The 72,089-nt window shown below is 39.2% G+C and overlaps 2 protein-coding genes and 1 long non-coding RNA gene across 3 annotated transcripts; 1 reads left to right on the top strand and 2 right to left on the bottom strand.

Moving 5' to 3' along the window:
• The first annotated feature begins 40,330 nt into the window (after positions 1-40,330).
• On the top strand, positions 40,331-43,387 carry LOC137281217 (uncharacterized). Its single transcript, XM_067812341.1, has 4 exons — positions 40,331-40,354; positions 42,413-42,481; positions 42,745-42,834; positions 43,212-43,387. Exons 1-4 carry the CDS (start codon positions 40,331-40,333, stop codon positions 43,326-43,328), a joined length of 300 nt encoding a protein of 99 aa, XP_067668442.1. The 3' UTR covers positions 43,329-43,387.
• Positions 43,388-47,033: 3,646 nt separating this feature from the next.
• On the bottom strand, positions 47,034-51,700 carry LOC137282590 (uncharacterized). Its single transcript, XM_067814362.1, has 4 exons — positions 51,631-51,700; positions 50,227-50,325; positions 48,232-48,306; positions 47,034-47,212 (listed from the first exon to the last, which is right to left on the bottom strand). Exons 1-4 carry the CDS (start codon positions 51,674-51,676, stop codon positions 47,049-47,051), a joined length of 384 nt encoding a protein of 127 aa, XP_067670463.1. The 5' UTR covers positions 51,677-51,700; the 3' UTR covers positions 47,034-47,048.
• Positions 51,701-54,516: 2,816 nt separating this feature from the next.
• On the bottom strand, positions 54,517-56,527 carry LOC137282589 (uncharacterized). Its single transcript, XR_010956825.1, has 3 exons — positions 56,447-56,527; positions 55,746-55,847; positions 54,517-54,746 (listed from the first exon to the last, which is right to left on the bottom strand). It is a non-coding gene; the product is annotated as an uncharacterized lncRNA (long non-coding RNA).
• Between the last annotated feature and the right edge of the window lie 15,562 nt (positions 56,528-72,089).

Raw genomic sequence — 72,089 nt, 5'->3', positions numbered from 1 at the left:
ACAAAATGCTCAGTAGGGATATGTATGGGAGCTATTACACGTATGGATTTGAACTGCTAACAGTGCATGGGCCTATCTCAATTAGCAACATTATTTCATACAACGCAGTTCTGTCATCTAAGTACTTTGAAATGTTAGGTGGATGATATATATTTTTCACGACCACAATTTGTCATTACAGATTTTAAAAATCAGGGTTATTTATTTATTTTTGCTTTGGCGTATTTTCGCACGTCATATCCATCAATAGCTAGGTGGCCTTTCGGCAGTTGACGGAACGGGGTGTACGATGAAGACAGACTCAGTCATACGCATTCAGCGTATCATGTAGTTTCACATTGTAGACACCTGATATGGATCTATACACGTCCCGAATCGGTCTCCTTTGACTTTGCTAGCAGTATTGCATTACGTTATATATTAAATAACGTAACGAGTGGACAAAACATGCAATGATAAAACAATAATCAGCATATCACTAGAAAACAGATATGTCACAGCAAACCCTCCGTTGTAAGTGGTAGCTAACAAGATCGAGTGATCAGAGTGAGTGAGTGAGTTAATATTTAACGTCACATCGGCAATATCTCAGCCATATCGTGACGAGAGCATTTAACATTTAAATGGAATATATGCATATTGTAAAAGTCTGTCAACGATGGACAGTAAAACAACTAGAATATCACAATTTGAATTAAAACTAACATGGAGGGTTAGAACTAATATCACTATTTAGACAATACAATAAAAAACAGACTATAGATCGCCAACAACAGAAGGTAGATAACCATACCAGAGACCATGGGGTCGAGTGATCAGACTCACTGCACGTCATCGTGTCAAATTTCCGCAGATCGATGCACACGTCAGCCACTGGTATGTGTCGTCCAGACTTGATTAATCACAGCCGCCACCACAGGGAATGGGCATTGCTGCAGGTGATGTTAAACAACGAAGAAACAAGAAAACTACGAAAATATATGAATGCTTACTTGTATGTTTCAGTTATTTTAGTGGGCCAGTTAGATGCACATGCTGGGATTCGGGATGGTGAGTAGAACAGTATTGGTTACACCCATCTGCACTGTATGAACGGTATTCCGCGTGTCTCCGTTAGGTCATAGAGACAGAAATTGCATGGCTCACTGATAAGAGGTATGCACTTCATGTCATTACGCTTCATAGAGACCAAGCAGGGATAGTTAAGATGTTATGTGAGAGTGATGTAGAGGTGGCCTATGAATACATGTCCAGTACAAAGCACCAAACGTTTGTAACCAATATCTATTTTAATTTGTAAAAAGGTGAAAAGTGTGCAAATATCACCTTGAATGATTTCATAGGTTAAATATTCGACAGGGTAGTGTTTTGCAATGTAATATTGTTTTCATATTAATGCCATATAGAGAGATTATTAAACGAGTGTCCGTCAAATACCATTTTTCCTACAATGTAATGTTTCAAAACTTACTTAAAGAGCTAAATTTGTAATAAATGAGGCACCATAACAATTTCTAAAGATCTGTTTATGTTGCAATAGCGGAAATAGCAAGTGTAACGGGGTTTGGGTGCACGAGTAGCTGTCGGACTGAAGCACGAGTAAGTTATCAATGAATTTTTAAAAAAGAAAGCAATCTGTCATGACATGACCTGAGGTCATCACCATGGAGTAGCCAATCACGGGATTAGAAATCGATCTAACACATATGTGAGATGCCAGTTTTGTCTCACCCACCGGTGTCTAAGAAATACCCACACGCGTATTGAACAAGCCTGATGTCATCTGATTCAACTTTCTGTTTTTCTCTGTTTATTTCCAGTGCTTAGACCCCCATTTGTTATAAGGCTGCATAAAAAATTAATGTTTCTGGGAAACATTGTTTTTCAAAAGTGACGAGGGCGTTAGGACTTGCTTTTAATTTTTTGATAGAAAGTGACGCGGGTGGAGCTCATTTTTTTTCTCTCTCAGAAATACAGCTTGGGGAGTTTAGCACGTTATAACGAGTAGTAGATTCAGTCACACTCGTTCTTATAGTAGACAAATGGATGATCGAGACACGGCCAAGTCAAAACTATTTTTTCAATGGCAATGAAAAACTGTTAGGCACACAAATAAAAGTGACGAGCCGATGCCCGAGAAACATTTCACTTTTCTTAAGCCTAACCTGTCAGTGCTAGTTCAACTTTCAACATGCATTTTCAAAGGTTTGTTATCAGACTACCTTTGTTATCTTCTACAACCTGGTTGGGTGGCAATGAAGCGTACTGGTTGAATCGTTTGCGAGTCTGTCCCAGGTTCGATTCCCACATAAGAGCAATGTGTGAAGCATTTGTCTCCTGCTGTAATTTTGGAATTATTGATGAAAGAGGTGTAAAACTAAACTCACTCTACAACCTACTATTCATGAATAGTCCGATACTATTGACTGCAGTATTCCTTGTATTCAGACAGAATTTGGCATACATAAATTATCTCCCTTACTGTTGAACACGATGTAAAAGAAAATTCATTCATCGCTCATGCACTCATTCATATTCTCCATGTTCAGGACGCCCCGTGTGGCCAGGTGGACAAAGTGTGGCGTGGAAAGGCCCTTCAAGAAAACCTACCCAACCGGGAGTATTGAAGACGATAAGAATGAAATAGAGATTTCTTGTTCCATCAAAAACATTTCGTTTGATACATTCTTTTCGCGATTCAAAGTATTGCTGTTGTATATGACGTGTGGTACCACTCCGTGACTGAACATAATACTTTCAACTCGGTACAACGTAGAATACTACCTCAAGACATCGTATAGTATTATCAGATCCATACTGTGATTGCAATTATACATGGAAATAGTTGACAATGGTGATAGACCGTTAGATGAGAACAGAGACTGGATTCCATTGTATACTGACAATTAGTTGATGAGTGTAGCCTCTTAGAATGGATGCACTAAGATTTAACTTGGTCTCAGCATTGTTTGGTCATATCGCCATTTACAGATATAATAAAAATGTCATTGTTGGAAAACAGCCAGTGTATATCCAAAGAAAGGTACTTCTGTGTGCGTTAAAAGCAAATTTGGGCTGAAAATAATAATTCTGTAAATCCCCATTTTGTGGAATGCTACAACATAGCAGTATCACAGTTATTCCCAACAACGGACAAAATAGAAATATGGTGTGTGAGTGAGTGAGTTTAGTTTTACGCTGCTTTTAGCAATATTCCAGCAATATCAGGGCGGGGGACACCAGAAAATGGGCTTCATACATTGTACCCATGTGGGGAATCGAACCCCGGTCTTCAGCGTGACGAGCGAACGCTTTAACCACTAGGCTACCCCACCGCCCCTTTAAATATGGTGTGTGGTCGCCAGGCAACTTATATACATTAACACACTGGGAAGCTTGGAACAATCATTGATCAAGTGAATGAAGTGAGTGGGTATGGTAACTCTCTGGAACACAAGGAGTCTGCTTCATCGTTCCAGGTACTGGAACTATGCGCCCCAACCGGGGTTGATTCAAAAGAAAATAATACTCGTACTACACTGAGCTGGCGAGTGAGAAAAGCTGTGGTCACATCGGCAGTATTTCAGCCTAAATCAACTATGATTTGGGTCTCTGTGGTTTAGCATAGAACGTAGCAGTACTTAAACTACAAGACGGCGGTTTGAAAAAGCATCCAGTCTGGACCAGACAACCCAGTGATTAGCATCACGAGCAAAGATCTGTGCAGTTGGATCACGATAACATACATTAAACCAATGCCGACCACCCTTCTCGTCTTATGAAAATCGTGGGTTACTAAAGTAGGTGAGTGAGTGTGTTTAGTTTTACACCGCACTCAGCAATATTCCAGTTATAGGAATAATCTGTGAATCTCGGTCTGTGAATAATTGAGTCTGGACCAGACAATCAAGTGACATGTGTCAACCAAGTAAGCGAGTCTGACCACCTGATCCCGTTAGTCGCCTCTTACAAGCTTAGGCGCCTTTTATGGCAAGCATGGGTTGCTGAAGACCTATTCTACCCCGGACCTTCACGGGTCCGTGGATTACCAAATCCCTACCGTAATAACACCAACCAAAAAAGAGATTCACACGTGTATGCTTCAATTGGAAGCACTGACACTATACTTCGAAACACAAGAAATACAAACATGCTACAGATCCCCTGCAAACTTTGAAAAAAGTTAAAAAATTTGATATTAATCCACCCTGCTACGATTCCTGGAAAGTTACTGTACCCGTGTCATCTACGTGGCTCCTAAGCAACATTTACTTTATTTAACTCCTCCGTCACTGATGACGGTAAACAGTTTCAGCCAAACTAAAGATGACATGCTACGTTTAAAACAAACGTCGCATATATGTACGATATTCTTTGTGGCAATATCCAATCCCCAATCACGGACACATCCATTAACAATCCCAGATGCTAATCATATATCAACTCACACAATTAAGCAATTAGAGTTGCTGTTTTACATATATTTCAGTTAGTTTAAAACCTCGACTGTGTTTTCATGAGATCTAAAAGTGGTACAATAGCTGCCAATGGGTGGCACATGTTTCTCATAGTCTTGATATCTTATCAAATATTAATTATTTTCTCTTCCTGCTCTTGTGGTTATAAAATGGTCACAGTTTGAGTGAGTGAGTAAGTTATAAAATGGTCACAGTTACAGAGAGAACATTTTGCTGAAAGTTTCCACAAAGTAAGTCACCATCCCTAAGATAGTAATGGGACAGTAGGTGTTGAAATAGTTGCTTTAGGACCAATAAACGTGACTTTTATTTCTTCTCACATACTTCTCACCGTATGTGTCATATAGTGAAATTATATCTTGGAATGTGACTAAGGTAACATGGCAAACATAATACTTCTTACTATCTCAAATATAGTTTAAGAATATTCACTTACTTGCTTGGTGCTTTAGTATTAAAGGCCATTCAAAGACTTGGTGCTTAAGCTTACTTAATACTTATATAATATAAGAACTAATTTTAGCATAAATTAACAGTTACTTCAAAGAAATGTGACAAACAAACCTTTTAGGGTTAATTCCATAGTAATAAACTAACAAATTTTTAAACATGAAATATAGATAATACTTTGCCTTATACATCTGCGTGAAAGAAATGCAACCAGTGGAACATTTTAAGGGAGATATGTATGATAATATCCTAGGCTAGTTTTTATATAACATGCAAACATAAATTTTAAAATAAATAGAAATAAGTCACCGTTACTGTATTCCCATGGAAATAACTTGACATATGACATAACTTGAAAACTTCATGGAACTTGGAAATATGCCAGGCAAACTGCATTGTGGTTGGTGAACTGTCAAGTTGCTATTAATACAACGAGCTTGAGGTGCCGTGATCGAGCCCACCTGTGACCGGGTGTAAAAACTTGATGGGCAGACTCTTTCAGTTCTGCCACAACCCCTTGTGCCCAGTGCACAACCCTGCGTACTTAAAAGAACCTTCGAAAATGGTAAATGGCCAGATGGTGGCCACATAAATATGTGCCAACAACTACTTCCGGGTACAACAGGGTGCGGTGAAAATTGGACAAAGCACTGGTTCTGTGCCCCAGTCCACCTATCTGTGAATGAATACGTTGAAAGGATGAGAAAGGTGCGCCTAGTTGTTGAAACATGTATACGATCCCCCGTGAGTTGAGATTGATAAACCGTGTGCCGCTGAGACTGCATCGAGGGAAAACAAAGGAGCGCTTTGAGCATGCAAGTGGGATGGACTATAGGGTACATATATATGTGAGATGAACTATAGCCTATATAAGTAAGTGAGATGGACAATAGCCTATATAAATACCCATGTATTTGTGCACCCTGCCATATTGCCTGAACGTCCACAGAGCTCTCGCAACGAACAGTAAGAACTAAACTGCAATGCACCATGAGTTACCTCCCATTATAATAAAAGCCTTGGATGAGAAATAAGATCTATTTGCGCCCAGCACATTAATTGAAGTTTGAATATTATAAATACAAGTAGGTCTAATGCAAGTGCATTCACGATTTATATATTTTGATGAAATTAGAGGATCTTCCGCTTAATGATATGAGATGAAATTGATGAAATGATATGATAATAATTATCTCCCTTTAAGTTATAAACTTTAAGGGAAAATGCACTAACCTATTGCCATAAAATAGACAAATGATAATTATGTTAACATGAAAACTAAACAAACATATTTGCATGAAGAAAAAAACCTTATTCAACAATATAAGAAAATACTTTATTGGACAAACTTAACGTACTGATGAACTTGAACCTGTTGCTTTATCTTCGGGAGGAGAGAACGAGTGGTAACCACTGTATCATCTTTGATTAAAGTTATCTGTATCTTTGAGGTGTGTCTCCTAATGACATTGCCGACGGTTGGAAATTTTGTAATAATAATTGTATCTTGCTGAAGTATATTTCAAGTCCCCTGCAATTCCGTTGAATTATAATGGACAACTGAATTATGGTGGCCCAATCGGGAATATTTCTCGGGAATGTAAGGAGGATAAACTCTTGCTCATGTCCTGAGAAGAAAGTATGATCTCCATGTTCAGAAGTCCACTTTTTTCCTCAAGAGGAACTTGTGAAGGTAAAGGAACAACAGGTACTTTGTCTCTATTCTTTGTTTTTCCCCCTTTCTCCTTGGACGTATCTTTGGCTGGTTGTGAAACCGATATTTCCGAATTTGTATCGTTCTGAATTTCTGCCTGAGATCCAGACTTAGACTGAGTGACTGCTGATGAAGGTTGAAGGGATGAAGCTCAAATGGTAGGCTGGAAATTGAATTGATTTAATCAAGTCAAGTGAGTTTGACATGAAATGGAGGGCGTTACAACAGAGCGAGTGACAGCAGCAGCATAGGTGACATTTCAGTGAGTTGAAATTTGTTTCATAACTTTAGATTCTTGTTGAAAAATTGAATCGGGTCTTGATGAAGCAGGATGTGAACCATCACAGTTAGCACACTTGTAATTTCTTTCACAGTCAGGACCACTATGGTGATCACCACAACGGTCACATACAATGGTGTTACGGCACGACTGTTACCCGTGCTGACATGATAAAGTAACCTGCTTTAAATACCTGCAGGGGAGACAATCCAGCAGATTCCAATAACTAGGTGTTTTTTGCAATGATTTAGCCTGTGTAATCTGAAACGTCTAGTAGGCGACAAATCCTGTCGCTTAGCTGCAACGTACGTATATTCTGTTCGTTCCGAGATGAAGTTCGCCCCCACCTCCTGCTATCCACCCACACAGGCTGTCAATGTACATCATATTTCCAAGTTGTTACCACCAGGGATACAGGTGAGTGAGTGAGTTAGTATTTAACGTCACATCGGCAGTATTGCAGCCATATCGTGACGAAAACGATTAATTATAAAAATACAAATGAATTACTAGCACGGACATTGTAAAACCCTGTCAACGAAGGACAGTAAAACTGACTAGAATATCACAGAATAGAATATAAAACTAGTGAATAGACCTAAAACAATGTATCTATAGAGGACAGTACAATATAAAAATTAGCTATAGGTTGCCAACAACTGAAGGTAGATCACCATACTAAGGACCATGGGGACTTACAGTACATTTGCTTCCTGCATGGACCCTAGTTGGATTTACATCATCCCTTCAGCTGTTAGCAATTTAGACAAATCTAGCCATAAAGTAAAAACACACTTATTCTACGATTAAAAGCTGGAAAACTGAAATTTACGTCAAATGTTTTTGGACTTATGTACCCTCTCAGGAGGACAATTATTTTACGGTACTTCAACCCCCTTTGAGGGTACAGCCTCTAACGATTTGAGTTACTAATTTAATCTTCCAATTTTACAATATTTATCTATTTACAGTTCGGTTAACAAATTTAATTCCCTTAAAAATGCAATAATTAAATGAGGACTAACACTGTTAAAAAGATCCTTCATAGTATGTGAATTAAAATACTGATCCCTTGTGATGGAATACTCAACACAGTCAAGCAAGATATGCTTGACTGTGATTCTTTCATCACAAGGGATGCAGAACGGAGGATCCTCACCTTTCAAAAGGTATTCATGTGTATATCTGGTGTGGCCAATACGACATCGCCGCATGATGACCTCTTCACATCTGGACTGACAACCCAAGTAGGTGTAACCAATATAGGGTTTTATTGCATGTGATTTATTTATGCCCACTTGGGTGTCCCACTTCTTCTGCATCAGATCACGGATGTAAGTTCTAATGCTGGCTTTATAATCAGAGTATGGAATAAGAAGTGGTGTCACAGATTTGTTGAGTGCTGCCTTGGCAGCAAGATCGGTCATTGCGTTACCGGAAATACCTACGTGGCTGGGTAACCAACAAAAGACGATGTCGTATTGGCCAGTGGCAAAATTATTATACAATTCAATAATTTCTATTAAAAGTGGATGTTTACAAGATATATTTTTAATAGCCTGAAGGCAAGAAAGAGAGTCGGAATAGATTATATATTGTTTACGTTTAGGGTGTCTTTGAATATATTTAAGAGCTGTTAGTATGGCGTTAGCTTCAGCTGTAAAAATAGAACTGTTATCTGGTAATCGAGAAGATATTGTTCTGGATCCAATGACCGTGGCACAAGCCACTGCGCCACCGTCCTTGGACCCATCTGTAAATAAGGATTTATAATTGCTATATTTATGTTTCAGTTTATTATACTCTTGTTTATACTGTAATTCATTCGTTTCCGATTTTTTAAAAGTCGTTAATGTTAGGTCAACTTGGGGCCTAACCAACTGCCAAGGAGGAGAAGAAAGAAGACGGGAAGGAGCTATGTTTTCCAGATCAATGCTGGCAGCAGAAATAAGTGGTTTTATTCTTAAACCAAGAGGCGGAACAAGAGAAGATTTCTTTTTGTATAAATCCTCATACAGGGGATTGAAAACACAGGTATATGCAGGGTTAGACTCATTTGAATATAGTTTTGCTACATACTGTAAAGCTAATTTTATACGTCGCTGCTCAAGAGATGGTTCGTCAGCCTCGACATACAGGCTGTCAACAGGTGAAGTTCTAAAGGAGCCAAGACAAAGTCTCAGACCTTGATGGTGAACAGAATCTAATAGTTTTAAGTTGCTTTTGCAGGCTCCACCATAAACAATGGAGCCATAATCGAGTTTCGAACGCACGAGAGATCGATATAGATGGAGAAGGGCAGCTTGATCCCCTCCCCATTTCGAATTTGAAACCACTTTCAACAAGTCAAGTGCTTTCAGGCATTTAGTTTTAAGTGATTTAATATGCGGTAAAAACGTTAAGTGTGAGTCAAAAATGAGACCCAAGAACTTAGCTTCCTTCACAACTTTAATTTGTGTGCCATCTAGAGATAGTTCAGGGTCTTTATGTGGTTTATATTTACGACAAAAATGTATACAATTAGTTTTCGATTTAGAAAATTTAAAGCCGTTTTCAAGACACCATTTATTAATCTTGTTTAAACATAACTGTAGTGTTGTCGTTCAATGGTATTCATATTTTTACCACGACAAGAAATATTAAAATCATCCACAAATAATGATCCATCAATTGAATCGTTTAAAACTTTTGATAAACTGTTTATCTTTATACTAAAAAGTGTGACTGACAAAATACTGCCTTGTGGAACACCCTGATCCTGATTGTAATGATCAGACAGGGTAGAACCCACGCGGACTTGAAATTGTCTGTTATTTAAAAATTTGCATATAAATTCAGGCAAACGACCTCGTAAACCGAAATCATGCAAATCTCTCAAAATGCCATATTTCCAGGTTGTGTCGTATGCCTTCTCGAGATCAAAAAAGATAGACACAGCGTGTTGTTTGTTAATTAGTGCGTTTTTAACAAATGAGTCTAAACGCACTAAGTGATCGACAGTACTTCTGTTTTTACGGAAACCACATTGTATATCTGTGATAAGGTTATTAGTTTCCAAATACCAAACAAGTCGATTATTTATCATGCGTTCCATGGTCTTGCAAACACAGCTTGTTAATGAAATCGGACGATAATTGGACGGATCCGTATGATCACGTCCAGGTTTAGGTATTGGTACTACTATGGCGTCACGCCATGACGGAGGAAAGTTACCCGATGTCCAAATATCATCAAAAATATTGAGAAGAGTTTCTAGGCAGGATTCTGGTAAGTGCTTCAGGAGTTGATAATGTATGTTATCAGCTCCAGTAGCAGTGTCATGAGCCTGATCAAGAGCAGTATGGAGTTCATGAATAGAAAACGTTTCATTATAATCTTCCCCATTATCAGAATTGAAATTAATAGTTTTCTTTTCTTGCTGTTTTTGATACTGCTGGAATTTAGGTACATAATTAGAAGAGGAAGAGTGTTTAGCGAGGGTTTCGCCCAGTTTATTTGCGATATCTGATTTATCAGTAAGTAACTGATCTCCATGTTTAAGATGATGGACAGTAGATTTAGTGCCTTTACCTTTAATGTTTTGGACCATGTTCCATACCTTGGACATGGGTGTCCGAGAATTTATTTTAGATGCATAATTTTGCCAAGATTGGCGTTTGTTCTGTTTAAAAGTACGCCGTGCTTTAGCATTTAAAATCTTAAATTTATTGAAATTATGCACCATAGGATGGCGACGGAAATAATGTTCTGCCTTTTTCCTTGCCTTCCTAGCTTGTTTGCACTCATCGTTGAACCATGGTTTTCGAATATGTGGAACTGCAGAGGACGTTGGTATACACTCATCAGCTATGGAATTCAATGCATCAGAAAAGCATTTAATAGCATCAGGAACGTCAATAAACCGTTCGGGTTTAAGTTTTTCAGTACACAGTGTTTCATATAAAGCCCAGTTAGCCTTTTTAAAATTCCGCCTTGATGATGGAGGAACATCAGATGGAGTTACAGACTTTAGGATAGTAGGAAAATGGTCACTTCCACAGAGGTCATCGTGGACTGACCATTCAAATTCATTTAGTAGTTCTGAATTTGTAAGTGACAAGTCGAGAGCAGAATAAATTCCTGTACCAGGGTGTAAATATGTGTTTGAACCGTCATTATATAAGCATAAATCGTTATCTGAACAGAACTCTTCTAATAGTTTACCCTTAGTATTCGTAGTTGTACCGCCCCAGAGTGGGTTATGGCCATTCAGATCTCCCATAATAATACACGGTTTGGGGAGTTGATCATAGAGGGTTTGAAGGTCGGTCCTCTGAAGAGTTGTAGACGGTGACACATACAAAGAACATAATGTAAGGGTAACATGTAAAGTGAGTCGGACGGCAACTGCTTGAAGATTAGTAGTGAGTGTAATTGGGCTATGGATAACATTCTGTTTGACTAGGATTGAAGATCCTCCAGTGGCTCTGTCACCCGGAGGTGAGAAACAATTATAAGCATTGAAATGACGTAGTTCAAAAACATCTGTCTGCTTTAAGTAAGTCTCCTGCAGACAGACTGCTGACGGCGTACAATCCTGGACCAATAACTGTAACTCATTATAATTATGCCTTAGTCCTCTGCAATTCCACTCCCTTTTGGGGGGGTTTATTGGGGATCTACCCCGTATCTTTTTGGTGGGCGACAAGCTGTGTGCCCTAAAATGGACATTTTCGGACACGTCCATGTCCTCAAGTGATCCATATTTGTTGAAAAGTTTAATCTTATTTTCGGACCCTTTTGGGGCTCTGCCACTTTGTTTTTGGGAAGAATCCGGCTTATGTTTACCTTTGCCTTTAGCAGTTTGTTGCACGTTACACAACAATTGAGACCTTGTGGTAGACTGAGATAACAAATTTTGATCACGATCTGGCTCTGGCTGACTTTGAGACGTGCCAGGAAGTGGCTCAGCAGTTTGTGTAGATATTGCAGGTGCAAAAGTCTGTGGGGAATCAGTGTTCACCCACGTCAAATCTGTTTGACAGCCTGAAGTTGATCTGGTTGCTTTATTCCTCGCCTCAGATGATGTCTTAGTTTTTGAAGCATATGGTTCTGTTAATTCAGATCTCTGAACAAGCTGTTTTGCCTCTGAAAAACTAATCTTTTGAGTAAATTTCAGTTTGTTGATCTCCATCTGCTGCTTCCATACTGGACACTCTTTTGAAAAAGAGGAATGGTCTCCTGAACAGTTAGTGCATTTCTTATAACTACTGTCACAATCTTCTGTTGTGTGTGTCTTCTCACCACAGTGAGCACACACAACAGACAATGTGCAAGTATTGACGCCATGCCCATACTTCTGACACTTGAAACATCTCAGTGGATTCGGAATATATGTTTCCACTTTGATATGACAGTAACCAGCCTTTATCGATTTAGGAGCAGTCGGAGTAGAGAAAGAAAACAAATAGGTGTTTGTTTGTTGGATCTCATTGTGTTTACGGGTAGTGAAACGTTTCACATACAACACACCTTGTTCCTTCATCTCTGAGGCAATATCAATTTCCAGCATATCAGCAAAAAGGCGGTCTCGGTCTCTCACTATGCCTTTGCTGGTGTTAAGCGTTCGGTGGGCAGAGACTGATACGGGAATGCCAACAAAAGATTTAGTTGACAGGAGGTTATTTGCCTGTTGTCTCTTACTACATTCAATAAGAAGTGAACCTGTACGCAAACGTCTAACATTTTTAACATCTCCTGCTATGCCTTGTACGCCTTTTGAAACAGCTAAAGGGTTCAGCTTCAAGGGAGTCTTGTCAACAGTCTCAAGTACTATAAAACGTGGCCAATAGTCAATAGATGTGGACGGTCTTTGATCATTAACATCAGGATCCGTGTCAAGAGGACGTTTTTTCTTGGTCATAGGGGTTTCGGAAGCCATAGTTAGTGTTTTAAGGTTCATCATCCGAGCTCCCCACCCACCACGGAGTATCACAAGGACAATGCTAAAAACAAGTGGGTCTCCAACTTGCAGCACCAAGGATACTCGGATGATATACTCCTGCAGAAAAGTTATAAATAGCTAATCCACCAGATTGGCCCATGAGCCACCGCCTTCTGGCATAAGACTCTAGGCAAAGAGCAAAACATCACATTGCAAATCATTGACATCTGATATGTATAAATGTACCGAGTCCAAATGTAAAACATTTTCAAATTAAACGTACATGTTTAACGTACATGAGTGACGTACAAGTCCATACACAGGGCTTGGCGTGACCAGCCGATTGATAGAATCGGGCAGATTCTACCACCCGTCTAGGTGAAGTAAGGGTCGAAGTGGTGTGTTGAGCAACAGGAACACGGTTCAGGCTCCTACTGCCCTCAACCACCAGACTACCGTCCTCCACCGACACGGGACGCAACCCACGGCAAACAGGTTGCCCAATTCGGTTGCTCCTTGCAACCAGCAATGGGGTGCTATGGACCTAGTTGACCCGGGTCCACACGGGGGTTTGAACGGCTCTTGGCGTTACCCAGCACCCACCACGAGGAGGTGGCCGTTCACGGGTGCCTGGTGCGTTTCACGTGTGCCTCAAACGAAGTAAAAATATTGTGCTGCTGATATTGTTCTAATCTAGTTCCATACTTTATTCTTTACTGAACCTTAATGTGACGTCTGGAACTAATCGGAACGTTTGCAAAGATTAACTGATGTTACTAGTCGTTGTCATTGTCATCCTTTGACATTGTGCTAAGCAGACCTGGTTGCACTTTCCCAAATCCAACAATTATGATCCGATATGGTGATCAATACTGTCATTAGTAATGTGTAATTATTCCTGACATTTTTGTCCTACAGGAATTACAAAAAACCTATATGTTATGCTTTTACCACAGACGATTATAATATTTATCAAGTGACTTTCCCTAAACTCCCCAGTAATGGAAACCAATACAATGTTGTATTTGTGACTTCCGGACTGCCGCTGATAACCCGACAATGACTCATAGGTTGCTGGGATGAAGTAATCTCAAACATACGTGATTGAAAGATCAATAAGCATTGTTGAGAACCACCTACAAAACGTACCTTAATGGGATGAACATGTAATGTCATGGATTTGCAATTAACTTAACAGCTTTTTTGCTGTAAATGGATCAGTCAACATCAGTATAACCCTGTAACGTAGACCGCCATAACTTAGACATTTCTGTTGAGCACGTCGCTGGAGGCATGAAGGTAAAATTCATTCTCGACGAGGAGGTGAAGATCTCTTTCAAAGCTATAACATTGGCTTTACAGGTGCTTGGTCTCTATGTGCCACGTGGAAGACGGTTCTGTTTGTCAGTCGCTCAGTGGATATACAGTGTAACGATCCAGGTGTTAACATGGACAGGTGGCATTCGATTCTACTTCGTCTTTACATCTAGAGAAGGGACTTCACAAAGTTTGATGACCCAACTTTCTTATTTCAATGTTTACCTATTTTCAGCTTATTTGTCCACAGTCCTTCTGTTCGCAAGCACGAAGCACATGGACTCCTTCTTGAAAGAACTGTCTGACTATAAGAAACAATTTGGCATTGTGTCTAATTTGAAGAAAGTGAAGGTGTGGGTAGCCATCTTCCTTTCTGCTCTTTGTATCTATGGAGTTTCCATGGTTATACTGAATATACTTTATTTGACCATTTTCACATCATCCTACGTCAATGAACTCAGTGTTCCTTTCATCCAAATGGAAGGTATCTCAAAAACATTTGGAATGATTTTCGTTGTTGTTACAAACACGTTGAGCTCTGTGATCTTTCCTCTCGTCATGATGTTCTTTTCATTGTCATGTTATATACTGAGAAAGGAATACGATACCATCAACAAAGCCGTCATACAAATGGTGGAAGACAAAGATGCGGATATGAAATGCGAAGCCATCAGAAAACAACACGTCATCTTAACGAGAGTGCTCGATAAGTCCAACTGCATGATAACTCACTTTCTGTTTTGCCTCAACGCTGTGTGGATCCCTGTGATATGTTTCTTGTTGTATGGTATTGTGAGAGGAGGGCTCACAGTTGAGGAATTCCTGACTGCACTTTTCGTAGCGACATCAGGGATATCAATCTTATTTGCGGCTTCTCTGATGTGTGCCAGCCTCAGTGTGAAGGTAGGGATACATTATTCTTGATAATGTGGTCTGTACAACTTAAGAAGTTGTTTAAACATCTTGACGATATACACTGACACGATCCTTAAACTGTTGTCAACTGTAATATATTCATTTCTTAATAAGGAATACGATTTCAACAGCGAGAAACTAGCCTCATTCTATATAACAAAAATGGATTACATTTGTAAGACAAGTCGACAAATCGGATATAGTTTTTCGGTTTTGGTGCCTAGGAATTTAATGTCAGGGAAATTGTTGCAAATGTAGCGCAAAGAGCATGTTCAGACTTTCTCCAGAAGGCGACATTGTGCAAACCCACATTTAATAACTACGAATATACCGTGTATAACCAGCATCACCTGTTTAAGCAGAGATTATGTTTTCCGGTGTTTCTCATGCGCGCGAACCCATCCTCAAGCAGAGATGTCGTGACAAGCAACGTCACGGGATGCTTGACCATTACCACGGCGTTGAATCTCCACTACTCTCAGATAATGAGACCAGTATCAACAGCGACGACAACAGCAGTAATGACATCCCCTGACTTTAAGTTTAATGTAACAAGCCGACTGGACCAACATTCACCATGCGGCTGCTGTTCAGTGCTTGGGACAGCCATATTTGGTTTTGGAGGCATGACTTTCACCATGTACCTTTGACCTGTCACATTGTGAAACGAGGTTTGGTTTCGAATGGGGAAAACTATGCATTTTCTCTCTGTTGTCCAGAATTAAATCACATATGCAAATACCACGAAACAAATTGTCTTTTTGTCAAGAGTATATATTTGAAATCCATCCATGTGCGGTTTGCCCAATATGGTCACCACTTGCGAGCAATAAAATACGGATAATCCCCCACACCCACCCACTCATCCATCTGCCCCTAACAAGCACCTTCTACAAGCGTTTTTTTCTTGTTTGCTTGTTTTTCGGAAGTGGACTGTCGATGTGGAAATAACAAGTTTGTAGATCAACTGACATTTCTTTCTGTCAACATTCAATATTACTAATTTCAATAGTGCTTCTTCAAGATTCACACGTCAAGGACAGCTACAAATGGATTGTTTGTCCCCACCAGTTGGGATTCCTGTTTATTTATACACCGATTCTCAGTATGGCGCAAGGAGGTACAAAACGGTGTTTCGATTTGACGGTCAGTAGTGGGTGGTCAGGAAAAGTATATGGCGATGGCGGTAATTGCTTTCCAGTTCCTAAACTCATTTTATGTCAGTCTACTTTTATGTCAATATACTTTCAGGCACATGGTTGCCTTGACGACTTGTTGCGACTGGATATGTCAGAACTCTCGCCCAAGACCCTGCAAATTGTAAGTGCATGTATAAATGTTGATGGGTGCAGTTTCACCATGCTTGGAAAGGCACAACTGTGCACGATTCACTTCCTGTGTTCAGTACCAACGTAAGAGTATATCTGTTTGCCTGATCCAAATTCGATGATGTATTTGAGCAACGATGAAATATTCTTTCTTAAACGACAGCAAATCTACAAATTAATCTTTTATTCTAAAAAACCATGCCACAAAAAGAAAGGTCAAGGTAATATTGATAATAATATTAATCCTCAAGCTAATTATTTAGGGAATGAGAATACATTTTGGAAGATATCAACTTCCTTTTTTCCAAAATATTTCAGGTATCCGTCTTTTCAAATCGACTGGCAGGACCAACAATTGGCTTTTCAGTTTACGGGCTATTTACTGTAGATGGATCAGCTGTGCTCACTGTAAGTCTTTGCTTTTTCATCGCCGAAGACCCAGGTACGATTCCCAGAGGTACAATGAGTGAAGGTCATTTCTGGTGTTCCCGGCCGTGATATTGCTGCAAAAAGTGGCGTTAAACCATCCTCACTCTTTTAGATCACTCTGCATACACCATATAGTGTACACATAAAGTGTCTTGTTAATCATTGCACAGGTTAGCTCTATGGACTATTCCGTGCCATTCAGAAGGATGGTCTCTTCATGCCAAAAAGGTTGACGACGCTTGTTGTTACGTGATAAAGCAATGACTTGTCGGTTCTCTATGGTACTACATAACGATCCTCAGTATGAACTGGTAAAACTCATACAAACACATGCCCTGTAACATACGCACTAACAGACACACGCATTGATTGAGAGTTGTCCATCCTGCTTTCACCTCATGTGAAGAGCTTGCTGCCTTTTTACAAGCGATGGATGAGATGCTCTGCACATACTCTACGTCTACATGATCCTGGAGAGTGAGTGAGTGAGTTTAGTTTTACGTTGCGCTCAGCAATATTCCAGCTATATGGTGATGGTCTGTAAATAATCGAGTCTGGACCAGACAATCCAGTGATCAACAGCATGAGCATTGATCTGCAAAACTTGGAACAGATGAGATGTGTCAACCAAGTCAGTGAGCCTGACCACCCAATCCCATTAGTTGCTTCTTACGACGAGCATATTCGCCTTTTATGGCAAGCATGGGTTGCTGACGGCCTATTCTACCCCGGGTAGTCATTCCCGGATCACCTTTTATGGCAAGCATGGGTTGCTGACGACCTCTTCTACCCCGGGTAGACCTTCACGGATCACATGATATTGGAACCTTTGCTTAACTTGTTGAAATAAATAAAACTCTTTCCCGTCTTCACTTACAATATCTTGTACAGTGCACTTAATGTGCCAGTGAACGATCGTTCAAAACAGGGATTCATGTTTCAATTACAACGCATACTTTTAATCGCTTGCCGGGACATACTCGCACGTTCTGCAGGTGCTCTTGTTTCGGGTCCACAAATAAAGAAGTTTTGGGGTCTTCAGAATGGATGCGGATGAATTCAAGGAACAGTGTCTTATTTGGATACGAATAAATATTCCATGAAGGTCCGGATTAGAATACTGACCTTCCGTAATCCATGCCTGTCGCAAGAGGCGACTAATGGGATCGGGAGGTAGATTCGCTGACTTTGTTGACACATGTCAGCGGTTCCCAATTGCGTAGATCGATACTAATGTTGTTGATCGCTGGATTGTCTGGTCTAGACTTTGCAGACTACCACCATATAGTTGGAATGTTGCTGAGGAAGGCATAAAACTAAACTCGCTCACTTATACACTCATGAAACAAAATTGTTTCTTTAAATATCAATTTGACCTGCCTGTTGTATAAGAAAGACACACCCACACTTTCCTTGGTAGATCGGTGGATGTTCCAACACTTTTGATCGTGAGATCCTACATTCACCACTGCATGGACGTCGGCCGACTCACCTCCATATAACGCAGCGTCTTGATAAAATGGAGCTCGCAAAAACTTCAGTGAACATAACCTTGTACTGTTTCTCAGTTTCTGAAACCTTCAATGACAGATCTGATGGATACTTTTCACTTATGTGGTCTTTGTTGTTCTTTACAGATTATTGGAACCTTGCTGACATATGCTGTTGTCGTTCTTCAGCTGAAACCAGAAGATATCGCACCAGTTGATGCAACTACTATTTCTATCCTAGATACATCAGTATAAGAGTATTGATGATTACAATTGCAGCCTCTTTCATGGGAAATTGGATAACATCATTCCTTTTGAACACGACTCTGAGATTAAATATTTATATGTAAGTCAAGAAATAGTAGCATAATGATATTTAATGCGGGTATTTCATCACTTTTGAATGTGATTTTGATGAACTCAAAATACATAATCACTTTGTGAGCAATTTTAAGAGGACCCATCCAATATAAATCCATGGTTGCAATGTAACTGTTTGACGTCTTAAAGTATGTAAATATTTTTTAAATAGATGTATACTTTGAATAAACATCAGCAAGCGCTTATTATCGTTGGTTTTCCACTCATAAAACACCCTCTTACGTGAATGAGTGAGTGAGTGAGTGAGTAAATATTTAACGTCACATCGGCAATATCTCTGCCACGTCGTGACGAGAACATTCAATACTGAAATGAAATGAACTATATGTCTACTATAAAAACCTGTCAACGAAGTACAGTAAAACAACTAGCATATCACAAATGGAATTAAAACTAGCGTGGAAAGTTAAAACTAATATTACTATTAGGATAACAGACTATAAAAACAGGCTATAGACTGCCAACAACTGAAAGTAGATCACCGTCCTAGGTATCATGGGGACTTACAGTACCTTTGCTACCTGCATGGACCCTAGCTGGATTGACATCAACCCCTCAGCTGTTAGCAATTTAGACACATCTAGCCAAAAATTTAAAATACACATATGCTGTGACCAAGAACAGTGGAAAGTTTAAATTTACTGTGAATGTTTTGGGACTTACGGACGTTACGTGCATGAAGTACACCTTATTTATCTCTTGCAGATCCTTCTCAATTCAAAATGCACTATCATAGGCGACTAACGGGATGGAGTGACCAGGCTGCTGGTTTGACTGACACCTGTCATCGCATCCCACTTGCGTAGATCGATATAGTGTTAATCACTAGACGGTCTGGTCAAATTCATCGTCTGGATGTCAAATCACAAGGAAATGTCTTTATAAAACTTTGTCATAAGTGGTATGGTATAGTCTGTCTGTTAACTGTAAACTTATAGGCTGAAATCTATTTACTCACATCAATGTACTTTTTCTGCAAAAAGTCGCAACTCGTTGATGCATGTGGTCTCTCAAAAAGGTATATTTGTAATTACAAGTTTTTGGCTGAGCTCTCATGTATGCACCCAGTCAGCAATATGACCTACTCAGCCGATAAAGCTGTACAGAAAGAACGATTCTGATAACTGCTGCTGTGGACCACACACCTCGTGTGCCCCTTTGCCAAAAGTCTTTTAGACAGAAGGCAAATGTTACAAATGGTATATTTTGAGTGACAAATTCGAGTTCTTTCTTCGCCTGAGTTAAATCCCGGGCTTGATCCCTATCAGAGAGGAACCAAATGTTTGACTTTGTGTGCTGTCCATTTAGTAAATCTGTTGATGACTACCAGATGTTTCTTTGTAGAGATATACTTGCTTCAAGATCAAAATTAAACGGCGTATTAAAATGATAACTGCAACGTAGTTTATTTTGATAAACCCTACAATGAAGTTAAAAATTTGAATCTGTAAGTGCATTCTAACAGAAGACGCCATTCTAAAAGGTGAACATCATCAATGTCCTCACCAAGAGCTCACTGTCACACAGTTTGCAAGCAATGAATATTGTATTGGCACGAGAGCGTGAGTTAAAATTGAAAGTCACTTGGACAACATTTCATCCATATCGGGACTAAAACAGTAGATACTTTATAACTTTATTTCATAAAATCCGTCGCCAAAGGACAGTACAACAACTAGGTCATCATAGTAAGAGATTTAAAACTAGCATATAACTTAACATTATATACTGTTTAGGATACTGCAACATGAAAATGAGCTCTAGATCACCATACTACGGACTGTATTGGTACGAAGCACCAGTGGTGATTTCATCAATACACAGGGTACCGGTCCGTGAAAGTCCGAGGTAGAATAGGCCTTCAGCAACCCATGCTTGTAATTAAGGGCGATTATGGTTGTCGTAAGAGGCGAATAAAGGGATCGGGTGGTCAAGCTCGCTGACTTGGTTGACACATGTCATTGGTTCACAGTTGTGCAGGTTCATGCTCATGTTGTTCATCACTGGATTGTCTGGTATGAAAAGAACATCTTCCACAATGCTGAGAGTAGTCAGTGAATGATTGAGATTGGTGTCATGTCGTTTATACCAGTAAAACATCAATATTCCTTGAGATACCAAAACGGATTGCTGTCCTGTGAGCACTGTGTATGTGAGACCTTTGGCCCGATTGCTTCAGCCACTGGGGCGATGCCCGTAATTTAAATAACTGGCGCATACATAACGAATTTCCGTTTCGCACCTACCATGGCAAGTAACGACCAGACAGATGCAGAGAGTTCATCACACATGAAACGACACACGGTGCCATACAACTTGCTTGTCTATTGTTCAGGCATACGAGAGGGATTCTGACTCCAAAACACGGTGCGGTCTGGCATTGATCTTCCGAAATATTAGACTGCTCATTTGTACCATCCACTGACGCATGCTTTGATGTGGATTACTCATAGTGTGTGAGTTAATATTTAACGTCACATCGGCAATATTTCAGCCATATCGTGACGGGAACATAACATTGAAATGGAATATATGAGTATTACAAAATTCTGTCGACAAAGGACAGTAAAACAACTAGAATATCACAGAAAAGAATGTAAAACTAGTAACTATACCTAAAACAGTTGATCTATACAGGACAATACAATATAAAACTGGGCTATAGATTGCTAACAACTGAAGCTAGATCTGGAATACTTATAGAAACTATAAATGCTTCATGATATTATAGGGTCATGAATGTTCAGGTTTAAGCTGGGATAAAAAGGAGGAGCTGTCAATGTACCTATCATTGCGATGGTGAGTATGATTGACAAGTAATTGCATAATAACATATTTATTATGTGCCTGGTACAGGTGCTCACTGGTACAGGTGCTCACTGGTACAGGTGCTCACTGGCCCTATGACAAAGTTAAAATCCAGATAGATGCACACACAATCCTGAACCGCAAACTGAGAAGGCACAATGCAGAGTCTCACGGGATGGTCAAAGTACATGTCAGGAGAAAACAGGAACATCAAGTCCTTCAGGTATGAAGGATAGTTACCATTGCTGACATCATATAGATCTTGAAGACAGTTCAAATTTAGAGACCAGGAGTGATGTGTTCAGTTCTAATAATCGCCATAATTCTGTACAGCTTGGTCTCGACTTTATTTGTAAATTTGGCATAGACGACACCGAAATAATCAAGCGCGTGGTGACATTACATCAACAGTTTAACTGGCGGGGTATCCAGCAGATATCGACTTTGTTGATCTTACAAATACAGTGATGGGTCATTCATACATCTAACATCGCTGGAGTCATCGCCTTGTCTTAAAATGATATTGACAAAAGCAAAGGAATCATTGATTCACTTTTTATTCACCAATTATTCCACTAATTTTGTGCCACATATGATGTATGTTGATGTACAGCCTGTAGTGTGGGATGCTATGCACTTAATCAGAATTTCTGTTTGCTTGGTTTTCACACATTTTATTTATAACCTGCTTCCTGTAAATCGACGCTAAGTACGTGCACGTAATGTAATAATGTGAGTGAGTCAGTGAGTCAGTCAGCTATATTGTGACCAAACAAGTTACAGATTTATAATGATAAAAATTAATTATAAACACCTGTCAACAAAGGACAGATTACAAATTTACGTTATGTCTTTCTGACGTAAGGGAGAGACTGTCCCGTCAAGCAAAAAACCCCAATATAGCCTTTTTCTGGTAAATGCAGAACCGAACATGTCCACTCTTTGATGGAACATGTATTACCTGTTTTCACAAATATACAATTATATTATTGGCCATTATGTAATGAATTGATATCAAAAACAGGGTGAAATGCTCTAAATTAAGAGCTCCACACTTCATTTTTAAACATTCAAATGTTGATACAAATCCTTAGTGTAGAAATATGAAAATTGGTCACATAACATAATTAACTACTGTTGTCCCACATCATGTACAAGAATAATACAATTTTACCTCATCGGAAGGTAGTCAGGAAGTAAGAAAATCACGGAAATGTACATGTCACCAAGGTGTTACGCGCCTTCAATAGGCATGGTTGTACCCGTGTGTTCGACTCTCCCTGCAACAGTTCAGTTCAGGCACATTTATTATTCACTTTGACTCTGGCGATCTATTTGGTAAGATCACTGACTTGTTGGGAGGGACGATGTAGAGAAATGCTGCAAGTTTGTTCTGAAATGTAACCAGGATCAGTCTGGATGGAGACTTGACACAAAGCTACAAATACTTCTTCCATACAAATTGAATTATTACTAACACTCCATTGTAGTAAAGGTATATTCCATCTGACACGAGTGGGTGTATACTGTGGAGAAGAAACATAGTTAATGACTGTCATTTGTATACATGGTAATTCCTGTTGTAGCCGTGTATCAATCACAAGATGGACCTGTGAATGGACGCTATTGAGGAGAATCGGTTTGGTGTTTATGAAAGGCATCATAGTGTGTGTAAGCCTCACAGTGGCCTGAACGATCAATTGTACGAGTGATTTCTGTAATATCTAAGTTAATCTATGCAAACAAATTTAATAGTCTACGCCGGTCTGCGGTGAAAGCAAATCCCTAGACATTGATTTGATTTCAGCTTGATTGGTTGTGATTTTTAATGTAATTACTAATCCTGTTGGCAAATGCCTATCAGCAGTGTCTATGCTCATTACATTGGAATTATCAGAGCTACTAACTGTGTTTGCAGAAGGTCATTGATATTTAAGTGGTCAGGTTATGTTTACCAACAGGAATGGTTTTGTAAATATTCTGCTTAAGTAAATAATTTACACACAATGGCCGAGTAAGTGAAGTTTCCCATGAATATTATTGAACGAATGCGGGTACATCACACAGTGATGGTTTGTACAACTTGCGGACCACTCCTGATTAAATAGGATAATGGCTTGTCGATATCATTAACTATTTTCAAACACACGTGGCCATCGAACAAAGGATAATTCTTGCCATCCTGAACTACATACAGAACAATGCACACTGTCTCCTCATCAAGTAACATACCAGCGCCGTGATTGTTTTTACTAACATAAATCCTAAGCCCTGCCACAATATCAATCAAAACCACAAACATCAAATCACTCAAGTGACTTGGACTGATATACCTTTGCGTCGAGGACATCACTCAAGCCATGAAGATAAAGTTTATTCTCGATGAAGAGGTGAAGATCTCTTTCAAACCTCTGTCACTAGCTTTACAGATCTGTGGCATCTACGTGCCTCCTGGAAGACGGCTGTTCCAGGCTATTGCCCAGTGGATATACAGTATAACAGTCCAGCTATTAACATGGAGCAGCCTCACGCGATTCTACTTCATCTTTAAATCCAGAGAAGGGTTTTCAGGAAGTTTGATGACTATTCTTTCTTATTTCATTTGTTTTCTTGGTTCTGCTTACCTGTCTACAACACTTCTGTTTGCGAGTACAAAGCACATGGATCTCTTCTTGAAAGACCTTTCAGACTATAAGAAACAGTTTGGAATTGCCTTCAGTATGAAGAAATTGAAGGTGAGGTTAGTCATCTTCCTTTCCACACTTTGTATCTATGCAGTTGTCATAATTACAAATAACGTACTTTTTGCCACTGTTTTCACAGAGTCCCTCATTAATGAATTCAGTGTTCCTTTCGTCAAAATGAAAGGCATCTCAAGAATATTTGGAATGATGTTTGTTTGTGTAACAAACACGTTGAGCACAGTGCCATTCCTCATCGTTATGGTCTTCTTTGCATGGTGCTGTTACATTCTGAGGAAGGAATTCGATGCGATCAACAAAGCTGTCAAACAAATGGTGAAAGGCGAAAATGCAGATATGAAATGCGAAGCCATCAGACAACAACATGCCATCTTAACGAGAATACTAGACAAGTCTAACTGCATGATGACACACTTTCTGTTTTACTGCAACGCTGTGTTTATCCCTGTGATATGTTTCTTGTTGTATGGTCTTGTAAGAATAAGACTCACCGTTGAGGAATTCCTCACAGCACTTTTCGTCGCAATAACAGGAATATCAACCTTATTTACGGCTACACTGATGTCTGCCAACCTCAATATGAAGGTACGACTTCCTGAATTCATTTAAAAGTTCTGTTACAGTATTGATGATGGTTACCTAATCAAACAATGTTTCAACATTTTGGACTCTAGTTATATACTAGATTTTGTGAAATACTGTTTCAGGTTACTGTTTACATATCAACTGATGTATTGTAAACAAATTATTAACGTTGAAAAGATTACTATCATAGGTTTAAAAAATGGTAAATTCTTAACACAATTTTACACCCAAATGCAGCTGTTTACATGCAAGATATTTGCACGTTTTTCAGCAATTGTATGCACGATCCTCATTCATCTTCATAAGATTTGCAGTTGGTTCCCCCGGTTAGTGGAGAAAATCATAGCCATATGCATATGTAAAATATAGTGCGTGCTTTAGTAACCCTAAACCTATAATGGGTAATATATCTACAAAAAACCCAAAACAATCACACAATGAAACATTGGTATAAAACATTTGTTTAATTTTGGGATTCATACTTATTAAGAATAAGTTAAAAGTACAATCTGTAGTTGACAAAATGTACATTTCTGTTTCATCAACAGACTACATTGTTTTATCGTCCTAATGAAGGATTGAAGAAATATTTGTATGAAATTTTAGTGTCAACTTCAGTCATTCACGACTATGCTTGTCATAAGAGATTTGGGGGTCAGACTCGCTGACTTTGTTAATGCATGTCATCGGATTCCAATTATGCAGATTGATGCTCATGTTGTTGCTCACTGGATTGTCTGGTCCAGACTCGATTATTTAAAGCCCGCCGACATTTAGCTGGAATATTGCTAGGTACGGCGTAAAACTAAATTCAGTCACTCACTAACTCACTCTTTATGAATATTGTTGTGCTCGCATACAGACAATCAAACGAGTACTAACACGTGGTTTTTGGTGTCTTTAAGGTTTGCCATGTAACGTCATGGACCATTCTAACAGCCAATAAAACATTAAATAAAGAGAGTAAATTAAATTTTGTTTGTCTGAAGTGACTTTTTATCCAGGTTTTGTGGTTGTGTTTCTGCATTGATATCGTATTAAACTGTAGAACGAAATGCAAGGTTTCAATATACTCACCATCATGTGTGATTACGTTCTTTATAAAAATTGGTCTTTAAAACGAACGTTACTGTTCTGCGCTCAGCTAACCAGTATCGTTTGTAGACATAACATGCTTGCCATCTAAACTTTCATGCCCTAAATAACGGCTTTTATACTGTAAAGGGTTCTGTTTTTTAGTTATGGGTAACACAATCAGACATAATGACATACCGTATCCTCTAACCATGTATGTCAATCCATGCTAAGTATTTGTTTAAATGACTAATTCGCATTTTGAAATTATGAATACTGATCTATATATTCACTGGCACTCCGATGAAATATCAATAAAAAAGTAACATTATACCAAAATTATTTTCTCCAGTATACTTAACCTGTTATTATTCATATATTTAAAGATCAGAAAAGTGCTTTTGGTTTCATCAATGTCATCTTGCAAATGCAGTAATATTCGGACAATCCTTTTCTCACAATGGCAAGTTCCAATGGGCGGCACTCAAAGATACTAATACGGTTCAGTTGTTAGATCGGTGCTCCAATCTATCCTTGTTTGCCAGAAAACGCCTTGAGAGAAATACGAAAAGGGCCCTAACCATGTTCCAATGGAAATTACATGTTTTCGTCCCTCTGATCAAACCTATCTTGCAAAGAATGATAGAGAAGTACTAAATTGCTTAAATGGAATTTATAATAGAGTCCTAATTGTGTGGTATTAAAGAGTTCATATATATATAGTCTTCTGGAAAAACGGATATGAAATCATATCAAAGTACACACTGTCGTTCACTGTCAATTATTTCAACAAGCCTCGAGTGGCAGAGCTTCTGGATGGGGTAGCTTTTCACCTTTGCTGACATATTTGTTTACAGATTATTGGAACCTTGTTGACACCAGTAAGCATCGCATTATTGATAGAAATAATCGATAAAACAATCAAATTTGAACTCGGCCATGTTAGGCTGAGCCTGTATATCAATCAGATTGATTGACATTATTTCAGAAAGCACGTAGCTCATATATGTGGTCATTTTATCGAGCGGCAACTGTATCGTCTCGAACGATGTAGTGTGTTACATTGAAAACCCACAGAAATAAAAATAAAGTGATGATGACACTGTTACATCCTAAAGCATTTACGTCCATCAACATTCAGTAGACTCATTAAAACTGTATATGTGTGACCTTCTCGCTGACTATCTGTCCAGAATTGACTGTTATACTGCTCTGAATACCGTATACCTTTAATGGACATCAATCAGGAACGGCCCCTCTGTCAATACTGTATTATCATTCTTACTTTTCATACATCAAAGCGGTGTTATCCCATGTTAAACATCGTGCATATAAACTGCGGACATTTTGGTCCAGCAGACAATGTGTCCCAGCACTGGTGTACTTTCTGCTCTCGTGATGTCCAATCATGATGAAATATATGTATGGAATGGTTAATCATTTGCATACATCTTAGTGTCAAAAACTATTATTAGAGTGCAGAAAAGCTTTTGTGAAAACTGTCGCACCCTTGCGCTGATTTATATATAATTAAGAGAAGCAGCATGGGATGTTTGTAAGTAACGGTTCATTACAGAAACACATGGAGGATCTGGTGACCGTCATGTACAGACAAGGAAATAGAAGAGCAGCGTGCAACAGGACAATGTGTGACATTTAAGAATGCATCCAGACATGTCGACCTTCATCCAGAAAATCCAGATTTATTCTGGACTCACCCGAAAAGATTTCTTGTGACCATCTATGATTTCCCAATGGGTTGCTTTCTACATCATGCTAAACTGTACAGTGGAAGAACCAGGTGGCGGGTCATGAGGATTAGTTGTAAAAGATTAGTCAAAATAATTCTATTTCAGGTAATCACTTTTCAAATATGGTCTGTTTTGATGAGTGATCATGGGTTTCAGATATTATGATATCTATCAAGGGTATATTTAATGTTGTAATATAAAGAATGTTTCACACAGACACAGACCTTTTTCTGACAAGTTTGGAAAAATTAAAGTGTAGAAAACAATTTGTGAACAAAAGTTACTGAGTGTATTATCACAGCCCCACAAAGAGGGGATTTGTTTGGTAGTGAAAGATATGACAGCTTACTATTTACTGTCAAACATCGGTAGACACATTTTGCTTGTCCATGTATTCCTGAGGATTTTCATGCGCCTATCACTGACTAAAGTAATCAGATGCCAGTAACTGCTTATTTTGACCATCTCCTAAGCATAATTATTATTGACCCTATTTGAATGATAAATTTTATTTCCACTCAAACGGATCGATTTTGTGCTGAAATTTTCACTCGACAATAGACCGAGTACTGACGGATGATTGACATGATGTTAAACACAAAACTGCTCAGCTTCCTTTTGTTGTTGGGTATTTTATTGATTAACGCTGATGTCGATTATATTCCAGCTATTGTATCACAACTTTCCCTTGCATTTGTGTTATGACACCCATCCATTCAGTCACACATGAAACAAGCAATCATATCCTGAATATATACTGAGGGGAACTAATAAGGGATCACATGAGAGGGCAAGTGTTCTTTTATTTTTTCATGTTTCTACACAAGTTTTGTTTTGCCTATCTTGTGCAGAAACTTGACAAAATAAAGGAACACTGGCCCTCTCATGTGATCCCTTATGTTTCCCCTCAGTATATTTAGTGTCGCTAACACACTAGGCTTTATGGCATTTCGTGAAAGGTGAGTTTTGTTGGTTATTTTGACTTTTCCTAGATCTCAGTCGCCCAAACATTGCCCTAATTGAAGCACCGAGTCGTAAAACCCACAGTAACACCAACTTGTCACCTCTTGCTAAAGAGAGCTCTCACTATCTTCTGTCATGCAGCTTCCCTGCAATCGCCAACGGCTGAGGGGATGGTGTAAATCCAAATTGGGTCCATGCAGGTAGCAAAGGTACTGTAAGTCCCCATGGACCGTGGTATGGTGGTCTACCTTCAGTCGTTGGCGGTCTATTGCCCGTTTTTATATTGTATCGTCCTCTGTAGTTAATCTGTTTTAGATTTCATTACTAGTTCTAAATATCAATCTGTGATAATCTAGTTCTTTTACTGAACTTTTGTAGACAGATGTTTTTACCATTCACTATTATGTATAATATTAATGATTCTCGTTATAATATGGCTGAAATATTGCCAATATGACGTTAAATATCAACTGACTTACTCTTTGTCATGCAGCTTTATACTTATGCATTAAATTTATATTCCATCTCAGTGATGTGTTCTGCAGCTAATGGGACAAAATGTGCATTAATCTCGAATCCCTGAGTGCTGGTTTATGTACAAAATAGTGCTAGAACTTATCCTTAAGCTATGTGATCAATACTGTACTTAATGTTGCGCAGTTATTCCATTAACGGGAGTAATAGTCATGCATTACTACACAGCCTTTGTGCCACACGATATTATAGTTTGTCACGACACTAACGACCCCGGTAATGGCAACCCAAACAACCGTACATTTACAACTTGTCGAGTGGTGCTTTGTAAACAGGATGAAAGCTTATAGGTTGCAGGATTCATTAACTATTCTCAAATAAGGATGGTTAGCTTTGCATTTACAACATAGTGATTAAACATTGTTTCCTGATCAACTTAAAATGTCATTGTTCCTGAATAAAAGCTACTTCCTGCAGCTGGATCAATCAAAACCACAAACATCACCGGGTGAGTTGGACTGACCAGCATTTCTGTCGAAGACATCACTGAAAGCATGACAGAAAAATATATTCTCGATGAAGAGGTGAAGATCTCTTTCAAACCTCTGTCACTAGCTTTACAGATCTGTGGCATCTACGTGCCTCCTGGAAGACGGATGTTCCTGGCCGTTGCCCAGTGGATATACAGTATATCAGTCCAGCTATTAACATGGAGCAGTGTTACGCGATTCTACTTCATCTTTAAATCTAGAGAAGGGTTTTCAGGAAGTTTGATGACCTTTCTTTCCTATTTCATTTGTTACCTAGGCTCTGCTTACCTGTCTACAACACTTTTGCTCGCAAGCACGAAGCACATGGATCACTTTTTAAAAGAATTTTCAGACTATAAGGAACAGTTTGGAATTGCCTTCAGTTTGAAGAAATTGAAGGTCTGGGGAGTCATCTTCCTTTCCACACTTTGTATCTATGCAGTTCTTATAATTACAAGTAATGTACTTACTGCCACTGTTTTCACAGCAGCCTTTTTTAATGAATTTAGTGTTCCTTTCGTCAAAATGAAAGGTATCTCAAAAGCATTTGGAATGATTTTCGTTTGTGTAACAAGCACGTTTTCTGCAGTGTCATTCCTTATTGTCATGACGTTTTTTTCATGGTGTTGTTACATTCTGAGGAAGGAATTTGATGGGATCAACGAAGCTGTCAAACAAATGGTGAAAGACAAAAATGCAGACATGAAATGCGAAGCCATCAGACAACAACATGCCACCTTAACGAGAATACTAGACACGTCTAACTGCATGATGACACACTTTCTGTTTTACTGCAATGCTGTGTTTATCCCTGTGATATGTTTCTTGTTGTATGGTCTGGTGAGAGGAGGGCTCACCGTTGAGGAATTCCTGACTGCGCTTATTGCAGCGACAACAGGAATATTAACATTATTTACGGCTACACTGATGTCTGCCAACCTCAGCATGAAGGTAGGACCTCAATGAAGTAACTTAAATACCATGTGACCCTCAGGACTTAACATGTTTGCCAAACTTTGAAGTTGTTGGAAGATCGGCTCTATTCTTTTAATTGCATCATTTATTCTTCCAAATATGAAGCTTCTAAATTGCTAACCTACGCTTCAACACTCACTAACTCATCTTGTTCCGCATTTGGGCCTAGAATTAAGCCGTTTATTATTGTTGCTGGCATTTAGCTGACACTTACCACATTCTAAAATTCAGAAACTAATGATTTACAACATAAACAAGAATATTACCAATTAAAAAGTTAAAAAGCAATTACAAATCCTTATTTACAAATTGGTCCAAGAAGGTTGTGCAGTAGCATGTGCCACTACCATTGGATCCAGAGCAATATCTTCTAGATTATTTTTACAACTGAAGCAAACGCCTTATAAGCAGCTCAAAAACATTCAAGAACAATCTAAACATAAGCAAGATATCCTCTTTCCTGACTCTCTTTCTTGTCTTCATGCTATCAAAAACTTATCATGGAAACATCCTCTTTTCATCGAAATTATTGCATTATATAATGATCCGTCTACTTTCCTAAGTCGAATGTGACATCATATTTTGTTGATTACCCAGGCACATTGGCATCTCTGGTAACACAACGGCCGTTTTTGCTGCTACGGCGGCACTCAACAAATCTGTGACACCAATCCTTTTTTTCATACTCAGATGATAAACCTACAATAGATTTTATATCCGTGATCTGATGCAGAAGAAGTGGGACACTCAAGTGGGTATTAATCAATTACATGCAATAAAACCCTATTTTTGGTTACACCTACTTGGGTTGTCAGTCGAGATTTGTCACACGACTGATGTATCGGCCACACAAGACATTCTCATGAATACCTACTGAAAGGTGACGATCCTCCGCTTTGCATCCCTTGTGGTAAAAGAGTCATGGTTAAGCATGTCTTGCTTGACTGTTTTGAATATTCCATCACAAGGGGTTACTATTTTAAATCACGAATTATGCATGATCTTTTTGATGATGTCAGTTCTCATTTAATTATTGCATTTTTCGGGAATTAAATTTGTTAAATATTTTGTAAATAGATAAGTATTTTATGTTTGGATGTTTGTCAGATTTTTAGTGGCTGTATCATTAATGAGGGTTGAATGGGGGCTCTAAACATAAGATCTCTACTTTGTCCAGGTTTCCTGCGCGTTGCTGTATCTGCATCTATGTGTTTGCATGTATTCATGTGGCCATCATCTGGTCATTTACAGTGGGTTCTTTAAACTGCACAGGGTTGTGGCAGCACTGAGTCCCCACATCCCCACATCCCTGAAGAAAACATTGATAATCCATTTTGTTCACTGACGCGTCAAGTTTGCAAATGTCCCCAACATGCCCACTCCTGAATAGATATAAAGGCTTGCTGTAACTGCAAGAAGAATTGCTGCTTGATTGTTGTTACCGAATGAAACAATGTTTCAACAAGAGCCATTTAGCTCTCCTGGATATCAGTCAATTTCGTTGCCAAATTTCGTTCCAAAGCCGTTCTCAAATATTGTCACAAAATAGTGATCCACAGTGTCCATGTGTACACAGAAACTCACTCTTTTTGTTAAAGAGTGGTGTTCTTTTGTGGTGAAAGGATAGGTGCTTCAGCCTTGAGATTATTGTGTTAAAACTCATGTAGCCTGTCATAATGCTGCCTCGTTATTGACGATCCACCGTGCTATTTACTGACAGAAAAATCAACATTAACCCAAAAGTATATCAACAATCATTAGTAGTCCTAACAAGGAACGCCCGTTGCTTTATGAATATAAGTATTCGAGGATTTCATGCTTATTCCTATGTCTTGTACGAAGAACCAGCAGGCATCTTCGGCGTTTACTTTTTGACATGAATCCTACAAATAACGTCCCGGCCATTATATAGTACCATCGAGACCGAGTACCCGACGGCGAAGCCAATGGAGATACACATTGGCCTTTCTGATACTTCCTTGGTCCCCGTCACAAGGGATAAATATTTTACCGTGAAATAGTTAAGGATCTTGTAACACAGTTAGTTCTCAATTTAATTATTGTTTTATTGAAAGGTAATTGATTTCATTATTGAATTGTGAGTAATATATTCTGCAGATAGATGTATTTTAATGATTGGTAGTTTAGATTAATAACTAGAATTGTTAGTGACTGTATCCTCAAAGGGGGTTGCAGTATTGTTGTCCTCCTGCGAGGGTACGTAAGTGCCAAAACTTTCAAGTCAATGTAAACTTACCAGGCTTTTTGAAGGTAGTATTCTTGTTGTTTTAGGTTTGGCCAACATTTCTTACAATCGCTAGCAGCTGAAGGGATGGTGTAAATCCATATAGGGTCCATGTAGGTAGCAAAGGTGCTCAAAGTCCCCATGGTCCCTAGTGTGGTGATCTACCTTCTGTTGTTGGTGATCAGTAGCCTGTTTGTATGTTGTATTGTAGCAAGTATGCAAAGTCGCGCTCAAAACGTTTTTAAAAATGTGCATTTCTATTTCAGTAGAATACAGTAGCCAATTTGTATGATTTTTCTGTTAAGTGGCATGAACAGACTGGTGATATCTCCTCCCATTGGAGAATACCAAGGAGTAATACACATCCTTGGCACTGAACAAATGTTTCACTGAGGGTAGCAGCAAATCAGAATCAAGGAACACACTTTGAGCACCTTTCTGAAAGGTGTTGGTTGGCAGGGTTTCCGCACCTGAAGGTTATGAATACAGTGAATATGAATGGATATGAATACAGTCAAATCCCGATGAGTCGAATCGCTGGAGACAAGTAATAAATTCAACTTATTGAGGTGTGTGTTGTAGACGACAGAGGTTAGATAAATAAAAATATGTTTGGGATTTCGTTTTTCATGTTCTCTCAACCAATGAAGATACCCGATTCTTTTTAATTCTGATTTTCAGTGTACCCGCTATAAAAGACAAAACGTTTCACATATCAATTAAAGATACAGGTTTCTTGACGTTAGGTGATAAGTAAGAGGTTAGACGTCTTCACGTATTCATCGTCACTTTTAAGATGGATGTAGCTTTTCCTTAGAAGCTGGCTAGCTATTCTCAAAACGTTATTAGCCCTACGGACATCTTAAGCCTATTCTGGCTACAAAGTGGCCAGGGCTACAAAAGATTCCAGAATAATGGCCTTGGTGGGTAGTCAAAGGGTGGGTACGTAGGACCCCTTTAAGTCAGTTTCTGAACCGTCTCAACACACCTTCTCTCTATCTCTAGCGTGTTTCCCATCCACATAAAACACCAACGCAGCATATAATTAAATTAGATTGTAAACGAGTGGTTCCCACCTCATATCTATATCTTAACGTTTACTTCTATACATTTTCAGGCACATGGTTGCCTTGACGACTTGCTGCAGCTGGATATGTCACAACTATCGCCCAAGACCCTGCAAATTGTAAGTACATGAAGAAGTGGGTACCAGCATAAAGTAATCGGAAAAGTAGTTCTTGTCTGAGGTTTACTTCCCGTGTTCGATACCAACATCGCGGTATACTTATTATCTGGTTTCAGATTTAAAGCATCCTTAAGCGACGGAAAATGTACGTACGTTGGTTTGTAGGTTCGTACGTTCGTAGGTTTGAATAACCATACAGTGCATGCCATTTTTCTGTACTGTTAAGTTCAGAACAGTGTATCAAATAAATCATGAAACGTCTGCAACAAACTCATTTCAGGTGTCGCTATTTGCAAATCGACTGGCAGGACCACCAATTGGCTACACCGTTTATGGGTTGTTTACTGTAGATGGTTCAACTGTGCTCACTGTGAGTGTTATACACTTGTTTTTAGTTAGATGGGTATATTTTGATACATAGTGTTTGTAGGTATCATAACTCATGAGTGAGTAATGTTGATATGAACATAATAATGCCTATTTGTAAGACTGACTCAATGAATAAAGTGTCGATCAGGACAGCGCAATATGTCAGTTAAGTTAAAACATGACACCTTTTGTTACCCTTCCTGGTATAGGTCCATTAAAATATTTGGTGAGCCTTCCGTGTGCATTTCATACTTTCAAAAACTTGCAGGCACACACTCCCACACTTGTGTATGGATCTCTCTCTCCCTTTCACATATACAGCGTCTTGATAAAATTGATTTTTAAAAACATCTGAGTAAACATCACCCCTTTCAGTTCCTTTATGCCGCAAGAATTCAGTGACGTATCTGGATGGCCCACGTTTCACCAGTGTCGCATTTACGTCTTTTTGCAGATTATTGGAACCTTGCTGACGTATGCAGTTATCATTCTTCAGCTGGCACCAGGAGACATCGCACCTGCTGTTGCCAACACAACCACGACCAGTTTCCTAAATGCATCAACGTATTGATGAGTAGTCCAGTCGAGGCCAAAAGATGTTTATTGTATGAAAGGCCTCCGACCCATATACATGAGAGTTACGTGAATAGTTATGGGTATACAATTCCTTTCATAAGAAGATCTCTTCTGGCTAACGCATTCGTTATACCTTACATAAACGTCAACTGTTTTTCGACAGAAGTGTTTCTATCCTCATCAATAAAGCTGCAGCATCTATCGTGTAAAACTAGATAAAACAATTCCTTCAGAACAGGACCGTGATTGACTAAGATGAAATATTGGAGATTATCTCTGACCCCGTTTGGTCAGGAAGTAATACAGTAGAGGAGTTTAATCCCCGCATTTCATCATTTTTCGACGTGATTAAAATAAAGGCAAACAAATAAACTCACACAACATGTTTCTTATGCAATATGAAAAAGATAAAGCAAAACAAACATGAAGTGATGATTGCAACATTATTGCCTGACGTACATCGGTCAGTTACGGTCTGTTTTGTCATCTAGTAGCCTAGTGGTTCTCATCGAAGACCTGGGTTCGATTCCCCATTCCCCGCGTGGGTGCAGTGTCTAAAGCCCACTTCTGGAGTCGCCTGCCGTTATATATTTGGAATGTTTCCAAACTCACGCACGCACTCACGCACTCACGCACTCACTCCCGTTATACGTACTTCCTTTTACTGTTTTGTAGACACTGTAGTATACGTTGTGAATTACATTGGACGTCACTTTACTTCTTGGAGCTCCTTTTTTATCCTCAATGCATTGTCAAACATGCTTGACATTCCTCAACACGACATTGTCCTATGATATATTTTTGTGGCTATCAGCAGCCTAAATTGTCATCGGAGTTCCTTTGTGTTTCCAAACTCGTTGGACTGTTATGACATCTCATTTACTGGGTTGCCAGTTTCAGGTTCAGTAATTTAAGGGCCGTGCTAGTACAGGTGTGTAAAACAATAATGGTCTGTGCTGCTAAACGACCAGTCAGTGAGTACAAATCGGAAGTGTCATGATAACATTATGAGTTGGTTATGCGGCAACCGTCTGGTTTCTGAAGCCAAATCATGAGAAAATATTTGGAACAAAATATATTGCATACATTGTATTGTGGAGTAACAATCTATGGCTATGTTTACAGTGTTCATCTTGGATTGCAATAAAGCTTCTGTGTAAAGACAGACTACCCTGCCGTTGATATATCAAAAACAAATATCACGACACACAAACAACAAACAGAATCAGTGTTAAACGTGATTGAAATGTTGTTAAAGGTAAAGTCAAATGTTTCAAAGTATTGTAACGATCAACAGGTCACAAGAACCTGACAGAGACAAATGAGTCACAACACAAGACGGAATTCACAAGCAAGCTCACAAGGTCAGTGTGATGTGAGAGAAAGAAAATAGAAAAACAGGGTATTATGTGACATGAGAACATGTTATCGATATATAATTGTAGTGCACACCCTATGACGGACATCAGGCATGTATAGCAAACATGAAAGTTTGAGACTTCTTGATGAGTATTTGGTGAATCTGGTTTTAGAGTGTGGCATGACTCGTACCAGTCTCCTTATGACATGGAGTCTAGCCGCTCGCCTTGCATCGACTGGTTCACGTTGGGTAACTTTGCGGGTTCACTTTGGCCATGTGCCTTTTGGCGAAAAAGTCGGACTTCAGGTGGTGCTCTCCTGCTAGAGGTATATGCAGTTATATGCACGATGGGCACAGCTTGAAAGACAACGCTCGAAGAATATGTCAAGCTACTGAAGACAGTACATGAGGATTTTGTGGTTCCCTATTTTCTATGCTTTGCGCGTCATGCTATGTGCGCCTTTGTTAACGATGGAACAACCTAGTCGCCGAACATCGAGATGAGTTGAGCTGGCGTTAAAAACTATTTCCATTTTCTCTTAATCGATCCTTGATTTGTGTCGTTGATCTGAGTCGCCCTGTAGGTGATCATCAACTTTAGGGCCTGCAAAAACCTGTGACAGAATCATAGATACATCAGAAAGGCAACTGCACAAACTGGCAAGCCAAGCCCTTAGTGAGTTTCATATAAAATATCTTACCTTGCTCTTATTGTTGATCATCTCAAAATCTTGAAAATATGTTGCGCTTTATGACCTCGTCTCTTTTGAAAATTATGTTTGAAACTTGCCTCAAGAATCCAATGAATTTACTGAGAAACATTACATATCACTATTGCCAGTGCTTCGTATGAAGTAGTGAGGGACCTGTGCCAAATGATGGCTGGGGACCAAGACAGACATACCTGTTTGGTCAGTTTGTGTGATCGTGGTGTTTTCCACCCTTATTTTATTGACCAGGGAATAATCCCCAAGATAATTGGTATCGACTTTAGTTCGACAGGAGTTATCATGAACACTCCTACATGTAATCTGATTCTTGAGCAAAACCATCAATCAATTACTTATGAAGCCTGTAATTATGTTTAATATTAATCAGTTTCTTGATTATAATAAGTAGAGTAGTAATAAGTAGATTACAGATTAACGCCACACGTTAACTGATGGTCTAAATTATGTACAACATAAAATTCTTTGATAGTCTGTTTGCCATGTCCTGAAGATCATTATACATTTAATCTTCCGCGGCTCCTCTTCTTGTGAGAGGTAACTCGCTAACTTTATGTCACATGTCATCTTATCCCAGTTGCGTAGATCTTCACGGGAGTCTCTCGTTCTTCACATGATTACTTACAGCCCTTCGCTATGTAGCTGGAATATTGCCGAGTGCGGCGTTAAATACGAAACAAACAATAATGATAATACAAATTGACTATATTAAAAGTAATGCTTATCTTTATGGTACACGGCAGTTGCTGCATTTAGTGAAATGCTTACAAAACTTCCCAGATTAAGTTCTTTTCATGTTGGCTCAGTTCGATTCCTCCAGTGTTATGTCATATATACATACATGTGCATGAACGCACACACACACACACACACACACACACACACACACACACACACACACACACACACACACACACACACACACACACACACACATACATAATCATAATCTATTACCCACCTATAGCCCATTTTTATACTTTGCTAATTTGAAATCCAATTTTAGAGAGAGGTGCTAGTTATTCTAGCCGATTTTACGGTCCTTCGTTGACATCAAGGTTTCAAGGTAATTCCGCCCATCCAATCATTACACTGCCTACTCAAGTTTGTGTGACGTTTAAGAATGCATGCAGACATGTCAACCTTCATCTAGAAAATCCATATTTATTCAGGACTCATAAACATAAACCATCGCCTAAACATAATTAACATTGACTCTATTTGAACGATAAATTTTATTTCCACTCAAACTCATCGATTTTGTGCTGAAATGTTCACCCGACAATAGACCGAGTACTGACGGATGGTTGACATCATGTTTCACACAAAACTACTCAGCTTCATTTTGTTATTTGGGTATTCTATTGATTAACCCTGATGTCGATTATGTTGCGGCTATTGTATCACAACTTTCCCTTGCATTTGTGTTATGACACCCATTCATTCAGTCACACATGAAACAAGCAATCATATCCTGAATATATACTGAGGGGAACTAATAAGGGATCATGAGAAAACACAAGCGTTCCCTTATTTTTTTTCCATGTTTCCACACACGTTTTGTTTTGCATAGCTTGTGTAGAAACCTGAAAAAAAGAAAGGAACACTTGATCTCTCATGTGATCCCTTCACTAACACGCAAGACTTTATGGCATTTCGTGAAAGGTGGGTTTGGTTGTGAGCTTGCGGTATTTTGATAGCCTTTTCTAGATCTCTCACGCCCAAACATTGCCCTAATTGAACTACAGAATCGTACAATCCACAATAACACCAACTTGTCTCTGCCTTACCTCTTGCCAAACAGAGCTCTCACTATCTTCTGTCATACAGCGTTATACTTTATGCATTAAATTTGTGTTCCATCTGGATGATGAGTTATGCAGCTAATGGGACAAGAAGGTGCATTAATTTCGAGTTCCCGAGTCCTGTTTTATGTACAAAATAGTGCTAGAACACTTATCATTAAACTATGTGATCAATACTGTACTTAGTGGTGTACAGTTATTCCAGTAATAGGAGTAATAGTCATGAGTAACAACATAGTCTTTTGTGTCACACCATATTATAGTTTGTCACAACACTGTCTCTAACGACCCCGATAATGGCAATACAAACAACTGTACATTTACAACTTGCCGACTGCTTCTGGGTAAGCGGGAAAAAAGCTTATAGGTTGCAGGATTCATTAACTGTTCTCAAATAAACGTGATATGGACCATCGGAAGACGGTTAGCTTTGCATTTACAAAACAGAGATTACACACTGTTTTCTGATCAACGGAAAATGGCATTGATCTTGATTAAAAGCTATTTCCTGCAGCTGGATCAATCAAAAAGACATATATCACCGAGTGACTTGGACTGACCAGCATTTACATCGAGGACATCATTGACAGCATGGCGGAAAAATATATTCTCGATGAAGAGGTGAAGATCTCTTTCAAACCTCTGTCACTAGCTTTACAGATTGCTGGCGTCTACGTGCCTCCTGGTAGACGGCTGTTCCAGATCGTCGCCCGGTGGATGTACAGTATAACAGTCCAGCTGTTAAAATGGAGCAGTCTCACGCGATTCTACTTCATCTTTAAATCTAGAGAGGGGTTTTCAGGAAGTTTGATGACCTTTCTTTCTTTTTTCATTTGTTTTCTTGGTTCTGCTTACCTGTCTACAAGCCTTCTTTTTGCGAGCACAAAGCACATGGATGTCTTCTTGAAAGAAATTTCAGACTATAAGAAAGAGTTTGGAACTGCCTTCAGTATGAAGAAATTGAAGGTGAGGTTAGTCATCTTCCTTTCCACAATTTGTATCTATGCAGTTGTCATACTTTCAAATAATGTGCTTACTGCCACCATTTTCACAGAGGCCTTTTTGAATGAAATCAACGTTCCTTTCATCAAAATGAACGGTATCTCAAAAGCATTTGGAATGATTGTCGTTTGTGTAACAAACACGTTTTCTGCAGTGTCATTCCTTATTGTCATGACTTTCTTTTCATGGTGTTGTTACATTCTGAGGAAGGAATTTGATGCGATCAACAAAGCTGTCAAACAAATGGTGAAAGACGAAAATGCAGACATGAAATGCGAAGCCATCAGACACCAACATGTCATCTTAACGAGAATACTAGACAAGTCTAACTGCATGATGACACACTTTCTGTTTTACTGCAACGCTGTGTTTATCCCTGTGATATGTTTCTTGTTGTTTGGTCTGGTGAGAGGAGGGCTCACCGTTGAGGAATTCCTCGCTGCGCTTGCTGTAGCGACAACAGGAATATGTACCTTATTTACGGCTACATTGATGTCTGCCAACCTCAGTGTGAAGGTAGGACCTAAACATATGGTCTCAGTATTTTGTCCAAGTTTCAGGCGCTTTGCTGTATCTGTAACTATGTGTTTGCATGTATTCATGTGGCCTTCTGGTCATTTATCGTGGGCTTTTTAAACCGCACAGGGTTTTATACTGTACACAAGGGGTTGTGGCACACATCCCTACATTCCTGAACAAAACATTGATAATCCATTTTGTTCATTGACGTGTCAAATTTGCACATGTCCCCAACATGCCTGCTACTGAATAGACATAAAGGCTCGCTGCAACCTTGATTCTTGTTACCGAATCAAACAAGGTTTCAGCAAAAGCCATTTAGCCCTCTAGGAAATCAGTTAATTTTGTTGCTATATTACGTTCCAAAGCTGTTCTCAAATAGTATCACAATATAGTGTTTCACAGTGTTCTCAAATAGTGTCCATGTGTACACGGAAACTCACTCTTTCTATCATGAATTGTGGTGAAAGGATATGTGCTTCAGCCTTGAGATTATTGTGTTAAAACTCATGTAGCCTGTACTAATGCTGTCTCGTTATTGACGATCCACCCTGCTATTTACTGACAGAAAAGTCAACATTAACCCAAACGAATAACAACAATCATTAGTAGCCCTAACAAGGAACGCCCGTTACTTTATGAATATAAGTATTTGAGGAGTTCATGCTCATTCCTATGTCTAGTATGAAGGACCAGCAGGCATCATCGACGTTTACGTTTCTGAAATCAATCCTGCAAAAAACGGCCCGCCATTATGTACTGCCATCAAGACCGCGTAGCCAACGGTGATATGCAGTATGGCCTGTCTGATACTTTGCTGGTCCCCATCACAATGGATAAATATTTTATTGTGAAAACATTTAAGGATCTTTTTAACACAGGTCTCATTTAATTATTGGTTTTTAAAGGATTTTTGTAAAATTTTGAGTAGCATGTTCTGTAGATAGATGTATTTTAAAGATTCCAATTGGTAGTTTAGATTAGTAACTAGAATTGTTAGTGGCTGCAGATTATACATATAAAACTATCCGACATCAGCATGCGAAGTTGATCGAAATTACCGAGAGAGCCAATAAGATGATGACACACATTTCAGCTTAATTCTACGCTTCTTCGATACCAGTGGTTTGGTACAATCGTTTAGTGCGCCGTAAGCAGCAAGCATGCAAAAAGTGAACAAACAGTGCATTTCTATTTCAGCAGAATGCATTGGCTAATTTGTATGATTTTTCTGTTAAGTGGCATGAACAGCCGAGTGATATCTCCTCCCATTGGAGAATACCAAGGAGTAATACACATCCTTGGCACTGAACAAATGTTTCACTGCGGGTAGCAGCAAATCAGAATCAAGGAACACACTTTGAGCATCTGTCTGAAAGGTGTTGGTTGGCAGGGGTTCCGTACCTGAAGGTTATGAATACAATGAATATGAATGTAAATGAATACAGTCAAATCCGGATGAGTCGAATTGTGGGGGACCAAGTAGTAAATTCGACTTATCGATGTATGTGTTGTAGACGACAGAGGCTAGATAAATAAAATATGTTTGAGATTATGTTTTCCACGTTCTCTCAACCAATGAAGATACCAGATTCTTTTTAATTCTGATTTTCAGTGTGTCCGCTATAAAGGACAACACGTTTCAAACAATTGAAGACACAGGTTTCTTGAGGTTAGGTGATAAGTAAGACGTTAGACGTCTTCACGTATTCATGGTCACTTTGAAGACGGATGTAGCTTTTGCTTAAAAGCTGGCAAGCTATTCTCAAAACGTTATTAGCCCTACGGACATCTTAAGCCTATTCTGGTTACAAAGTTAAACATTCCCAGGGCTACGAACGATTCGAGAATAATGGCCCTGGTGGGTGGTCAAAAGGCGGGTAGTTATGGCCCCTTTAAGCCAGTTTCTGAACCGTCTCAACACACCTTCTCTCTATCTCTAGCGTGTTTCCCATCCACATAAAACACCAACGCAACATATAATTAAATTAGATTGTGAACGAGTGGTTCCCACCTCATATCTATATCTTAACGTTTATTTCTATACATTTTCAGGCACATGGTTGCCTTGACGACTTGCTGCAGCTGGATATGTCACAACTATCGCCCAAGACCCTGCAAATTGTAAGTACATGAAGAAGTGGGTACCAGCATAAAGTAATTAGGAACGTAGTTCTTGTCTGAGGGTTACTTCCCGTGTTCGATACCAACATCGCGGTATACTTATTATCTGGATTCAGATCCTTAAGCAACGTAAAACGTACGTACGTAGGTTCGTACGTTCGTAGGTTTGAATAACTCCACAGTGCAAGTCATTTTTTTGTACTGTCAAGTTCAGAACAGTGTATCAAATAAATCATGGAACGTCTGCAACAAACTCATTTCAGGTGTCGATATTTGCAAATCGACTGGCAGGACCTCCAATTGGCTACACCGTTTATGGGTTGTTTACAGTAGATGGCTCATCTGTGCTCACTGTGAGTGTTATACACTTGTTTCTAATTAGATGGATATATTTTTATACATAGTGTTTGTAGGTATCATAACTCATGAGTGAGTAATGTTGATATGAACATAACAATGCCTATTTATAAGACTGACTCCATGAATAAAGTGTCGATCAGGATAGAGGAAAACCAGAAAACATACTAGTAACAAAATGTTGGGTTTTTTTAAATGTCAACATGATAGAAGTGTTGTGTATGGATCTCTCTCTCCCTTTCATATATACAGCGTCTTGATAAAATTGATTTTTAAAAACATCTGAGTAAACATTTCCTTTGTGTCGCAAGCTTTCAGTGACGTATCTGGATGGCCCACGTTTCATCAGTGTCATATTTACGTCTTTTTGCAGATTATTGGAACCTTGCTGACGTATGCAGTTATCATTCTTCAGCTGACACCAGGAGACATCGCACCTGCTGTTGCCAACACAACCACGACCAGTTTCCTAAATGCATCAACGTATTGATGAGTAGTCCAGTCGAGGCCAAAAGATGTTTATTGTATGAAAGGCCTCCGACCCATATACATGAGAGTTACATGAATAGTTAAGGGTATACAATTCCTTTCATTAGAAGATCTCTTCTGGCTAACGCATTCGTTATACAAAGACAATTGAACAAGAATATCCATTATTACTTTGTCACAAGGATATATAGGGATATATAGGGATGTAGGGATTGTTCTGCAACAAAATGGTGTGGTATGTATTTTTGTCGCAATTCATGACAACACGGACATATCAGTGAAAAATGAATTTCATTTTCTATCCATACGTTACATAAACGTCAACTGTTTTTCGACAGAGGTTTTTCTACCCTCATCAATAAAGCTGCGACATCTATCGTGTAAAACTAGATAAAACAATTCCTTCAGAACAGGACCGTGATTGGTTAAGATGAAATATTTGAGATTATCTCTGGCCCGTTTGGTCAGGAAATAATACAGTAGAGGAGTTTAATCCCCGCATTTCATCATTTTTCGACGTGATTAAAATAAAGGCAAACAAATAAACTCACACAACATGCTTCTTATGCAATATGGAAAAGACAAAGCAAAACAAACATGAAGTGATGATTGCAACATTACTGTTACGTGATCTGTTTTGCCATCTTGCACTGAACATACAGAAGTGTAAAACGTCCCTGGTTTTCCGTCCACTACCATCATTCTAGGTACTAAGAGCGGCGAGGTAGCCTAGTGGTTCTCATCGAAGACCTGGGTTCGATTCCCCATTCCCCGCATGGGTACAATGTCTAAAGCCCACTGGAGTCACCTGTCGTTATAAATTTGGAATGTTTCCAAACGCATACTCACGTACTCACGCACTCACGCACTCACTCCCGTTATACGTACTTCCGTTTAGTCTTTTGTCGACACTGTAGTATACGTTGTGAATTACATTGGACGTCACTTTACTTCTTGGAGCTCCTTTTTTATCCTCAATGCATTGTCCAACATGCTTGACATTCCTCAACACGACATTGTCCTATGATATATTTTTTGTGGCTATCAGCAGCCTAAATTGTCGTCTAGCTTACACTCTTCTCGGAGTTCCTTCGTGTTTCCAAACTCGTTGGACTGTTATGAGATCTCATCTACTGGGTTGCCAGTTTCAGGTTCAGTTATTTAAGGGCCGTGCTAGTACAGGTGTGTAAAACAATAATGGTCTGTGCTGCTAAACGACCAGTCAGTGAGTACAAATCGGAAGTGTCATGATAATATTATGAGTTGGTTATGCGGCAACCATCTGGTTTCTGAAGCCAAATCATGAGAAAATATTTGGAAAAAAATATATTGCATACATGTATTGTGGAGTAAGAAGCTATGGCTATGTTTACAGTGTTCATCTTGGATTGCAATAAAGCTTCTGTGTAAAGACAGACTACCCTGCCGTTGATATATCAAAAACAAATATCATTATGACACACAAATAACAAACAGATGTATGGTAACGATCAACAGGTCACAAGAACGTGACAAAGGCAAATGAGCCACAACACAAGACGGAGTTCACAAGCAAGTTCACAAGGTCAGTGTGATGTGTGAGAAAGAAAATAGAAAAACAGGGTATTATGTGACATGAGAATATCTTAGCGATATATAATTGTAGTGCACACTCCATGAAGAACATGAGGCCTGTTTAGCAAACATGAAAGTTTGAGAAGTTTCGATGAGTATTTGGTGAATCTGGTTTTAGAAAGTGGCATGACTCGTATCAGTCTCCTTACAACGTGGAGTCTAGTCGCTCGCCTTGCATCGTCTGGTTCACTTTGGGTAACTTTGCGGGTGCACTTTGGTCATGTGTCTTTTGGTGAAAAAGTCGGGCTTCAGGTGGTGCTCTCCTGCTAGAGGTATATGTAGTTATATGCACGATGTGCACAGCTTGAAAGACAACACTCGGAAGAATATGTCAAGCTACTGAAGACAGTACACGAGGACTTTGTGGTACCCTAATTTCTATGCCTTGCGCGTCATGCTATGTGCGCCTTTGTTAACCATGGAACAACCTAGTCGCCGAACATCAAGATGGGTTGAGCTGGCGTTAAAAACTATTTCCATTTTCTCTTAATCGATGCTTGATTTTTGTTCTTGTCCTGAGGCGCCCTGTGGCTGATCGTCAACTTTTGTGCCTGCAGAAATCTGTGACAGAACCATAGATACATACGAAAAACGCCTGAACAAACTGGCAAGCCAAGCCCTCAGTGAGTTTCATATAAAAGAATCTTACCTTGCTCTTATTGTAGATCATCTCAAAATCTTGAAAAATTGTTGCGCTTTATGACCTCGTTTTCTTTTGAAAATCATGTTTGAAACTTGCTTCAAGAATCCAATGAATTTACTGATAAACATTACATATCACTATTGCCAGTGCTTCGTATGAAGTAGTGAGGGACCTGTGCCAAATGATGGCTGTGAGACCAAGACAGACATATCTGTTTGGTCAGTTTGTGTGTTCGTGGTGTTTTCCACCTTTATTTTATTGACCAGCAAATAATCCCCGAGATAATTGGTATCGTCTTTACTTCGACAGGAATTATCATGAACACTCCAACATGTAGTCTGATTCTTGAGCAAAAACATCGATCAATCACTTATGAAGCCTGTAATTATGTTTAATATTAATCAGTTTCTTGTGTTGATAGGTAGATTACTGATTTACGCCACACGTTAACTGATGGTCTAAATTATGTACAACATAAAATTCTGTGATAGTCTATTCGCCATGTCCTGAAGATCATTATACATTTAATCTTCCGCGGCCCCTCTTTTTGTGGGAGGTACCTCGCTAACTTTATGTCACATGTCATCTTATCCCAGTTGCGTAGATCGATGTTCACGTTGTTCTTCACGGGAGTCTCTCGTTCTTTTCATGAATACTTACAGCCCTTCGCTATGTAGCTGGAATATTGCTGAGTGCGGGGTTAAAAAAACAAACAAACAGTAATGATAATACAAATTGACTATATTAAAAGTAATGCTTATCTTTATGGTACAGGGCGATTGCTGCATTTAGTGAAATGCTTACAAAACTTCCCAGATTAAGATCTTTTCACGTTGGCTCAGTTCCATTCCTCGAGTGTTATGTCATATGTACATACATGTGCATGCATGCATACACACACACACAGAGACACACACACATACACATACACATACACACACACACACACACACACACACACACATACATACATACATACATACATACATATATAATCTATTGCCCACCTATAGCCCATTTTTTACTGTGCTGTTCTAATTTGCAATCCAGTTTTAGAGAGAGGTGCTAGTTATTCTAGCTGATTTTACGATCCTTCGTTGACATGTTTTAACAATTTATGTATTTACGGTGAATGGAAAACTTGATTTAGTCACGATATGGCTGAAATATTGCCGCTGTGACTATAGATCGTAACTCACTCACACAGTCACAGACACACAAAGGCAGGCAGGCAGGCAGGCAGGCAGGCAGGCAGGCAGGCAGGCAGGCAGGCAGGTAGGCAGGCAGGCTGGTGCGAATCTGGATTTCGAAAGCGCGATCAGCGAGTAATGTCATTTGTAAGGAAAACAGTACAGCGAATTTGCTGCAAAACTCATAATGTGTTAGTCTCGTATTCTGGTCTTATTATGGTTCTAAGGAGCACGACAACTCAGGTGCAGGAGTGCAGTTTGTTCTTTTATCTTTCTACACATTCCCATAATTAAGGTGACAGTAGCTTCCACACACATCGGGACAGCATATGCCTCCGCCATAACGGGACTGGCAGTCTCTGTCTGACCTGCAATGTTCCTGCTGATAACTGTCATTAATTGGGCAGACTTTTATCCGCCGTGGTTTGGGACATTGCTCTGAAACAAACACGACACCATGTTACACTCTGAAACAAACACGACACCATGTTACATTCTGAAACAAACACGACACCATGTTACACTCTGAAACAAACACGACACCGTGTTACAATCTGAAACAAACACGACACCATGTTACACTCTAATAGAATGTGACCATCCTCCCGGTTACGTTTCTCAATGCAGAATGTGAAGACCCTTTCCTTTGAAAAAATGCCGATATTGCGAGAAAGAGCGAAAAGTCTCATTCTCCTCATTCTCTCGAACCCCCTGACAGGATTGCTACAAGGAAATATTTTACACGTTACTTCAAGGTTCATCTGGAAAGATCCATCTTTAGAGAATTACAGGTTTGAGCAGTTCAAGGTCCATGAATATATCACTGAAAATCAGTGATGAAGCTAAATACATAAGAGTCAGTATGTCCTGTCCCTCCAACCAGTAACACCCTTCACACAAAAAGTATGAGATGTTTTAGATCACAATACATCAGTTCTCATCTGATAAAATGGTATTATCAAATTCTGTGTCAGCATACATGACCCTGTCAGTTTTTATTAGAGTAATCAAATTGTTTATAATTTAATTTTCAAGCCTTTTTAATGGCAAAGAGATTGACAGGAAGAACGTGACAGATATGCAGTAGTGATGAAGTGATGAAGATCAGTGATGAAGCTACATGTATAAGGGTAAGCATACATGAACTTATTGAACATGAATAATATGAATATATGAACATACATGAAGCGATTGACGGGAAGAACATGACAGATATGTAATATCTTCAGAAATGAAACTATTGCAAGTAATTTTAGTGCCCAACGCGGCGTTAAACACAAGAATATAGCCTGCAAATATTATAGTCTGATTTCCTAATATCAATTGCTGTTATGTTGAGAAGCAGAGTAAGAGCTAGAATAAGAAAAGCAATAAAACCCTTTTCTTATACTTCAAAACTCGTCATTTGTAATTCATTATCGGCCTTTGGTAAAAGTTTCCTATCGAGAATGACTCACTTTGAACTTGTGTAGATGACGACACACGTCTGAGGCATTTTGTCGTGCATGTAGATGACAAACAGCAGTAGAATCCTGCAACACAGAAACACATACAAAAACATAGATCATACAAATCAAAATGACGCATAGTCTAAGGCGCTGTTTTGTCAGACATACCTGATTTATAGATCCGTCAGAAAATACAAGGACACGCATCAAAGACGAAGATCCGCTCATCAATCAAATTGGACGCGACACTTAATCAAAACATTAAATACGTTTGTGGTAAATATAAGTGATCCCCTCAAGCTGTCACATTGATTATATTTCTAGTACTTCCTGGGAAAGACGCTTCTGTGTCTATTTGGTTCTTTGACCTAGAGAGATGATTGACTGTACCAAACCCGACCAAGACAGAGCCAAAAATACGCTTGTAGTTCTTGGGACATTATTCGTCTTAGAAGGATTTGTTTCTAGTAATACCCGTGAAGATCCGGGCTACCATTGGTCTTCAGTGGCCCATGCTTGTCGTAAGAGGTCACAAACGGGAGCCGGTGGTCAGGATCGCTGACTTGATCGACACGTGTCATCGGTTCCCAACTGCGTATGCTCATGCTGTTGAACACTGGGTGTTCTGGTGTAGATTCGATTATTTACAGACTACAGACATGTGTCTGGAATATTGCGAAGTGCGGCGTAACAGTAAACTCACTCACACTGTTTCAAGTAATGACGTCATGGTCAAAGGGGAAAACCTTGCCAGCTTGCAGTAAAATCATGGTTATGAGGCTGTAGTCAGGTGCCATAGGGATACACACTTTTTCGTAATGACAATTCAAAAAACAAACATAATAACATACTTATTGAATGAACAGTTTCTTTTCAAAGCTTATGACCTATTCTGTCAGGATCCGAAGCTTTACTCAGTGACAGTGGTTAAGTTTATCGTATTTACCGTTATTGTAACACCATACTTGTCTAGTAAAATACATTTTGGAGTTGATGTTTATGTCTAACGAAATATATGTTCCTCTGTGATCACTAACCTTCTTATCAAATTCAGCAAACACCGCTGTCTCGGACAAGTATGTCCTCACAACCACAGGGTCTATTAGCGTAGCAGTGGCTCTAGTCATTCTAGTAGGTTCTTTAATAACATTGAATAGATTTTGGTGCTAGTCAGTCTAAGGTGTGAAAGTCGATTGTACCAGTTGTTTCGAGGACTTTGTTGCTAGTGAGTCTAAGGTGTGATAGTTGTTTCGAGGATTTTCGAATACATATACCTTAATACGTCATAGGATCCCTTACATGAGCTAACAGGCGTGGACGTGCATTAAGCGTCGAAAAGACCACACACCACACTGTGACCTCTGTCAGCCGCTCTCTTGGATTCTGACAAAGCTATCGCTTTGTTTAACATGCTGGCCAAAGATCCCAACATATTGGTTGTTTGTTTAACGCCCTGCTTAGCAATATTCCATCTCTATTGCAGCAGTCTGTAAATAATTGAGTCTGGACAAGACAATCTCGTGATCATCATGAGCATCCAGCTACGCAAATGGGATACGATGACGTGCGTCAACCAAGTCTGAGAGTTTGACTACCGGATCCCATGAGTCGCCCCTGGGTTGCTGAAGATCAACTTTGACCCGTGAAGATCCGTGAATCATCTGGACAGTTATTTTATGGATGCTGGTTGTCTGGCGGGATGGATGGATAGATGGCAGACTGGCTGGATCCTGTCACTCTTAGCATCTTTTATCACACGGACAATGTTGCAAGGTCATGAAAGTAGAATATGAAGGCCCGTGCTGTCACAAAGGATGTCCAGTTTGGAAGCTTCAACGGACAAAGTCGAGTTCCCCTCTGAAGAATCTACCCAATATCAGCCGCCCTTGAACCTCAACACCATGACCACCCCCCCCACCCCACCCCACCCCACTCCGCCACACCCACAAAAACACACCCCTGACACCCTCCTCCAAAACAAAATACCACAAGGTTGGTTCTTACCTGGCTTACAGCTGTCATTTCTCCAACACTCATGTCTGCTGTGGATATCAGGCTTGCAGGTGTGTAGATAAGGACAGTAGTACACACGGCCTTGTACTTCTGCCAAACGAAATACCTGTGCATTTTAAGGAAATCTTAGGAATGCTAGCGCAACGGATTGTTGACTTAAATATTAAAACTAGAAATCACGATATGTCTTGCTGCCACTGGTTATATCAATGCAAAATATCAAACCGTATGTATAATGAAACTCGAACAACAAGTGAAAAAAAGAATAAGGTGAATATGAAAATGTTATTTACTGGTAAAGCAAGGCATACAAGCCCTTTATAATCAGTGGAAAGACGGTGTGATCAGGCGGACGCGAATATGTTATATACCGGTAGATCGACATATATTTATCCGTTTTTGCCACATGTGGAAAGAGAGTTTACAGGGAGCAGAGAACGTTTACCGGTAGATCAGGATACATTAATGTTTTTTTTGCCACAGCTGAACACACGTGTTAATAAGGCGGACATGAATATGTTATTTAGCGCGTAGGATATTAATCCTTGTTTACGACAGTTGAAAAAACAGGTTATAAAGGCACATGAGTATGTTACCGGTAGATCAGGATATATTCATCCTTTTTACTGCAGTTGGAAACATAGCATACAAAGGCGAACATGAATATGTTATATACCGTAGATCAGGATATATGAATACAGGATATACTGACACAAGTTGACAAGGCGGACATGAATATGTTATTTACCGATAGATCAGGATATATTAATCCTTTTTACCACAGTTGGAAACACTTGTGATGACTTGTGATCATGTTTACTGTTACAACAACTTTAATCATTTTGTGAGTCAAATGTACATGAAAGAGCCGATGATGGTCAAGATATTAACCTTTAAAGATAATCTTTCCACAGCACTGCGGGAGATATGGGAACGTTTTTACAGAAAACACAGAGGCGATATATTTTACAGATTCCGCTTGGTCAAACTATCGAAACTTTCATGGTAAAGATTATTCGAAGTTTCACGGCTTTGGAGTATTGCATCCCAAAAGAAAAATCTGTTCATGAATCGACCTCATCAATTGTGTGAGCGCACTATTCACTGTGCATTCTCACATAGCGTCACGTTCATGGCAAAATACATTCATCATCTGTCACATAAAGACTGCACAAGAATAAAAACAATATCACTGGATTCATTCGGGTTTAAGGATTGTATAGTGTTAATACCTCTAGGTATTCAGGTATTAACTTACAATGAAAGATGAAACGATTGAAAAAATATGTCGATGTCAAACAATATATAAATGTACAGATACAATCGTGATTAAACGTGTTATAACTGCTCTGACAAAAAGGCATATGAAGAAATATTCAAACGTGCAAAACGTACCCAGTGCCATTGTTAGAATGGCAGTGAAGATGAGCACGTCCTTCATGATGTCCCCTACATATGTATCTGACGCTCGTGTTTACGCTCCTCTTTAAACCACCTCCAGTACAGTCTAGAACAAAAACAAGTTGTGGTGAACACGTGAATACTCGGACGACCTGCACGCCTCAGCTTAAGCTCAAGTTGCTAAGTTGGTTCTGTAATTACGTGAGCAGCTCCACGAGCTAGACACACCATGAAAGGTTGTTCTAGAGGTTGTGAGACCAATTTCGTTCAAACAGGACCATGGTTCCGCTCTCTGATTTCTTTCCTTTTACAGTTAAAAAGGTCTCGTCTCCCCTAGCATATACATATCTCAAGCTTAATTATTCCAGACTTTTAGAGGTTTTGTATGCAAATACAGTAGCGATTTTGTTGCACTAATGTTACTGACTTGACCGAGGCACATGTACTCTCATAATACAATTATTTGTGGCTTTACACGACTGTAAGTGTGTAAAAATAACATCCCTGACGCGCCTTGTCTTGTCTAATGATCGCATCGTTTCTAATAGAATATCGACATTGTGCTTGGACTTTATTTCGACAGGCCGAGTACATATGACATACATATTTTTCATTTAGACAAAAAAGTATGGTTACACGTCATTTGTCGATATCGTGAGGATCGTTTACTGCCCATCAAAGATATGGTTACGTCGAAATGTCGCTATTCTGAACTTTATAATTCTATTCTTCAAGACAGATGCATTGGAACGATATGAATATTTATCATTGTTATATTTGAGGTTGTGTTTGTCTCCAACAGCGTGTTTTTGTCTTTTGAAATAAAGTCACTTAATTAGCATTTCAACATTGATGAAATACGGTATGCCATCATTTTTTCTATATCATAATATTGATTCCCTTTCCTATTACTTCGACATAACAGGAGTACTTCGGGTAGACTAATTCTCATTACTTTCTGTTTACATGTGGGACATAGTAACATTGTAACATTTTGTGCCAAGAATTAATATGAATCATATACGACAGGTATATTTCAAATATATCATAATGATAGTGATAATGCCAGGGCATGCCACTGATGGGATCCGTGATGTATTTGATCCGCGGACATGGTCTTGACAGTTATTGCGATTTATCACACGAGATGATGAATGCTGTGTGTATATGCGTTCAACAGAAGAGTGACTTGATGATACGTTTGATAAGGGAGTACCGTATCCAGCCGTGGAGAACTGCGAAATGACAGTAAGAGACAAAAACATCATACACCTAGCCTACTATGGACATATCAATGCAATAAAATGGTTGTCTTTGACTATTTTCAGACAGTAAAGGAAAAAAAACAGAGGTGAAAATGTATAATTATGCATATTATCACTGACCATCACTGATGACACCGGGTGTTCCCGAGAAATCACTGTTAAAAGCAGCTAGAATTCAATGTGGGATTGTGACTATTCTGAAATCCGTAGAGAAGACATATTCCTTTCCACTTGCGTAAAACTATATCCTTCATGGTAAACAAACATGTGTATTTCTCATAAATAAATTTCACGCTGCCGAGCCAAAGATTGTAATGACCACATCTGTCAACTGAGTCAAAAGCGGCCTCCAAGTCAATGAATGCACAATACAGACAACCTTTGTTCAATGAAAGAAGTTACCAATTATAGCATTAAGAAGGAAAATATTATTGCTTGCTTGCTCGTCAACGAAGAAAGAAATTTTCATCTGCTATTAATAATTTTACAAAATATTTTACCAGTTACTTCAAGCAGTATTATTGGTCTATACGTCCCCGGGCATTTTTCCTTTCTCATGAAATTATAACCCCATACGTAAACAGATGGATAGATACTTGTAGACAAAATGCTCTTATATAGAGATTTCAACAAACAAGACAACAATGATGTTTATTCTTATAAAAATTAAGTGGAATGCCACTGAGTTCTAGAGCGTTTCCACTATGCATTTCTAGAATAGCATTTATTATTTCTTTGGAGGATACTTCCTCACCCAGATAGGCATTGTCCACATATGACCCTATATCTCTATCATTGACAAAATTGAATCAATAACATTTTGACAAAAATATACGTGCTCAGCATTGACTGAACAATAAAATGAGTGAAAACATTAATGACGTGATTCATCCAGTCAGGTGGAGCACATGTTTTATTGTTTACTAATGGTGGTTTCGATTTCACAGTTCTAAAGAACAATTTCCCGTCTTTAGCAGAGTGCGTTACTAAGTTTATGTGCAAAATCTGACTAATGAAGACATCAGTTGATTGACAGCATGGACATTGATATATGCAATATGGACACGGTGACACCCTGCGGTGGGTCCTGTCTGACAGCTTCATTGACATCGCAGTGCTTGAGGCCATGAGCTCGTACAGTCCCATGCTTGACACATGATCTGATTAAGTAAGCACTACGTCACACCTTTGACAATGAACCGTCCCTCACTTAACAAATCTCGTCAGCTTCTGACAGTCCGGTGTACTATCCAGTTAGAGCCACATCCATATTAAAAGTTTTAGAGCAAGACGTGAGTGAGTGAGTGAGTGAGTGAGTTGGTTTTACGTCGCCGTTAACAATTTCCAGCAATATCATGGCGGACAGCACCAAAAACGGGCTTCACACATTGTACTCAGTGGGGAATCGAACACTCACGTGTTTGGAGTGACGAGAACACATTAGCCCCACAGCTACCCCACCACTCTTAAGGCAATTCCAAGCGCCGCCATCAAACAACTGATTGGACGATTTTGGTTTATAAACTAGGAACAGTCGCGTATTTTGTATGTTTTGGTTTTTTCGTCAAAAGAAATCCCTAGCAGTCACCTTTACAAACAATAATAACGAAACAGAGAGAATCTAAGCAATTTTATTTGAAAACAAAAATAAGCAGATTATAGGCACTTATGTCTTATGTGCCTCGAGCGATATTGCCCACGGTGGAACCATTCACAGTTCTTCTGTCCCTGGATAAAACGGATAGATCACACTTCAAAATCTGTTGTTGAATCCACCCAGTAGGCTTGGGTCAGTAACTACGCATTCCCTTATGCAGCTGAAGGGGTCGACACAGCACGATTTCCCTGAAAATAAAACAATGCATTTTATAACTGGAAGTATTTACAGTGGCTTAAGCCATGTGGGTAAACTCTAAAGTCAACCAAAACTGTGCAACCAGCTTTTCCTTTTCTTTGATTTGCATAACTTTCCAGCAAGCGCTGTAGAAACACCTGCAAACTGTATGATGACTAAAGGCTTTCAAAACTTCCCTTCATGGTGTAAGCCATATTCGTCATGGCTTAGTACATTACCTAAAAAGGAGTCCCAGCTACAACACTACATTGGGAATAAATAGAAACATCAAAGAAATTCATGTCAGTTTAATGTCTTGTGTCACAACGCTGAACTTCATATCTGGCCTAAGTGTGGAGGCTCGAGTGTTTAATCCATGTCAACCACAGAGCAAACACTAACCGTGCATCGGGTAGGCCGAACCAGATGTTCTGAATAGACACAGTTAAAACACGGATCCTTGCAGGCCCCCCTCTGGTCTAAACATGCAGTCTCTTAATTCACTGCATTAAGACCCTGTCGGAGTTAGGATTCAAAGTACCGTATTTACACAAAAAATAATGTACCGAAAAAATTGTTAACAGTTAAGTTAGGTTCACGAAATGGAATACACGTCACAACGTACACGATACATTGTACACAAGCTTCTGATGTTGATTTTGATATATTTATTTCATAAAACGGAAACAATAATAAATAGAATTCTTCACGGATGTGTAACGACTATCGACATAGCCCAAGGGAAGATCGTTTCACTATTGTCTGACAAAATATATAACTCGTGATGAAGACTCTGGATATTCTGATGGGAAACCAAACAGAAGATCTGCCTCTTCATATGTTCCATTTTCCTACATATGGTCAAAACGCTTGTGTCCGTTGAATCCATTAAGTGTTTAAGTGTTGATTGCATTTTCAGTTTTTACAACTCCCACGCTAATAAGGAAAGAACAGTAACTACTTGTGATCAGATTCAATTCATGACATGGGACGAAAATAATATTACTTACCAACGCAACAGTCAGTATCGGAAAAACATTGGTCCAGTCTTGAGCCAGTGTTGAATGGGCAGTTGTGCTGAGGGCAGTAATTCATGAACGGACGTTGTGCCCCTAAAACGATGACAACAAAACATGGATATCAGAATGGGTATTTCGTGAATACTACCTCACTTATGAACAACATCATCGTAGATGCCGAGCAAGCATACGCTCCGATACGTCGTGCTAGCCACAGTAAAGAAGTTATCTGGCTTTTCTTATCGTAGATGATGGCATGAACATCGCATATTTATTCAAAATGTTGTATCCATAACATCATAGAAATAACTTTATGCTATTGAAAAAATAATATTAAAATATAAATGAATTAAATACAAAATTGTGTATGTTGAAGATGAAGGTACTAATAGTTTTTCCTTTCAAAACATGCGGCAATATATGAAAGAAAGCGAAATCGCGTCGAATCTGAAGTTGCCCTGTTCATGAAATAGAAGGCGCTGTTTCTTACAAAATAAAATATATTTGAATTTTCACATACAGTTTTCGTACAAGCTTCCATTTGTAATGACTCATTACAAATGGAGGTTTAGATATTGTTCAGAGCGCGTTTTAATTTCTTGCTATTTACAAGGGAATTTTGATGAAACTCTAAGACATGTTTATCAATGTTAAACGTGCCTGATATCTAAATTACTGAAAGAAATACTCACCAACAAATGCCAGAAGCAAAACAAAAACAAGTACTGCAGACTTCATGGTTGAAATGATATTGGTAGCTTCAAGAAATCCGGTTTATATACAGTCACTGACATAACATACCGCCTCAGTCAAAAACAAATGGCCTCGTTTCATTACTAAAACTGTCTTGTACATTGATACCAGGATTGATAACGCCACGATGACATAAACGAAAAACGTCAGAGAATTAAATATGGTAAAAGCGCTTTATTTACAAACATTGTACCTGCTGATTTTGTCATCAAGACTGTGACTCTTTTTTGTATATCACTGTGATAGTGTCAACTGACGCTGTAATCAATTTACGTCAACATTTAATAGGGTTGTGAGTGACAGATGCTTGGCACTTGATGGCGGAAGAACAGGTTAGATGGATGGTCGACTAAAGGTCTGACGTCATACACAACAGTGTATTATTACTGTGATGTAAGTACAGTCCTTCAGATGACCTTCAGTTTAGTTTAAACATTATTCACAAAGCGAAAAGAATTTGCGGCTTATAAAGCCCTTCTCCAAAGATATTCACAGTAACAAATTTCTGCACAATCGAAAATAATTCTGGAGATGATATGAAATAGGACGTGTATAGAAGAAAACCATTGGAATCGTTTAGAGTGTGTAATCACTGAATTACAAACACATATACATTGAATGGCTTTAAACATGATCTTTCTATGTTGATTGTATAACACTCTCAGACATAATACTGAGCATTTTACCATGTGTTACCACATGCGAATGGTGGATCAGTGATCATCCCTACTCTGTACAGATCTTACTCTTAATCTACAAGCTTGTTTAATAAAACCCACAGCTGTACTTAGGAAATAGAAACCTCAAAACTGTGTCCATATTCATCAGACATTTGATCGCCAACTTACAATTCCGACCCTACTATTAACATGCTCCTCAAAAGGTTGACTGCCTTAGAAAAGAACTTTCATGAAGTTCAAGTATGTTTTAGCTTTTACTTCCATTAAGATGCACGTTTCATTTTTTTACTTCAATTAAGTTGTATGTTTCATTTTGACTCCCTTAGGTTGTACATATTTGACCCACATACTTCTACAATGGCGAGCAAACAATTATTACGTCACGCCATGATTTCCGAGCCGCCCCCGGCGTTATATAGTAAGAACGGAATAAACTTCAAGATGTAAGACAGGGGGTGACTTATGGTGTTACTGTTACAGTACACGGTGGTGACTCCTGGCGACCTTGATGGATGTAAATATAAGCTCAGTCATAAAACAAAAGAGTTCTTCTTGACGATTTGATGACTTTTCCTTGTGTTTTATCACCGCCTTCGTCATATGTCACCAGTTTGTATATTTTGCATCTATGTGTTTAGGTGGCCTAGTAGCTACAGCGTTCGTTCGTCACACCGAAGACGCAGGTTGATTCCCCACATGGGTACGTTGTGTGAAGCGCATCCCTGGTGTCCTCCGCCGTTATGTTTTACTGCAGTGTTGCTAATAGCGGCGTAAACGTAAAACTCACTCATTTATGCATTGTAGTGTGCGGTCTTTAAAGGATCGTGAACTACAGGATTCTTCAACAACCCATGTTTGTCGTATGCTGCGACTAAAAGGATCGAGTGACTAGGATCGCTAACAGTCGACATAGAATCCCAACTGCGTAGGTAGAGGCTCGTGATGTTGATCATTGGATTGTCTGATCCATAAGGACTATTTACATGCTTTTCCTTACGTTTTATTTCGTTGTGTGTTGGAACTGGTCATTTCATTTCTATTCCTTCAAACGACGTCTCTCTCGATCACTACAGATTTTGACACGATACATACAACAACTGCAAGACATCGAGGACAATGACGGGGTTTCCAGTCTTGTTGGTTTCAATCCTCAACTCAAAGAAAATCATCGCAACCGAATCAATATCATTTCACGATAGCCGTAGCATGATGATCACAAGTGAACATAGTGTATTGAAACTATAGATACTGTGATGTCTGCACTTCATTAAGCCATCGTAATTCTGTATTTGCTCTGTACTCAAATACGTCTGAGTGTAGTATCACCTTTCAGTATATTGACTTTCGTGACATAACTTGATGAAAGTTCGTGTAACTAACTGAGTGGGACATGAAGATGCATTCATGAAGAACACGCTTCAGCCAAATAATAAACGATAACGATTTCTTTCAATAAACTAATTATAACCCACAATGGGTGTGTAAAGCTAATTGTTTAGTTGATGAAAAAGGTGCCGTAAAATGATTGTTTCATTGTTGTTTAACGCCAAACTCAGCAATGTTCCAGCTATTTGACGTCGGTCTGTAAGTAGTCGAGTCTGTACCAGACAATCCAGTGATCAACATCATCGACCGATCTACGTAATTGGGATGTGATGACATATGTCTACCAAGTCAGTGAGCCTGACCACCCAGTCACGTTAGCTGCCTGTTAAGGCGGCAGCTGTTGACCAATTCCAACCCGGATCGTAAATGGTCTGGAGCCAGGGAAAAACAACAAAAACCAGCTTAAGCAGAGAACAAATGCAACACTTCAGGAATTTGCGGGAGTTACTTCGAGATCACGCAAATTAACGCTATCCCATTGACTTCTGGGACAAGATATGTCAACAGAACTAAGAGCGAGTTTATTTCGGCCTAGAATTATCTATACATTTTCCTGATAACAGTAAACAGGTTTTCTTTAGAAGAAACATCCAATATATATTTTTGAGACACATGCCAATATAACTTTTGTGTTGAGCCACATGGATTGTGCAGTCTACGTAAACTATTATTCGTTACACTACAGAATCCTAGAGGAGGTCGCGTCAGGTAAACGTCGAGCGTGAAACAGAAAAAAATATTTATAAAGATCACGAGCGACATCAAGGATGATATTTGAAATCGCTGTAAATTAATAGTTTTACTAAATTAATGCATAGTTGCATCAGTCTTTATAATTTATAATTTTCTTACATACTACACATAAAGAACTTAATTATGTACCATCTGTATTTTTGCAATTGTAGGTTGTCAAGACTTACATAAGACATCGCGGAGTCACCATGAGTTTGTCAGACACGTTAGGACCTTTGACTCATAAAACTAAACAACACAATGATTACAATCCATGTTGATTTATGATAACAATTACTGTTTTGGAAAAACACCAGAATGATTTTTGTACAAAACCATGTCTGTACAAATATCCCTGCAAATGCTTACTGTTGAATTTATTAGTGAATGAGAACATTCAAATGTCATTATACGTGTCTTACTGAAGGTCAATACCAAGTGTGACTGTATGACAGCCAGCACTCTCCCCCTCATACACCTTTCATACACCTTGTGAACTTCCACACGACGGCCAGTCAGTTCCCACATATGCTCCAAAGGGTTAAGATCGGGGCTCATTCGATCGTGAGGTATGCCAGGAGGTGTTTAACTTTGTGTGTATAATAAGATGAACACAATATTTTGGATCCCTAATGCATCAGAGTTAGAAATGCCCTCCTGGTTGCATAAGGCCCAAAACTTTCAAAGTGAACTGACAGATACCATTACGTTTAACACTGGAAGAAACGTTGTTTTAATTTATGACTAAGTTGTCTAAACTTGTTCACAGGTGAAATGATGATGTAAACCCATCAAGGGTTCATGCAGGAAGCAAATGTACTGTAAGTCCTAAAGGTCCCTGGTATGGTGTTCTACCTTAAGTTGTTGGCAAATTATGCCTGTTTCACATTCTGTTGTCTTCTATAGGTTTAATTACTACTTTAAAATTCATATCTGTGGGGGTATTCTCAAGACGTCAACTTACCAATATTTTCCATTCGCAGGAAGGGGTCTCCCAGTTTGTCTTTGATGTTTGATGTTGTTATAACAAGGGATTAAAACAAGGGACTGAAGAGTGTGGGCAAATTCGGTTCATTCGCACGAAGGCGGATTTTTTCGGCGTGTAGAAACATTGAGCGAATTTTGTTTTCGCCTGCACGCGAATGGTGGTCCTTTCCCAAATTACCACGAACAATAGGGGACTCAGTGTTTGTTAACGTTCCTCGATGAAGGCGAAGGGATAATATGAACAGGTTAAAAAAGAAACTTTAGATGCTTCTTTCAAGGTTACAGATCTTATTGATCACATATTGTACGAATTAAACTACACACACACACACACACACACACACAGATCGCCATTTTTATACTATGACATACTTCATATATATTAGTTTATGTTTCATTGATTAAAATGGACAAAATATTCTTACTTATTACACATATATACATATGACTAGATTAACCTTACAGATTGGAAATACTAAATGGACAAATATTCTAACCTTATACTCATTTAGCAATGTACAAATCACAATATTTGTAAGTCTAGGGGCATAAGATGCTCTGACAGCGTAGGCAAAGACGGCGAGGTCTTGGGAGTCCAGTCTGGTTTTCAGGTCATCCAGCTTTCTTTGCAGGTCCTGGTGCCGTTTAGTTTTGGGTGGAAGGCGTTGCCCTGCCATGTATTGACCCAAATACACTTCTGTTGTCGTGTGTTCATGCAACAAAAAGCGAATCAGCTCGAATATATCAGGATGGGTTTTCCCGACAAGTTTCTTAACTCACCAATGCCAACCCTCCAATTTGTTGTCGGTTCTTGGGCTGAGGGTCAGGAAATGGTTTCAGGCTGTCATCGGGAAACTACCTTTGATCCATTTGGTGATGAAGCAGTCAGCCAATTGATGACATCGGTCGTCTTGCGACATATCAGCTAGGATTTTTAAGCCTTAAAGTTAAAGTTGCAAACCAACCCATTTACAGGAGCCCAAGTGCATTGTTTTTATTGTATTGTTATTGCTGGGGGGGGGGGGGGGGGGAGTTCACCAACGTGACAAGATGTCTGTCCACCAACATGTTCAGGTGGGTAAGGCAATACTCCTTCACTAATCCTTTTGCAAACAATGTAAAAACAACACCCATCATCAAAAATTAAAAATTCGACTTCGTGCGAATACACCGGCAAATTCAAGTGACTACAGGGCGTGACTATCACCTAACAGTGTTCACTCAAAATTACGGGGAGTGTATTCTCTTCACTATTTTCACTCAGTGTCACATCAAAAGACTAGTCTTATCAAATGACTAGCCATAACAAATGATATCAAATGACTAGTATATGAAATGGAAATTGCATCACGCTCGAAATGGAAAATGCTCAGATATATTTAAACGGTCTTTCAACAGCACGTGATGGCGGGCATTTATGTGTAGCTGGCTTTAAGTATAGAATTGGAAATGAAAGAAAGAAAGAACAGTGAGTCCGTGGGCTTCGTTTTATGCCCCACTCAGAAATTTTCCAGCTATATGGCGAGGGTCGGTGAATAATCGAGGTTGGACTGGATAATTCAGCGATCAACAACGTGACCATCGATCTGCGCAAGTGGGAACCGATGACATATGTCAACCAAGTCTGCAAGGATGACCACCCAATCCCGTTAGTTGTCTCTTACGACAGGCATAGTCGCCTTTTATGGCAAACATGGGTTGCTGGAGGACTATTCTAACCCGAGACCTTCACGGGAAAAAGAAAGAACGGGGACTGGGTTTCATGGCAATGCACCACCCGAGGCTGCAGAGCCACTGTTTCCACAGTGAATGACATCCTGACGAAGGAGGCTCACATCATCCCCCTCTCCACAATGACACCGAAGTACATAAAACTACACACAACTTTAATTTAAACGAGACATTTAAAATAATATGTACACAGATGCCGACATTCCAAAGCATAAAATATACCTTGCCATTCTCGACACCTGCTAGAGGACAGATTCCGGCCACTGCTTCCTCATCATTGACGACGACGACGACGACGACGAAAACAATATCTTAGTTTCTCCAACTACCACTTCGAGGGGTGGCATGGTCTTGGCATGGTCTTGAGAAGACTATCGCCAATGCCCTCCCAAATGTCTGCGAGCTCATCTGGTTCCTGATATCTGATCATTTTGTTTAAAAACGAAGTTCGAGGACGAAACTCGGCAACTTGAAAGTCTTTGCTACGGAGGGGAGACGTTCTACACTTCCCCTATGCTGCCACCCAGTAATGCCCATTGAATATACTGCTGAATTGTTCATTTGTATGATGCCTGCTTTGTCAATAATAAGATGCCCTTTAACAGATATCTCAGTTGTTTTTTTCCTTATACGGCTCCTCAGATCAGCGGATTAAATCGTTAAACTCACACTGCCAAGTGTTTTGTGTTGTTGTTTCTCATCTTATTGATTTGTTGTGGGAATGTCGAAAGCCTGGACCATTATACCAACAAATGTCATAATGACAATGATATTATAATACCTGGATTTCATAAACCTTTCAGACAAAATAGACTGACTTGAGTAGAGGGGGTAGCAGTTTATGTACGTGAAAACATCTACGTTAAACGTATGGAAGATCACTGAGGAATGGACTTAGACTAAGTATGGGTAAAAGTTACTTCCAGAAATCAACATACCTTGATTGGCACTTTCTACCGTGGTGATGAGGGTAATGGCTACTGGGATCTTATTGATATGTCAGTTTAAATGATAAGGGTAATGGCTACTTTGATCTTATTGATATGTCAGTTTAAATGATAAGGGTAATGGCTACTGGGATCTTACTGATATGTCATTTTAAATGATAAGGGTAATGTTGATATGTCAATTTTAACGCATTTGATTTAGACATAGAGATGGTAATTGCGGGAGACTTTAAAATTGATTATCTTAGTAATACAATACAGCGTTTAAATGAACTTCAAGCGCGATATGGCCCAAGACAGGTTATAAGTAAACCTACAAGAATTAAAGAATATTCTCGGACAATGACAGATCTGATATTTGTTTCTAATTCTTTAAGTATAAGTTCATCAGGAGTCCTTGATCCTGTGTGTATTGACCACTCACCAGTCTTTCTTAGCATGAACCATCCCTGGCAGTCTTACCATTAGAAGTAAGGTATATAATTATTTCCAGCTAAACATGGAAAGTCTAATTATATATGCCCGCGACTTTAACTGGGATTCATTTTAGATATCGATGATTTTGTTTCACTTGTTGATGATTTTACGGACATCCTTGTAAGTCTATGTGATAAGTTTATTCCAAACAAGATCATTAAGGTTAGAAATGAAGACAAGTCATGGATGAATTCCGAAATACTCGGACGTATTAGAAAACGTAACCGTAAACTTGCAAAATGACGTAATTTACCCTCTGGCTGGCAAGATTTCAGAATCACAAGGAATAAGGTAGTGTCAGAAATTAAAAATGAGAAAAAAGGGTATTTTTTAAAGATTAGACAGTATGATAAACGAACAAATAAAGTTAATAAAAGTTAATAAATACTATCTAAAGAAGAAAGAGCAGTCAAAATCCTTTCCTTCTAATTCTCATGAAAATGTAATTTCTGATGTTCCTTCTTCGATAGCTAATATCTATAGCTAATCGCTAATATCTATAGCTAATCGCTAATATCTATAGCTAATCGATGCCCAGTCTATGGTTGAAGATCCAGAAGCTTCCCTCCTACCTCTATGTAGTAAATACATGTAACTGTTTAGCAAACATTAAATTAACACACAGAGAGGTAGAAGACATACGTCTTTCTCTAGACGTTAGTAAAGCGATGGCCCCTGATATTACTGGTAATAAAATCTGGCTGTGCTGTCTCAACCCCACCCCTACCACACCCCATTCGCACCCCCACCCGCCATTCCGACCCCTTCCATTAATATATCAAATAAGACTTTAGATTTAGCAAAGTTTCAAAGATGACGGAAACGTGCTGCCATACTTCCTATTCATAAGGTAGAATGTGTTAATGAATGTAGCAATTTTAGACCAATGTCTCTGTTTAGCTAAAGTGTTTGAAAAGTTTGTTCACAAATATGTTTTTAATTTTGTTAAAGGCAATGGTGTTATAAATAAATTACAGTCTGATTTATTTCCTGGCGATTCAACAACTTATCAATTAGTAGATTGTGAAGATTGAGGACTATGATTTATGGATATACAACTTCATTTATTCAGTCAGTACGACGTTTCGACTTTGATACTAATGTCGTTTTCAAGCAGATGGTACAGGGTAATAAATTTGTGGAGTGAATCTATACATGCATTGTTGTTACAATAAATGAGAAGAAAATGAGTTATTTATACAATTAATGGGGTTGATGTGCACAAACCGATAAAAAGCCAGACGTTAATAATCTATTTTTGCATGCAGATCCTGTAGGAGTAAATCTACAAAGCTTTTCATCTGACCTTTTCCTGAAAAAAAGTATTTTGACAGAAATAAATATGTTGAAAACATTGTTTTGTGTAACTGGCTAATGGTAACATTCGCAGGAAGGGGTCCTGCTGATTTATGCGACTCGAGGGGTCGTCGCCCTGCTAATGAACCATATCTGTGATAATCTAAGTTATTTTACTGTCCTTCGTTCATAAGTTTTTTATAGTTTACCATAAATTACTTTGCATAACAATATATTGTTCTTGTCACGATATGGCTCAAATATTGCCGATGTGACGATAAATTATAACTCATTTACTCATGCCACCATTAAACCTTTTGAAAGCAATGTTATATGATGGTACCTGTATACCATACCTAAACGGAACCTTCGTCTTCGTTGAAATACAAGACTTGCTGTCTCTTTTATTGCTGACACACTGCCATTAACATTCCAGGTTTCTTGCGAAAATGGTATATTTACGTATATTGAATATATTTGAACCTTCGGCATTTATGAATGGGTAATGGATACACACACACACACACACACACACACACACTCTCTCTCTCTCTCTCTCTCTCTCTCTCACACACACACACAGAGCTATGCAGAGCTATGTTGTAATTTGTGTACACGTCTATCTCTGGCAAGTGACATTATTGAAGTTTGGTGTGTGTATGTGCGTGTGTGTGTGCGTGTGAAATACAACGGTTTGGAAGTAAGAAATTAAATACATTTGACGACCTTTCTCACCACAGACATACTGTCTTACTGTTAAATTGCAGTTTTCTCAAAAGTTCATCGACTGAAACAAGATGGAAAGGCATACGAAATGTCTTACTATATCATAAGTCAGTGGGTTCGTGGGTGGGTGAGCGAGTAAGTGACTGAGTGAAAGCGTACGTGGTTTTACACCGCTTTTAGCAATACTATTATTCCAACCGCGTTTGTACCTTCGGCGGACGAGCGAACACTTTACCCATTGGGCTACCGACCTCTCCCATAATAATATGGTTATGAACCGTCACCATGACGACCACTGGCGAAAACTGATATGAACTGGAATGAATTTGAATTGAAATTCAAGAACTGATTACACAAAATGATATTGCAGTGTTATGAACATCTTTTTCCGAGCAGGTATTCATACAAATATTCTTTCTTTCGTATTGCGTCTAATATTTGGCAGTTTAACAGCAGATTCATTTCATACATTTTAGAGGTAATAATATGAAAGCTTGAGTTGTTCCCTCTCTCTTTCACATCACGACCATCAATAAATGAAATTCGTCCGCCTGATTCACACAGTAGACGTTAGGTTACGACACAAACATTACACAACGACCTCAGTCTAAGTAAACTTTGGTCTCATTATTATTTGTTACACCACTACACTCAGTCTTACAAACACAACACAACCTCCAGCACAGCACTGTGGGAACTCGTTCCTTTGGAATGATGTTTCCGAAAACTTTCAGTGATGATGATGATGGATAGCATTTATATAGCGCTAATCTCCGAAAGGACTCTTTGCGCATAAATGTTTCCCTCGATCACTGGATGTCAATCTCAACAGCACATCGTATGTCAATCTCAACTCCCTGGGGAGTATACAACTCTTGCTGCCACTAGGCGCACCGAGTTTATTGTGGCTCTCTAATCCAAACGAGGTACCCAATTGACAGCTGGGTGGACTGGTACACATAGTCACAGTACTTTGTCCAAGTTTACTGCACGTTGCTGTACCCGCTACTAGGTGTATGCACGTGTTCATGTGGCCACCATCTGGTCATATACCAACGGATTCATGGGTTCTTTTAAGTGCACAGGGTTGTGTACTGTACACTAGGGGTTGTGACAACACTGAAAGAGTCTGCACACAAAGTTGACTCCAAGGTTTTAACACCCGGTCACACGTGGGCTCGATCCCGAAACCTCAACCTCGCTGGATCACTGGCCTGGCGCCTTAGCCAGCTTGCCCACCATGCCCCCCAGTGGGCTCAAAGACGCTATATAAATGCACATAGTGACTAATGTCCGTGTGAGTCTGCTTGTGAACCCTCACTTGTGGCTCATATGCATATTCTACGCTGTTCCTATCTACTGTTCACTGTAAGTGAGTTAGTTTAGTTTTACGCCCCACTCAGCAATATTCCAGCTATATTATTTTGTAAATAATCGACTCTGGACCAGACAATCCGGTGATCAACAGCATGAGCATAGATCTGCGTAATTGGGAACCGATGACATGTGTGAACCAAGTCAGCGAGCCTGACCACCCGATCCCGTGAGTCGCCTCTTACGACAAGCATAGTCGCCTTTTATGGCAAGCATGGTTTGCTGAAGGCCTATTCTTCCCCGGGTAGACCTTCACGGGTTACTCCTCATTGAAACCTTGAAACATTTGTTTTATATGTATTAACATTTCATTAGCAGCAGTAAATGGACACTCATATTTATCTCTGTATTACATTTTTCCACTTCCCATCCAGCTACTTCCTGTTGTGCCACTACAAACAGTACATTGTGCATGATAGTGAGAATTTAATACCAACGAGAAATGTCTATAATATTAATGGTATGACCACTGACAGTTTGTTTGGAAATGTGTTAGCTATAGTAAGTTACAAGCAATAGCCTATTTTTATGACTTCTTTCGTCAATAATATATGGCAATATGTTTCACCTGGATGCCTAGAGAACTCAGGACGATACATTCCATTAGAGTTAGTCTGAACGACCTCCCGATAAATAGTTCATGATTTCAAACATTCCTTTCTCAAGCACTCGACAAATGCTATCTATATTCTCTAGATGAATATGAAAGATTTGTTATAGCGTGTTACGTTTTTGTGAAATGCATTACGCATTGCCATCGCACCCTTTCACTGCTGTGTGTATTGTATGCCCCAAAGCATCGGCAAATAAACGCAGAACCTCACTATTTCGGTTTGTGTTTAACCCTGTATATCATAGTTATTACACCAGATACCAGCGAGAACCAACATGGGATGCATCAGTCATAAGCCAACTGAAAAGTATGCCAACTGTTCACTTACGGCAAGACTGAGTGAGTTTAGTTTCACGTCGTTGTCAGAAATATTCCAGCTAAATGGCAGCGGTCTGTAAATAATTTAATCTAGGCCAGATAATCCACTGGTCAACAGCATGAACATCGATCTATGCTATTGAAGTACGATCACATGTGTCAACCAAGCCAGCGAGTATGACCACCCCATCCCGTTTGTCGCCTGTTAGGTCAAGCATAGGTTACTGAAGAGCTTCTGGATCTTCACAGGTGTTCATTATGCACGAGAACATGTGGTGCAAGAGAAAACAGGGAACGAGTCGGGCATCATTTTTGTCACCGGTGTTGGAAATGGCGTCCAGATGGCTACCATAAAGCCTTTTGAAAGTTACACCTTGAATGTTGCAATCTTGATCATTCAACCTCCGAGCAAAGGGTTTCTGAGGATATTTGAAAGATTCGTACAATGCTCAGTCTCCACTGCACAAAGCTTGCGAAATGCAAACACCTCAAGAGGGGCCATTTGAACGCTGAAGTCACGTGTCCTGTCAAACGTTTCTAGAACGATGAAGTCACGTGTCTTGTCAATCGTCTCAAGACCGATGAAGTAACGTGCCCTGTAAAACGTTTCAAGAACAATGAGGTCACGTCAAACGTTTCGAGAATCGATGGACTCATGTGTCGTGTCAAACGTCTCTAGGAGATATTTTATCAGCCTGAATCTTTATGCGTTGGTCTAAATTGCTAATGGCTGAGGGGATGACGTAAATCCAGCATGGGCCCATGCAGGAAGCAAAAATACCGTCACTTCTCATGGCCCCATGGCCTTTAATACTGCATTACCATCCATAGTTCAACTTTGTTACATTTAACTACTACTCTTAAATTCATATCTGTGATAATGTAGTTATTTTACTATCCTACGCTGACAGGTTTCATAATTTGCCGTTAATTATTATGTATAACAGTTCATTGTTCTCGCCACAATATGGCTGAAATATTGCCGATGTGATGATAACTATTAACTCACTCACTCACTTTATGCATTGTCTACAAATGAAACATATAAAGTTGTTTCGCTCGGCTTGTCAAATCAGAGGAAGGAAACTGAAGTCATGGCAAAGTTCAAGAAAAGTAATCTGTCCGCTGATTTATCCACCTGGACAAGCAATCAATGAACTGGCTGGGACCACCACGTCTGTTTTGATTTTGTATGTGTGCATAATGATTGAGTGTGGCAAATTACTCTCGACAAGGCTTCAAAACATTCGCCAAGATGGATAATTTCAACTGTCGTAGCAAATCTTTCCCTTTGTGACTAGCAGTTCCAACCTTTGTACTTTTGAGATACCATCGGGTATGTACTCTCGATTAAAATGGGTTGAGCAACTCTTGATCAAAACACTCTTTGGCCAATGTTACATAATTCACGATATGAGTAAATCCCTCCTTTTCAGATGAACAATGAACAATAATGCTTTTATCACTTGGCCAAAAGATGATGCAATTCACCACGGCCCTAAGTGTACTTCCGGAGTATGTAAACTGTGGAAGGTCGACTACAATAGATTTACGTACTGGTCATTAATTTTGGTAAAGGGCAACATGTTGTGTTTTACAACATGGTTTGAAGTAATTACTTTGACAAGTTTACGACGCAATTGTTCAGCAAGAATTGTCGAGAAACGACAACATAACAATTATCTTTTTATAAACTGTCTTTCGTGCTGCATAAATCTTTCGTTCAGGGCGTCAGTCTGCAGTTAAAGTTACTTCCATAATCTATAATTCATTATCTAAGGAATGGAAAGAAACGAGCGTCTTTAAAATCAACTATAGTTTAGGCTTGGCGACACCTTTGGGACAGGATATGCGCTCCATTCCTCCACCCGTTGCTATCATTGTTTGACACTGGCCCATAATCATAGGGTTATGGTGCAGTCTGGTTTTACAAGAATTTTTGTGCCACTGGAAATGCATATACTAGCTACCCTTGTGATATGTGGATTGGAGCGTAGCTGGAAAGAAGTGATTGTACAGCCCACTATTGTGTGAAGCTTATTTCTGGTGCCCCCGCCGTGATATTATTTGGAATATATTTCTAAAGATTGCGTAAAACTAAACTCTCCTACTTGTTGAAAACGGCTGCCATACCTTCATCAAACTCAAATGGCCCGAACCAAATCCTTTGGTGTTCCAACAGGACTTTAACCAGTTATGTTGCAAATGTAACACCCCAAGATCCGTTTTACAGATGGATTCGAGCATGATTCCAGTTTCCAGTGAAACAGACTGTCTCCATTTTTACTGAAGAATTCAAAGCCATCTTCACAGTCTTGACCTATACTATACAACAGTACCATTCCAAAACTTCATTATTTCTACAGATTAATTTTCTTGCCTTCACTTGAAGTCACCCTATTATTCATAACTTTACAACGATGAATCTACTGGCCGATATGACATCTCACTCTGCTGGTGGGTGGGTCATGTAGGTAACACAAAAGCCAATGTGAATAGCAGTTAACACAAAAGCTGCAGGTAAAGCAGCCCAAGCCGTTTTCTCCCTTGTTGATCCCGTACAGTGACTTCAAACCCACTATAACATGTTCGGAGCATTGTGCAAGAAAGAAGGGATGCTCCACCGGGAAGAGTTAAAAATCATAAATTAAGATGCTGCTGCATCCATCGCCCAACAAAACGACTGCGTTACCCAAATTTACTAATGTTAGAAAATGCTTGGTACATCCGTCGGCCATATGAACAACGTTTGAAAACTACGTATCACCTGGCAGTCAGATTTGCATACGGTTAAAGGGGTGTTACAATAAACAATTATTCAACTCTGCATTTACATGTGTTTTACAGGTGTATAAATCTGGCCATTGTTTTTTATGTATGTAACATATGTGATTGTAGGACATGCATTTCATTACTTTTGAAATCTCGTATGACCAGAGCTAGGTTTCTCATATATAGTGTCACAAGAATGACACTAACTGAACATGAATTTCAAGGGTTCTGCAATATAGCCGTCACAAAGGGCTCATTAGAGCACCCGACCACGCCATTATGTACTGAAGAAATTAGAAACAGATGGTGAAGTGATACCCATGACCCATGACACCACTATTAACGTGCATGTCTTTCTTGACATACACATGATGCATTTTTAAAAGGTTCAAATATCGGGCCTGTGGACGAGAGCGATATGAATGCTTGGGAGTGTGTGTGTGTGTGTGTGTGTGTGTGTGTGTGTGTGTGTGTGTGTGAGAGAGAGAGAGAGAGAGACACGTTATGGGATGAATTAGGCCTAGGGTGGCGTGGTGGCGTTGGGTCGGTACTGATAAGTGTTTCTGATCAGTAGCTAATACCGTTTATACTTTTTGTAAACGGAATTACTGCAAACATGTGTAAATCCGGTCATAGTTTCCTACTATGTTTACATTTAGTTCAGTGGTGTACTATCCGGCTTTCGGTCCTGTGCATATGCTATGCATGCGCCTGAGAATGACATTTTACATGTGACCATAAAACCATATATTGTAGGAGAATAATGTTTCATGTACAATATGATTGATTCAAGTATGGCTTGACAAGCAATCAAGTTTGATATTGTGTGAATAAAGGGCATTACCGTTGAAGATAGTTATGTGTTATGTCATGTGTTATTTCTTACAAATAATTTGGTGTTGTTGTTTTTCTTCTTGCACATTATGTTGGAACAAACAAATTGCTGATGTAGCTCGGACCAAGCCTGCATGTATTTGTTGAGTGAGTGAGTGAGTTAGTTAGTTTTATATATTTATGTTGTCAGGAAGTAGGGAAAGTGTTCTTTCAATGTACGATTGTTTGTCGTAATTGGGAGATAAATCGGATTGAATAAACGTTGATACATTGTTAATGAATGTTTTGAGAATGCATCACCACATGGATTTCATTCAAAGCAAAAGCTTGTCAGGTGACTGGAGTAGAACATGAAGATTTCAGGTGTACAACTTATAGTTAGTAGTGTGTGATTTGACCCTTAAAACCCTGACCATGCACAGATGCAAGAAAATTATCGGAAAAAATGGTCTACAGTAATTTATCAACCTGCCTGAAAAACGTCAAAGTGGTACGTTTTCATAGATCATACGGGGACTGTGGCACGACGTTTCTTCCCTCCTTCCTGTTCACCTGCTGGTGAACTCATGACGACGTGATCCAGTAGTTTCGGATTTCATCTTTGTTTGCTTTCTTGATGGAAAACATCTTAGCTCAGGCTGATACACGGTGATCGGCGTTCCCACGCTTTCGTCCTTCATCTTGCCAAGCACTTTTTTGTTGGCAGTAT

Source organism: Haliotis asinina, chromosome 4, assembly GCF_037392515.1.
Source record: "Haliotis asinina isolate JCU_RB_2024 chromosome 4, JCU_Hal_asi_v2, whole genome shotgun sequence".
Taxonomy (NCBI): domain Eukaryota; kingdom Metazoa; phylum Mollusca; class Gastropoda; order Lepetellida; family Haliotidae; genus Haliotis; species Haliotis asinina.
Note: the sequence above shows the minus strand (reverse complement) of the source record. Positions and strands in the feature narration are given on the sequence as shown.

Excerpts from the sequence above, each read along its gene's own strand:
- LOC137282590 (XM_067814362.1), bottom strand. The coding sequence starts at position 51,676 with ATGAAGGACGTGCTCATCTTCACTGCCATTCTAACAATGGCACTGG. Across the intron at positions 48,307-50,226 it reads AAATGACAGCTGTAAGCCAG|GATTCTACTGCTGTTTGTCA; the intron begins GTAAGAACCAAC and ends TCTGTGTTGCAG. Across the intron at positions 47,213-48,231 it reads GTCATCTACACAAGTTCAAA|AGCAATGTCCCAAACCACGG; the intron begins GTGAGTCATTCT and ends TGTTTGTTTCAG.
- LOC137281217 (XM_067812341.1), top strand. The coding sequence starts at position 40,331 with ATGTCTGCCAACCTCAGTGTGAAG. Across the intron at positions 40,355-42,412 it reads CTGCCAACCTCAGTGTGAAG|GCACATGGTTGCCTTGACGA; the intron begins GTAGGACCTAAA and ends ATACATTTTCAG. Across the intron at positions 42,835-43,211 it reads ATGGCTCATCTGTGCTCACT|ATTATTGGAACCTTGCTGAC; the intron begins GTGAGTGTTATA and ends GTCTTTTTGCAG.